At 33.8% G+C, this 72,089-nt stretch overlaps 1 long non-coding RNA gene across 1 annotated transcript; it reads left to right on the top strand.

Moving 5' to 3' along the window:
* The first annotated feature begins 14,233 nt into the window (after positions 1–14,233).
* LOC103103536 (uncharacterized) lies at positions 14,234–55,925 on the top strand. Its single transcript, XR_468866.3, has 4 exons — positions 14,234–14,467; positions 22,287–22,353; positions 54,124–54,274; positions 55,775–55,925. It is a non-coding gene; the product is annotated as an uncharacterized LOC103103536 (long non-coding RNA).
* Positions 55,926–72,089: the final 16,164 nt, after the last annotated feature.

The following is a 72,089-nucleotide window of genomic DNA, read 5'->3' as shown; positions in this document are numbered from 1 at the left end:
TAGAAGAAGGGTCCAGTTGGTCTAGTCATGTGAAGGCAAATCTTTCAAAGACTGAGTGGCCAAACTGCAATCCTCATGTGCAGTGAGCCTCCTGCCCTGCCCCAGACAGGGGAGGGAGGAAGTGCTCCCATTGGGCTGCTGGGCAGAGGAATGGGTCATGTAAGAAATATCCTTAGGCATGCCTGAAAGGGAAAGGAAGAAGCCCCCTCTTGCATGTTTGTCATAGGTTTGTCAACATGGGTCTAAATGTTGAGAGTATAGAAGTATTATTACTATCTTTCCATTAGTTTTTTTTTTGTTTATATTATCATCATGACTGTGATAATTTATCATTTCTACTTACTTTGTTGTTTATTCATATGCTTATCTCCATATTTATTTGAATTTCTTATGTTTATAGGTAATATCATTTCTGTATATCTAAAATTTGAAAAGAAACACCCACCTTCTGAGTTTAATTCCTTAATCTACAGGAACTCATTATCTTAACTAGAGTTCTTATATAAGATGCATATAAATTGAATCAAATTTAGAACCAAATCATTAATACATACACCTCAGTAGTTTTATCATCTTTGTCATTATGTCTTCCTCTAGAGATAAGATATGTTTGTTACATGTTGAAGGGGGGCTTTCCTCACAAAGGCTTCAATCATGCTGAAAGTTGTTTCCAAATTTCCATAAAACAAAGCAGATACCATTTACATGATAGATTGCTAACTGACACAAATCTTAGCTGACTCCCCAGGTGCATGGTTCTGTTATCTCTGATTTGTCCTTCAGTTTTCAGCAGAATGAAAACGAATTACTTAAAACTAATTTAGCCAAGAAAACAAAGCTAATTTACTCCAATTACCAACCAAAAGAATGAAAAGGGGGAAAAATACAGCTTGTTAGCCAATAGATAAAAACGTGAACCATATATAATCATAAATCATTAATGATACAAGAAATTTTGCATTATAATCTTAAATTTGCTTGGGTAATTCATTTAAATAAAATATTTTATTTTATTAAATATTCATTGTATAGAAACTTTCATAATTGGTACTAGATTTGTTGATAAAAGATAAAAATGAAACTACCCTCAAGGAACTTATTTTCCATTGGAGACACTGAATATGTAGATAAGGGTGTTATTGAGTACATATACATACTCTGTATGTGTGCATATGTATATATTATATGATATATATATATATATATATACATTAGGACATATCTATGTATTATCTATCTACAAAACACTGCAAAGAAATTTCAAGTGGAAAGATTATTAATGAGAGAGGAAACAGACCATTATTTAAGCACTTACTGTATTCCAGGCACTTTGCTAAGTGTTTTACAAACATGATCTTATTTGAGAGAAAAGAAGACTGGGAAAAGCCTAGATAAATTATACTTAATTAAGATGAGGACATATATTGTATGTCTTGTATGAAGGATCACTTTTACAAAAGAAGGGAGGAGTCCTAGGGATTCTTAGAAATTCATAATTATTAGCTTCCACTGGTACTGCCTAAATAAAATTATGAGACATCATTCTGTGCACATTTTTTTTTCAGAACAAATAAGTCATTGTAAAAATGTTAAAGTTGGTAAAATCCAGATGCCTTCCATTGAAAAAATATATGTGAATTTTTCTACTGAGAATCTCTGTCAGTTCATAGCAAAGGTTTCTTTATCATCTCTGTTAAGCAAGAAAATGGTGTTTTCCTATCTCAGAAGGATAGTTCAGAGAATCTCCAAAGTGTTATAGATATAGCCTAAGCTACTTGAAATGGGGTGGTTCTTAATTGGCCACCTGGAAGCTCCTCACTCCAGCAGCACACCTGCTCAGAAGTGTGAGTCACACAGAGCACATTAAACCTATGTTTCAAAATCTGCATAGAAAAGGTGATGATTTGCATCTATAAAGCCCTATGTGTCTTTGGTACTGATTGCATCTGAAATAATTTAAAAATCTATGCAAGTTAATGCACTCCCAATTCTCTAAGTGTGAATGGAAATTCTAAAATTTGAACCTCAAATGACCCCAAATAGGACATTCTCAGGGAAGAATGCATGTGAGTACTCAGCTTCATACATTTTCTCCTTCTCTGTCTATATGATGAATCATGTTTCAGAGTTAGAGTTAATAGTTTTTAGGGCTGTCAGTTTTACACAGGTAAACAAAGGAAGGGAGAGTGGAATGGAAAAGAACCATATAATTTTAGAGAATAAGATCTCGTCATTAACTAATTTGACTCATTGCTGATATATCTATAATTTATATTATTGTTGTAATATTTATTTAGAAAGGAAATGGGGGATTGGAAAAATGGGGAATAAATGAGAGGTTTGTATGAGGTATGGAGTTTAAGGGGAGAGAGGGAATATTGCTTGGTGAGGCAAAGGAGGGAGATGCCCCCTGTTGAGAGGAAACAGCAGGGGTCCGATAAGGACTGTTTGTCCTGGAATGACTGAACTGAAATTCAGCTCCCTCTATGTCTAGAAAAGATAGTCCACTTATCTGACTGCAAATTGAAATAATATAAAGTTTAATAACCAGTTGGGATTGGAGTTCTTTCCTCAGCTTCAGAGTTACAGCCAGGCCCCAGAGGCTGGTGGAGGGTTTCTACCAATCCCGTCTACTCTATATCAGTCCTGCTTTGTCTAATTCAGAATCTTAGCAGTAGACAGCAAGCAAACAAGAACAGTTCTGACCTTCAGAAGCCTGTGTCTTTGGGCTGAACCAAGAAGAGCATGTCACTCCAGATGGGGCTGAATAAGCTCCTCTCTCCTCTAACACCAGGAAACAAGTCCAACCCCCAGCAGGAAAGAAGTTCTAGTCACAAAACCCAACTGCCACTCCCAGTTGCCCCTTCCCCCACCAAATATTAGTCTAGTTTCCTTTCCACATTGTATATCTATATATTTATATTATTTATTCTCTCTCTTTATTTCTTTCTTCAAGTGTCATCCATTAAAAAACTTCCTCACTTGTTCATGCTTACAGTTGTGTTAGTTAATATTATAAGTATTTTTCTAGTCCTTTGAAAATCAGAAAAAAGTGTTTATTATCTCTGTTCTAATAAATGCTATTTAGAATTGTTCACAAATACACAACCACCAAAAAACCTCACATATACATGTGTGAATATATACATCTAATTCATATAAATTAAGATGCATTTAAATATATGCAAATAAAATAGTAAATAAAATTATGAACATCATTATCTTGTTATAACAGAGGACTAATTGGACAGCTTCATTCCTGAAATCCCTCATTATTCTAGTTCATTCCTAATACAATTTCCCTCATAATTTTCCTTTAACTGAGATCTAAATATGTGACTCACTTACCCGGTCAACTATAATAGCTTTCTATTATTTGGTACCTCTTATATTAAAAAAAAAATTCATTTTTTTATGTTTTAAAATATTTTACAACCTGACCTTACCATATTTTTATAGCTCATTGGAAATTATTCCCCTTTTCACATGTGATAAAGCCAAAGTGACCTCCTCTTTCTTTCTCACATAAGAGACTATTAAGCGGGGGTCTGCTGTAAGGCCAGCATGCATCATTTGCTTCCTCTGAAGGATATTAGGAAAAAGATGACATTTCTCCAGGTAGACGCTCCCAGGAGGCTGCTCCCTTAACAATTGTCATGATATGTAAGAGAAGTCACTTGAAGAAACTGATTAGAACATGTGTAGACATTCTATAACTTTTTCTGATCAACTCATCACAGGTTGGGAAATAATCTTTGATTATAGAGACATTCAAAAAGGCTCTTCAAATTTTCTTCAATTTGGTCTTGCTTAATCCTCAGAAATTTGAGAAACTAGAAGTCCACTGAATGGAATGATGTGTTGTTTTTTTTTTTAATTTGGAAAATTTTGCTTAATTAATTAATTTAGAACATTTTTCCATGGTTATGACTCATGCTCTTTTCCTCCTCTCCCCTTAGCCCCCCCCATAGCCGACCTGCAATTCCACTAGCTTTTACATGTGTCATTGATCAAGACCTATTTACATATTATTGATATTTGCACTAGGATGATGGTTTAGAGTCTACATTCCTGATCATATCCCCATCAACTCATGTAATCAAGCAATTGTTTTTCTTCTGTGTTTCTACGCCGACAGTTCTTCCTTTGGATGTAGATAGCATCTTTCTCATAAGTCCTTCAGAATTGTCTTGGATCATTGTTTTACTACTAGTAGAGAAGTCCATTACATTTGATTGCACCACAGTATATCAGTCTCTGTATACAATGGTCAGAGATTAATAGTTTAAATGAGCAATTTCATTGGGCATTACATGTGTCCTTGATCAGAACCCATTTCCATGTTGTTTACACTAGGATGTTCATTTAGATCTATATCCCCAACAATATGCTTTCAACCCATGTATCCAAGCAGTAGTTTTTCTTTGGTATTTTTACTCCCACAGTGTTTCCTCTGGATGTGGATAGTGGTTTTTCTCGTAGGTTCCTCCAAGTTGTTCAGGGTCATTGCATTGCCACCAGTGGAAAAGTCCATTACATTCTATTGTACCACAGTGTATCAGTCTCTGTGTACAATGTTCTCCTGGTTCTGCTCCTCTCACTCTGCATTAGTTCCTGGAGGTTGTTCCAGTCTCCACGGAATTCCTCCACTTTATTTCTGTATTCCTTTGAGCATAATAGTATTCCATCACCAACATATACCACAATTTGTTCAGCCATTTCCCAATTGAAGGGCATCCCCTTATTTTCCAATTTTGGGCCATCACAAAGAGCGCAGCTATGAAGATTCTTGTACATGTCTTTTTCCTTATTATCTCTTTGGGGGTACAAACCCAGCAGTGTTATGGCTGGATCAAAGGGCAGACAGTCTTTTATCGCCCTTTGGGCATAGTTCCAAATTTCCATCCAGGATGGTTGGATCAATTCACATGGAGTGATGTTTCTAATAGGAGAATGGATCATAGGAATCCAAACGTCAGGATCCATAAACATTGCAATTTAAAGTCAATGTAATATCCTTGACCTGATAATCAAGGAGCAATTATTTGGAATGTTTGACAATATTGCCAAAAGGAAACTGGAAGCAAAGTAACTTTTAGACTCTCCTCCTTTTCAGACTGGAGTGGCATATGTGTATGTGCAGGGCATATCCTGAGGTATTGGGGGATATCTTTGAAATATATGTCTTTTTATTAAAAATAATTGAATTGGAATTAATTAAATAGAATTAGAATGCCAGTCATGGTGTCTCTAAAGTTGGAGAATCCTAGCTAGTAAAAGCTCAGGTCCATAGCAGCCAAAGAAAATTTTTAAAAAATGTTGCCCCATTACCTCAGAGAAGTCAAGAACTTGTCAGAAGACATATAATAATCTTACCTTTAAGAAAACGTAACTAAAACATAGATCTTATACACTCCATTTCCCATATCAGCGCATTTTCACTGGTCTGTTCTTCACCCATGGAATGAAATTTTTTCTTTACTTCAACACAGAGGCTTTGTCTTCCTTTATACAGCTTAAGCACCATTTTCTGTAGGAAGTAATTTCTGATTTTGGGATTTTATCTTCCTTAAAAACTTTTTATTCAAATCCTTTGCATTTATTCTTATTCATTCACATTTATTTATTCATTAAATATGCATATCTACTCCCACCCTTTAAAATGTAAGCCTCTTACACTTAAGAGATTATGTCATATATTTTACTTGTATTCCTATGGATGAGCAAATAGTAGTCTTAAGTGATGATTGTTGATTACTCTATTAAATTCTTGAATTACCTTTTCAAAAATAAAAACAAAATGTAGATCACTTTATAAAATTTAAATTAGGCTCTTAAATTAAATTTTTGAAAATTCCTATTTTCTCCTTCATTATTTTGTTTTTTCTTAGTTTGATCATAATATTTTTAATGTGCAAGAAAAAAAACAATTATACATATACAGAAACAACCATTTCCATGTAAGCAACATCAGTAACAGCAGAAATCTTGCACTCAATTTTCTGTTTCTAAGAATGGGAATAAAAGGAAATGTTTTAATGCTCCAACCCATCCTTTTCTGTGATTTGGATTTGTTTATGGAACAGCTTGTACAAAAACCATCAGACAATTATTGCAAGGCTGCCTCCAAAAACACTTGATCAGGCTATGATTGATGTCTGCCCAATGAATGACTAGATATACTGGCAGAGTCTGGTAATGTACTTTACTTCCTGTGCCAACAGATTGCTGAATTGGCACTTTTATGTAAACACCAAAGGATAAATAAATGATTTCACTCTGGCTGTTGCACTGAATTGAAAGTGAATGTTAATGGATCTTTTGTAAAGTTGAATTTAATTCCTTTCAATCATTGAAGATTTCTCTGCTCTTGGCAACAGATATATGTATTATCAGTGTATTTTGGGGAGCGTGTAGAGAAGTATGCATGCATGTGCTTGTATATTATGTATATTCTTCTGGTACATGTTCCTCTGGGAGAGGGATAAATAGCTACTAGGAACTCAAATAATTACGATTATTTTAAAATTAAAACGAAAATTATATTCCTAATGTGGGAAACTTCAGAAATCGATCTGGAAATTCCATGTTGTGATCGAAGTCCCATATTTTTGGGTTCTTTTTTTCTTTGAAAAAATATGAGAGATTTATGCATTAGACTTAAAGAAAAACAAATTTAAAAATAGATCTGATTACTTGTACAAAAAATACAGCAGCTTTTTTTTTGTGGGAGCAAAGAACTGGAAATTGAAGGAATGTCCATCATTTTAGGAATGGCTGAGCAAGTTGTGGTATATATTTTAATGGAATACCATTGTTTCATAAGCAATGACAAAATGAGGGGAGTAGAACCAGAAGAATATTTGGACAGTAACAACATTATTATATAATAACCAACTGTGCAGGATTTAACTATTATCAGTAATTTAAGGATTCAGAACTACAAGCGACATGACAAAAAAGTCTATCCATTGCCAAAGAAGGAACTGATGGAGTCTGAATACAGACTGAAGCATAACATTCTTCATTTTATTTTCTCCACGAATTTTTCTCTAGTATAAGTGATATATGTCTTCTTTAACAAAATGACAAATATGGAAATTATATACTGTATGATAACACAGCAACACATCATATTGCCTAACTCCTATGGGAGGGGAAAGAAATAAAAAAAGAAGGGAATATATATGAATTGAAAAATATAAAAAAAAAACAATTACTTTACATTTTATCAATATGTAATTCAGAGAAAATTAAAATAAAAACAAAGAAAAGGTCTAGTTTATATAAATAATAATCTAAATTAATTTGATAAATATATTTTGTATTCATCTAAGTTTATAAGGGGCAATTCATATAATGTATTTGATATAACAACTACTCTGGAAAGTAAGAACTGTTATTATATCAGTTAAATAGATGAAGAAACTAAGGTTGATCCTTGCCTACAGCCCCACAATTATGCTAATCTATTAAGCAGAACTTGAACTCCATTCTCCCTGAAGTCAAACCTGAGCACTTACTCAATGCACAAATTAAAATTTTTCATTCCCTTTAAAAATATATTCAATAGCATTTATTTTATAATAATTATGATTTGAGTGATAATTTTATAAAGAGTGAATGTATAGATTATAATGTTTTCTCTTCTAAATGAGAAGGAAAGAGCTTGAAAAATAATGAACAAAAAGTAGCATATGGAGAAGAGTTCAAACTTGTCCATTGTAAAATTCTTTTCTATGTATCTCATTGGAAAAAACATATAAAAATTACATCTTTTACAACACATCCCAAAAACAAATAAAAGCATTGTTTGTAAATTAACTCTATATATTTCAGGATTCCAATGCATATTTTATTTTCATTTTTGGTGTGTTTTTAAACATATGAATTATACTTTATAAATATGTAATGGGCAAGGCTTATATGTATTTTATTGTTCATCTTAGATGCAGGAAATAAAATTAATAACTTTGAATCTATTGTGTTTAAGTCAATTCAAAGCAAACCATTTTGATTGTATAGAGATAATAAATAAACATTTCTATTGTGTGTATATGTAGATACACACATATATTATGTGTATTTAAGTTTTGAAAATCATTTGATAGATGTTATATCACCTTACTTTCACAATTATTATGGAATTTAAGCGCTATTATCCCCATTTCATAGATGAAGAATCTGAGTCACAGAGAGCTTAAATGATTGGTCTTAATTTCACAACATGTACCTAATAATTATAATACAATAGATTATTATCTACTTTAATTTAGAGAAGCACATTTGAAGATTCATAGAGAAATAATTATGTCACATCCTACTCAAAGACTTTTTTAGGGGAGCTATGAAAATGCTTATAGATCTAGAACCAGAAAAGACCTTAGATATTACCTTATTCAACTTCCTTTTGATATTTTATAGATGAGATAATATTGTAAAGGGAAGTTATGTCTAGAACCAGAAGTTCTCAATTCAAATTTGAACTGAGATCTTCTGCTTCTAGAACTTTTCCCCCCAATAAATCATGAAATCACATACTTTAAAGTCTGTTTATATAAGTTATTCCTCTCACAAACAGGTCAGGAACAGTAGTCAAGAATGTAGTAGAGAATTCCCTTAACAGAGCTATTAATACAGCAGATTCATGCTTTACTGAGGATCGTATTTTCCAATTACAAAATCTTAGACTTGAACAGGACTTCAAAAACAATCTAGGTTTATCTATATAACTCTGAGACTTTGTGTACAATTAAACCATTATGAAAGCTTTAAATACCTGATGGATGCCCTGAAATAGTGACCAATTTTGCCACTAGTTAAGTTCGGTATCTCAGTCTGTATAATTTAAATGCTCCTACCAATCTGGTAATAGTTTCAACAAAAGCTTGGAGGCTGAGACTAATTTGAACCTTCATGATGATCAACTTATTTCAGAAGACTATAAAGCTTTGAGAGACTTTCTTTTAAAAAATGCATTTACTTATTTAAAATATTTTTTGACAGTTACATGCTTCATGATTTTTCCTATCCATCTTTCCTCCCCACTCCTGGAGCTGACAAGCAATTCCATATTATTCATATTTGCAAAAGAATGATTTTGTAATGCCAAACTCCCAATCATATCCCTATCGAATTATGTGATCAAACATATGTTTTCTTCTACATTTCTACTTCCATGGTTCTTTCTCTGGATGTGGATAGCATTCTCTCTCATAAATTCCTGTGGATTGTCCTGGATTATTGCATTGCAGCTGTTAGAAAAGTCAATTACATACTATTGTGCCACAATGTATTAGTCTCTCTGTACAATGTTCTGGTTCTGCGCCTTTCTCTCTGTATCAATTCTTGATCTTTTGTTCTTCCAGATAAACTTTTTTGTAATTTTTTTCTAATTCTATAAAATTTTTTTGGTAGTTTGATAAGTATAGCACTGAATAAGTAAATTAATTTTGATAGGATTGCCATTTTATTGTATTAGCTCATCCTACCTATGAGCAATTAATGTGTTTTTTTTTTCAATTATTTTGATGTGGAAGACTTTCTTGATCTGGTTCTATAAGAAGAAAAGATACTTTGGAATAAAGCAAAAGTATTACTAATCCTTTGGTGGCAATTTTTTTTTGGCTTTTTAGTGTAGATAGTATGACATAAAGTGGAATGAAGATATGAATACTTTGGTTTTGTTGCCAGTATTAAATAAATAGAATTGAAAAGAGATTTTGCCTTTTACATAAAAATCCCTCATTCTGTGTTTTGCTCATTATAGCCTCAGCTCCAGAAATTCAAGAAGTTATTCCTAAAAATGAAAGAGATAGCAAATATAATGCCAATTTTGCAAAGGAGTTTGAAGAGATAGTCAAAAATAAAAAGGAATTTTGAAAGGCCTTATTTGACCTGTATGTCATGATTTCAGTCATCAGAGGTGGCAAAAATCCCAGCATAGTTTAAAAAAATCTCATCAATTATTATCTGCTACTGCCATTGTGAAAAAGTGTATTGTCCTGCAGTATGTATAGGAGATAAATATCAACAAATATAACAACAGTCAAATGTAAAGAACAACAACAAAAATGAAACCATGTCTGGAAAACAATATATTTTGTTGCCAAAATCAAGGTAAGGACCATAGGAGGAAATAGATAACTTTGTAGAAAATAATCATAGAAAATATATGCAGAAATGGCTTTTGAAAAGATATATACAAAGACTGATAGATTATATCAATATCAATTTGGTATGTGCAGTAAAAAACTCAAATATATCTTTGAAATAATATCTTTGAAAAAATGAATATGGAGAATGGAACAAAAATCTTATAGAAATGCTTGATAGTAAGTAAAAAATTGAACACAAAACTAAAAATTATAGGAAAAAGAAAATCAAAGCATTTATGGAATAAAATAGAAATTAACACAATAAAAATAATAAAGAAATAAAAGAAATGAAAATGGAAAATGAGGTAATTAAAAGAACAATATATATAGCATCATTAAAAAATCATGTAATGAGGATAAAAAACTGAAGATGGAAGTTATTGGTAGAGATAAGTTCAATGCAATGTTAATTCAAGTTAGATCACATATGAAATAGAAAATTTCATTGTTGATATAATGAAGAAAAGAATAATTATATGAAGAAAAATGACAACATCTCTAGCTTATGTGCAAAACAAGAAATTATCAAGTTTGAATTAGATTCATAATTACTGGCTCTATTATTTCACAGTGGCACATGATTGTTTATCAATTCACTTTTTAAGTATGCTCTGTCATGCAAAACCAATGTCATTATTTTAAACAAAAAGCATTACCTAATCAAATATCAAAAGATAACAACAGTGACTCCTCAAAAATGGATTAATTATACATTTATATATTTGTACAAAACATTGACAACTTTCAACATTCAAAAAGCTGTAAATATTTATGTGATTACAAAGTAATTTACGAGGAGCATAAATAATTTGACAAAGTTCCTAAGCTATAGAGAATTATTATCGATTTGATGTTTTTTGAAAGCTCTTGATTTAGTTCCATTCATAGAAGTTATGTCCTGAATATATATATATATATATATATATTATATATAATCCAAGTGTTTTGAGAACACTGCAGTATTTTTTGGCCAGATGGAAAGTTACATTTTATTAAAAACACAAAACTTTCAAAATAATGTCAAGAACAATTGGTATAAAACATGATATCTATCTTCCAAGGAGATATTTTAGACCTGCTATGGTCCTGCCTAATCTTAAAATGAATGTTATAATTCATGTGTAGAACTAAGTATTCATTTCACATTTAAAAACAACATCAACAAAGCCATCATTTCACTTGATAGGCATGGATGACAACATGTTATGTTTCTAATGAAAATCACATTAATCAGTAATTCAACATATGGAAGATTTCTCCAATTATATAAAAATGTTATTTGCAAAAGTTTCACTGTGCAATAAAGACTAGCAATAGAGACTAGAGGTTTTGAAATTAATTTCAGAGTTCAAAATTAAACTAATGGATGGAGAAGATGATTAAAAATAATTTATTCTTCTCCAGACAAGTTACATAGAGAATATTTCTATTAAGGTTTAATGGGAATAATTCACACTTACATAATAACAATCTTAATGTATATATTTGAAATAATAAAATAATTATGAGCTGCCTTTTTCCATTAGTATTTCTTAGCCAAAATTATGTGAGTTTTTAAAACATCCTAATTCTGGCTTTTGACATTTTTTTTATTTCTGACAGAATGGGTAACACATCAAAGCCAATGGGATTATTCCATATAGAAGAATAAGCTTTAAAATCTCCTTGTTAGACTTCCCCATAGCTATATAAACCCCAAAATGTGGGTATGCATTTTTCATTATTTCTGTGTAGGAAATGGAATCTCCAATCTGGATGACATCATGAGTCACAAATATGTACAAGGCTAGGATTCTAGGTCAACGTTGCAGGCAGAGTAGAACTGACTTATACAAGAGAATGAAATAATGAACTGGCATTACTTTCTGAATTTCAGCAAAACAAAATCCAACAGTTATGTCTGCTTTGGACTTGAGTTTGGTTTGACTAACACTACATAGAAATTGATCCAAGGTGTGAAATTATTTTCACACCCAGAAACTTTGGTAGTGTAGGGGTATTCATGCTTTTTAGCTATTGGCTATTTTTTTTATTGCTCCAACTTTAAACTAATGAAAGATGATAATTATAAATAACTTTGCCTTCCCCAGACAAGGTATATGATTTTATCCATTTGCAAAAGCAAATTTGAGTTAAATAAAACTGTGGTGCTAATCAATATACCTCTAAAATGAATGAAACACAAACAATAAGTACTTGAACTGATGTCAGAGAAGAGAGAATCCTTAATTTCTTTACAGTATATTAGAATCTTGACGGTGGCAAAATGAAACAGTCATCCTTAGGAGAATGTGGTCAGAGTCATCCAGTTCACATGTGAAGTCTCTTCTTGAATAAAATCAAGTCTTTCACAAATTTGAAGACCTCTGAAAACATTTTAAAACCCAAACTATGTTTTTGGATACCATTGCTTGTATTTTAGAGTAAATGGCAAAAAACAAAACAAAATTATAATTGTTCAGTCAATTTTTCCAAGTATGTATTCCTGCAAAAGTTGGTTTCATTATGTAAATTTGCAAACCACATCTGCTGATTGCTTCAGTATTTAGATACTGGTATTTATTTATCTTTGCTGAATCCTAAGTATTAATATTGAGTCTAATTTGAGAAATATAGCACTAATGTTATTTGAATGATGCTGCCAAATTCAGCTTAGTTCTTCGTTTTCTCTTATATTTAAACATATTGAGACTATTTCTTTATTATGGGAGCAATATGCCCTGAAACTTCATAGTGAAAAGATTTGTCTGTATTTCTGGAAATGTTAAGTATTTTATTTTTCTTGATAGTTTTCTATATGAACCTTTTCTATTGGGTGAATTTGCAATGTAATTTGGATTACAAGGATCTAATGGGTAAAATTGTTCCTGTCCTTTGGTACTCTAAAGTGCCTTTGGAATAGGAATCTATAGAGCTATTTATGAAATAGGGATTCCTAGAGAAATGTTAATGTGTCCTGGTAAAAAGGGAATTTTAGGGGGCATCAAAATATCTCAGGGTTTGAGACAGTCCTAGAGATGGAAGGTTCTGGGTTCAAATTTGACCTCAGACACTTCTTACCTGTGTGACATTAGGTAAGTCACTTAACCCCCATTGCCTAGCCCTTTCTGCTCTTCTGCTTTAGGACCAAAACAGAGTATAGATTCTAAGATGGAAGATGACAGGAGTTTTTAAAAAGGGGAAAACATAAAAAAACCTTTGTCTATTCCAGATGGATTGCCTTATTTACTGAAGGAATCATAGAAGATTTTTCACCCAGAAATTTTTTTTTTTATCTAAGGATGAGGATGGGGGGAGGTGATACCTATTCAATTATAGGTACTAAACCCCTTTGTGGAGACATCTATGTCATCTAAATGATACGGATCCTGGATCTGTATGTGTTAGGATGCATAGACAACAACAGTTTATTAAAATGATATCTTTTGTATGAAACACACTAGGGAGCTAACCAAGGGATTAGTATGTGAGGACTTCCTGAATTCATATTCCACATAGTTGGGAGCAATCTTTTTTACATTGGCTATTTAGTTTAAGTCAATGAAACATTTCTGTCTTGCTCCATTTGCAGCAGGAAAGATTAACAGAAGATGGACTTCAATAATATCATGTCAAAAGGAGGTAGAGCCTAAGAGTCTCCTTCCACACCTAATGTGTGAAGTAAATTTTCTAGAGACCTATCCCTCTAAGGCAGCAATGGCGAACCTATGGCACATGTGCTAAAGATGGCACACAGAAAACTGTCTGTGGGCACATGCATTGCCGTTTCCTCTACCCCTCAACCCAAAATTTGTTACTAGAAAGGCAGAGAGACTCAGATGGAGCTGTTCCCTTCCCCTAATCCATCTACTGTGCCTGATGACATTTATTCACATTACCCACCCTTTTGCTCAGCAGCCTAATAGGAATAATTTCTCCCTCTAATGTGTGGAATAAGTCAAGGGGAACACACCCAGAATTCAGTGGTAGGTATTGCATGCAGTCTCTATGAGGACACAGCACATGGTCAATAAAAGGTTCACCATCACTTCTCTAAGAAGTATCCCAGGGTGGGACATAGGTGTCACAGAGTGATATGTCATATGCTGGAATCCCCTAGGAGCCCATGACACAAGTATGAGCATCAATGTGCAGTGTCACCATGGAGGGAGGAGCTAGTGGAATTTAAAAGGCTAGTGCAGGATGGAAAGTGGGCTCTTTGCTTCTACTCTTGAATGGATTAACTCCCTGGGATGGTGCTTAGAGATTGGCAGCAGGCATGGATGGGACCTTGCTGGGCTGAAATCTGGGATCTGATCTAACTTAACTGAGTAAGGTTGAAGTCTCTCTCTCTCTCTCTCTCTCTCTCTCTCTCTCTCTCTCTCTCTCTCTCTCTCTCTCTCTCTCTCTCTCTCTCTCTCTCCCTCCCTCCCTCCCTCCCTCCCTCTCTTTCCCTCTCTCTCCCTCACCTTCTCTCTCTCTCTCTCTGTCTCTCTCTCTCTCTCTGTCTCTCTCTCTTTCTCTCTCTCTCTCTCTCCCTCCCTCCCTCTCCCCCCCTCTCTCTCTTTATCTATCTCTCTCTTTCTCTTTCTCTCCCTCTTTAATAAATACGTGTACTTCCTATTTAGCAAATTTAATACTTATTTAATAAATACTTATAAATCTGGTGATGAGCCTCCAGATCAATTTTATTTGTAACACTAGGCTATGTGACCTTGAATAAGTGTGTCTGAATCCTTGGACTTTCTCCTTTCCCTTCTTATATAGAGGAAGTAAAATTTCTGATCTATCCAGGGAGTGCAAGCTGGGGGATCTGGGAGAACAGAGATTCAGGATAGGTAGTCAACCGGCCTAACATTAAGAAACTGAAGAAGAAGGATCTTAGGACAATAGCCCCATAAAAGCCAGCAGTCATATCCATTGTATACATGAGTTTGGTCGGACCAGTTGCCATTCAGGAATTGACTTAAATTATGATCCTAATCTATCTTCCTCACCCATATGAAGAAAATAGAAAATTATGTCACCAAGGTGATATTCAGAATATATCTACTGTATTTGCACTATGCAATATTCCGTTGTATAAGCTATTTGATGTTAAATAGTTATATGGAATTATGATTTCAGTAATGAGTCATTAATAGTGGACAGCCATTGAGGGCTCAGGCTTGTGACAAAGGAAAATGATCCAACTATAAACCTTTCAATGACTGTGAAACTCCAGTTGGGGAAAAGGGAATAGGCTGAAGGCATCTAATGCTGGGGGGAGATTATACCATGTTGTAAACTACCAGATGACATATTACTGCAGTAGAAATAAAACCATCAAAATATAGAGGTAAATATTAAAGAAACAAATAATATTGGAAAGAACACTATTACAGAAATACTTGTTATCCATAAATTCTACACGTAGTATTATTGGATAAATCTTTAAGAGAAACATTTTTATATGTGTCACCATAATAATACTACAGACAAAAAAATTTTTCCAAATCTGAAAATCTGTCAGAAGAAAATAAAAGCATCAATGTAGGTAGCTGAATCAGTGAACAGAGAGCCAGGCCTAGAGGTGGGAGGTCCTGGTTTCAACTCTGGTCTCAAATATTCCTAGCTATGTAAACCTAGGCCAGTCCCTTAACCCTCATTCATTAGCCCTTACTGCTTTTCTGCCTTAGAATAATGTGTATCAGTGCTAAGATAGCAGGTAAAGGTTAAAAAAAAAAAGTAAAATCATATAGGAATCAGATAGGATGCTAATTTTGCTTGAACTGAGTTCTATTGATAAGGCTTTCTTAGAGTTCACAAAAGACCTTATATCCAAAAGTGTTATTCAATTTCAAAAACAAGTCATTTTATCCTTTGGCTTCAAATGTCCAGAAAATATTAAACATAAAAGAATAATAGCAGGAAACCATAGACTGTTTTCATGTGAACTGCATTAAAATGAGAATGAGAAAGTATGAATAATTATAATAACATTATGCCACAAGGTCAGTATCCTATGTAAATGAACAGATGACAATTCCAAGGAGTCAAAATATGGAACCCAAATTATCCTTAAGTATTCTCAATAAACTTCAGTAGAATCAGGATATTATCATGGATTAAACTGTTATCTATAATCACATGGACAAAATCATAATTCAGGACTTCTATATCTGACAATCAATATGGTAGAGTAGGGAATGCTCTGAGCTTGTCCAAATTCATCTCCAAATAACAACAATAACACAACAACAAAAATGCCTCAAAACAAATTTTGAAATGGTCCAACTAATGAAAGAGTGAAGTCGGGTTTTAGCTTATGAAAATGTGGAGGGACACTAGGATGGATCTCTCTTACTAAGGCAAAAGGGAAGAATAATGGAACCAGCAAAGTGAGGAACATGTGTAGGACATGGTGAGGTCTTTTCTATACAAGCACACTCATGGAAACCCTCAGCAAAAGAAGAAATCTGGCAATCTTGGCACTTGGGGAATCTGGCAGTGCCTGGGATGCCCAGGGTAACTGAGAGCTAGTACTCCCTCTGTTTCAGGCATGGAGCTAAGTTTCAACACATACACTCATTCATAAAATGTCAATCCATACAAATTTAAGGAAAACATTCTTAATAGAGATAGCTATACCCCAAATCTCCCCACAATACACTCACCACCACCACCACCACTACCACTACCACTACTACTATCACCATCACCACCAATGACAAAAGTATCATCTTACTGTTTATGAAGAAATTACCATTATTATAGCTCTTTGATTGTTTAAAGACAACTGTCATTTCCTTACCCCTAACCATTCATTTATCCACATAAAATATCTCTAATTCCTTTAAGTCAAGTGTAAACCTTAAAATTTCTTAGACTTATGAATGTTGGAAATTTCCCCATTGGGAAATTTCATACTGGAAAAAATGTCCTACTGATAGTAAGAACCCCCTTGGCATGGGAGGATCCTTCTCCTCCCTACTTGGGACTGCTTTAGGACAGAAACCTTTTGCTAAACAATGGAAAGGGCTTTGACCTATGCTTAAGCATAGAACAGGAAGTTCTTTGAGTCATGATTGATTTTAGAGTTGATACAATAGAGATACTTGGAATGACAGAACCAGGTCTTGGAAAATACAATTTCCACCCTACTTAGAGTAACAGGATTTAGGAAGGGCTGCAGCATAGATCAAGATTTAATTATTTGACAATATGACCTTCAACAGACATGTGCAAAGCCACAGACCTCTGGGCAGTCCTGGGTTAAACTAGAACCACCATTGGCACAGGGGAGACATCGACAGTGATTGGTAGATGTGAGAACTGAGGGGAGGGAACTTAGATGGTTTCCTTAAAGAGAGAGGGGTCTGAGGAGAGAGGAGGAGGTCTTGCTCTGAGCGAGGTGGCTCTGAAGGTGGTTGGAGAGGTTTTGTTCTGAGAGGTTGTGCTCTGAGAAGCTTGCTCTGAAGGAAGCTGGAGGTGGAGGCCCCTGAGACTGTTTCTCCCTTTTGGTCACGTGAGTGATAGGGACTGATCTCTTTTCTTTGCCTCAGCTATCTAAGGGCTTGGGCCTTTTGGCCCAGCCTAAACAGAGGTGGTATTTAAGCCCTATTCCTTCTCTCTCTCTCTCTCTCTCTCTCTCTCTCTCTCTCTCTCTCTCTCTCTCTCTCTCTCTCTCTCTCTCTCTCTCTCTCTCTCTCTTTCTCTCTCTCTCTCTTTCTCTCTCTCTTTCTCTCTCTCTCTCTCTCTTTCCTCCTTTCTTCAATTTATTTCTAGTGAAACTTCCAACAGAAGAAGAGATTTTAAAAGTCAATGGCCTCTAATACCTTCCTCCTCCTGTTTGTAATTAAAAACTCCATAAAAGGTTGACTGCTGACTTAAGTTTTCATTTAGGAATTACATAGCTGAATTCCTTGGAGACCTTAAATTAATATATATCAGTCTTTTAAAGTGATATCCTTGTCACACAAGTCAAAAACATTATGTCCAAGGTACTGGCTCTAGCAAACATCAGACACTAATAGTATGTATGAATAATTGGAAGTGGTTCAATCTGACATAGCACTGTTAGACTGAACTTCTCTAGGCAACCAGATTTTGCCACGACCTTCCATAAACACTCAAGACTGATAAGATGAAAGACCTCTATAGGATTGATGAATTTTTTTTAATACATTACTGTTTTTCTCGTGGTATTTCTCCTTGAATTATTAGGAAGCAAACACTATGTTAGCCATTCCTCTACCATTTTTTTAAGTCACAATGGCAATCATGTAGATAACTAAAAATTAAAATTAATATACAATAATATCAAATGTATATTTTATAAGATTTATTAATAATCATTAGAAGTAACAAAATAAAGTCATGTGTCCATGGCTAATTTACCTGCTCAAACAGCTCACTCCACCAATGTCCTGACCCAGGAAGCAAAGAGGGCTAGCAATGGAAGACCATACTATTTATCCCCTGTCTATGTCATCATGTGACAAAAGGAAGCCAGAGGGCTCCTGGGAAATGTAGTTAAAAGGCACAAGATTTCCAGTTAAACATGATCATCTTCCCAGAGAAGGATTATCTAATTATGGAGGACTTTGGCAATAATTTTGCCAGCTATGACACAGATAGAGCCCCCCTATGCTTGTTACAGGACAACCTGTTTCTTTTTCCTTTATAGAAGTGAACAGTGTAGGAATCCTTGATTGCTTGGGAAATAACCTCTTCTTGCCATATAAACTGGAAGATTTCAGTCTCATTTTTGAATGAACAATGGAATCACTGACTTGTAAATCTCTGCCTATGGTGTTTCTCAACTACTCATCATCAGTGGAGCCACCCTGAGCAGTGATGAGAATGCAATTCTGAAGAGATTAGCTGAATGCTTCCATAATATTCTCAACAGAAATTCATGGACCAATGCTTAAGCATTGATGATATATCACAGGTTGAAGTCAATTTATTTCTAGTGAAACTTCCAACAGAAGAAGAGATTTTAAAAGTCAATGGCCTCTAATGAAGCAAAGCAACTACTACAAATACAAGCAGAAAAATTAAAAATACTATACTTTACCCTCAAAGAGTTTATATCTGATAGCACATAAAAGGGAAACTGAAAAGGGGACCGAGAAGGTATCTGGGCAGAGTTTGCTTAGAAAAGGAAGGAGAATGGGAAGTGGAGTCTGGAAAAGGATGAAGTCATGCCTGGCCTGGGCATTTTCCTTAAAATGGAGGTTCTGTAAGGAAGCAATCAATCAGAGAAAGGGTCTGCAGGGAAAGAGTATATTTGTAAATGTGAAAAATCAAGGGTGGGATTGAAATCCCGGGGGGGGGGGGTTAAACTTGTGTGGAATTATGGAATGGAATGACAGAGAAATTATGGAGGACCCAAAGAGAAGAAAAACTTTTTCTCCTTAAATAGGCTAAAAAAATTGAAGTTCCTTTACTATAGGACTTATTTTTCATTTTGTCATTTTTGTCATTGTATCCAAAGCAACTTGCTCAGTGCCTTCCACAGAGTAGGCATTTAATAAAAAAACAGATTGATTGATTTGGCTAGGATTATTTGATTCCCTTTGGTGTAGATTTAACAATTTCAGGATATTTCACAGATATAATTGTCTTTTTTCAAAGCATCATTTAATTCCATTACCTAGGAAGGGCCAAGGAATGAATTCTACAGAAAGATATATGCCAAAAAAAAGAAAATAGAAGAAGTTGTAGTCAAAAAGTGATTATTGAAAATTGTACCAACATGTAAACTGGGGGGGAAAAAAAGAAAGGTATATGTCACAACTAAAGCACCTTAGATAATATGCAGTTAATGCCTTTCTTCTGGAAAATTAAAACATTAGAATTGAAGGTAGACAGTGTTCAAAGAGGCTGAATAAATACCTAGACATTCCAAAAATTTGGTAAATAAACATGAGGGTAAATCTAGGCCTCTTCTTTGTGAAATTAATTCATTTACTTTGATAATCAGATTGTAGTTTTAATAATTTATGACAATCCTTGATTGCACACTAGGAAACGCACTGTGATACATGTTTCAAAAATGAAAAAAATGCTTTAAAAATTGAAACATAATTTTAGCTCTTAAATTTTGGCTGAGATGTGAAGCTATAATAGCCAGACATTTGTCTGAATTAAAGGGGTTACAAATGGCACAAGTGAGAACGTTTTTGATGAAAATCAATCGACTCCAAGAAGATATTAGATGGAATTGAGATAAAAATAAAGAAAATTACTCAAAGTTTAATTTTGGCATTTATAACCTAGTACCTAAATAAAATGCAAAAATAATCTAGAGTTTTCCAAATATCTAAACATTTATATTATATAAATAAAACACCAAGAGACTTGCATTTTAAACTTTTTCATGGTTAATTTATTATTAGACAAACACAGCCATCTACATCAAAATATATCAAATATATACTTATTGGTGTAGTTGGGAAAAAAAAAACAACAAAGCAAAACATTGGTTCTGATCAGAAAATTTTGGTACTAATCTCTAACCTAATTTTCCCAGTCTTGTGAACTAAAAGCAAATCATTCCTCACTGGGTAGTGTCAGTTTCTTCATAAAACAGGAAGATTGGCTCTAGTTTCAGGTTTCTTTACCTCAAACATTTTAAGGCTTTATTATATTTATGATTATTAAGTTACAAACACTTTTCTCTCACCTTTTGTTGTGCAGAAAATCTATTCTCTGCTAGGTGTTTCTTTTTCTTCTTTCTGGTGCAGAAAAGAATTCTCCCTTTCGATTTTATACTATTCTCTAGCAACAATGTAGAACAGTCTGCTAAGCCTTTTTACATGCATTGATTGCTAACTGCTTCTATTTATCTTTCATCAAACCTCACATGTCCCAGATATCTGGGACTTCTATAAGGATTATACTCTAAATTTGTAGACATTTTTCAAATGAGGCTGTGTTAATTAATAAGCTAGAAATGTTTTTAATAATGCATATGCTTTAAAATTCCTAAATATCTGTCTTCTAAGCAACAAAGATATATTCAACACAGTGAAGCAGAATCATTATAATGTCATTTTTAATATAAGGAGTCCTTATAGAAAGAAATCCCAGAAGAAATCCAGGGCAATGAGGACTGAAAGTAGCAAGCTGTTCTTATTCATAGGAAAACATTTATCCCTCTAACTTGTGTATCCCTATTTCTCTTATATTAAACATGGCATTGTAAAGTCTCTGTTTTGCTACACTGGCTGTGATTTTGTTGCTAAGAAGACAGATATTTAAGAATTTTAAAGTGTGTGGTCATATCTATCTCTATCTTCAGATATACTTTTATATATGTATGTATACCTGTACAGCTATACACATGTAGTTTTATGATGATATATACATATGATGATTGATAACTATTTCAACATATTTGGTTTCCTCTGTAATCTTTTATATTTTATTTATTTAACATTATTTAATATACTATTATATGTAATATAATAATAATAAATATTTTAAATATATACATATAAATAAATATAAAAATAATTAATAAACACTATTTAAGAAGGAAATCTTACACTTTACCAGACTGGTAAAAGTGTCTATGCCTATGACATACACAAGAAAAATTTAAGAACCCCTTCCCTAGACACTTTTAGAACAGAAAAAAAAAATCCAGCTTATGAGCTACAGAAATCAAAGTTTCAATTCTAATATCCTTAGAGAATGATATCTCTATTGCATCTACTAGTTAAGTGTAATGGTGGAGTAGGACAGAACTATGGAGGTTTAAAAATTAGATACTTGCCAAAATTATTATTTTATTGTCTAATCTCTCTAGCAATTTGTCTGCATACTTCAAAGAAAACAGAAACATTACCTTTACTTTCAAATTTGTGGGACTGCACTCTCATACAAAATGCCTAAATATACCAAGAATATGCAATAAACACTGAATTTATGGCATAGTACTGACAGTAAATGGCCAGAAATGAAGGAAAATTGTCAAGATGATCTAATTTGTCGTAATGATTTGAAAATATGCCATAGGCCAATTACTGTACCCACTCACTCCTCCCATGGCACTACCAGAAGCTATGATAAAAGTAGGTAATGTCATTACTTTCCTGTAAATGAAGTCTTAACAAATTCTCGTAACATGCAATTTTTCATTATCTCTTGTTTTTACAGGCCTATAGTAGGAAGAACTGGCAGTAAATTTGTTTTGCAGTTTGTTTTTATTTACCCTTGATGGAAGGTAATGTAAATATAGTACTTGGAGTTTTCAAATAATTTTTAAATAGGTATTTAGGGTATGATAACATTGTGATTTTTGTTAAGCTCTGTAAGGTTAAATACTGTCACAGAAATACCTTTTTTCTTCAACTAACTATGGTTTTATATTCTTTTTATGCCAATTAGGTAATCTGAAACATGATTACTCTCAGCGTGGTAATTGTCTATCAGAATACTCAAACTCATAAATGACTGCAGTTTAGCTCAACTTTATTCAAGAAGTATGCATTAAGGTGCTACTCTTGAAATGCCATGAGCAAAGGAGGATGGAGAAAAAATTGGAAAATCAAGTCAGATCATTTGTTTGAGTCAAATAAAACAAATATATGTTTTATATGAAGGTTTTATACATTTATCCATTTGGATAATTAGTGAATTTGGAGAAACTAGTGATTTTACCATGTCTCTCCCCTTCTGAACTTATTTTTGTTATAAATATTGAATCTGAAGTACCAGGGAGGCCAGGTCAGAGGTAAAACTCCTCCCTAAGCTGAATGACAAAATTCCCTCCCCAAAGATACTTAAAGTACTATGTTTCTTTCCCTTAACCCAGATGACTGAGGAGTAATAAGATATTATTGTAGCATAGTAGTAATAATAAGACATATTCTGAGGCTTGGAGGGAACTTCATGAACTGAAGAATTCGGGAGCTCCTATTTCCAGGTGCCAGTTGTATAACTGAATGTCATCTCAAAAGCAACCTTTCAGAGAAACTAGATGCTGCCAAGAAGATGAGATTAGGCATCATTTGGACAGTACTGAACCAGAGAAAGGTGAAGTGCTTGGTGAACAGTTCCACAAAATATTTCTTGCCTTAATCTTTTGAAGAAAAGTTACCTTCCTAGAACAATATAATACGAGATCTGCTTTAAAATTTTTAAATTAATTTTTAAGTGAATTTGTCTTCAATTTTAAAAATATTTCTTTTAGAATGAAGGAAATAAATGATTGTCCTTTAAATGATCCACACCATATATTGAGTATCTTTTGGGAAGCTACCCTGTTATTCCATTTGGGGAGAGTTTTAAATGTGACCTGGCCTGTCTGGTACCTCAGATTCAATTTAACAATAAAGTGAAGCAATTACAGCAGAGATGACCTTCTGAAGGAGTTTTAGGGACATTCAGAGCAAGGGTGCCATGTTCATCTAGGATATAGCTTTCATTTAGTGGTGTATAGTTTTTTTTTTCTGTACTGGTATACTTATTCTGCTAGTTTGTAATTGGAAACTTTATGAAGGAGGTCAACCCCCCACCCCAATTTAAATTATATTTAATTCAAGTAACCAAGAGGCCACATCAGCAGTCCAAACTTTAGTTCCCTAAATAAGTTCACCTTCGAGGACAATTTGAATGTCTTTTAATTAAAAAAAAAAAACAAAACTAGATGGAGTGAGGTTTTAGGATGTTGATTTTGCCACAGGGATGCTCTAGATATGAGTAAAATATAAGCTTTATTTTAGAGATTTTTCTCAGGATTCTATACCAGTGTCCAGGGTTATAATTAGACAGGAAAATTTGAGAAATGCCTTTTAGAATCTGGACCTTTCTGTGTTGAATCAGCACTTCTTAGTGAGAAAGAATGTCGCTGCCAAAGTGTCAAATAATATATATCTTAATTATTTATTTGAATCTTGTTCTGCAGACTAGACCCTAAATTCCTTAAAGGGCAGTGGGAGTGTGTAAGGGTAATATGCACTAGGTAAACTTGACAATGTATCTGTATGTAGCAAAATGTTCTGTACCAAGAAACCTGCTTAATAGCTACTGTAATGGTTAGAATGGGTGTTGCCAAAAATTATAATTAACCCTTAAGTTACAAGACTATAAATAGCTAGATTTATTAATAATAAAGAGAAAATAAGAGGGAAATGTAGAAAGATGAAGAATTTCCTAGCTTAATAATCCAGAGCCTAGCAACTCAGTTTCTGTTCCTAATCTCAGCCTCAGAAAATAACCTCCCTAACCCAGTGTAATAGTCCATTGACTATGGGAGGAGGGGGTTGGGAGCAAAGGGAAAGAACATGAATCTTGTAACCATAGAAAAAATCTTTTAAATTAATTAACTAAATAAAATTTGAAAAAAAAAATTATTTGTCACTAAGTTAAAAAAATAATACTCCCCCCCCAGTTTTCAGCTGGGTCTCATCTTATAAATCTTTACTACACCCACTAGTTCTCTTATATCAATCCCCAAGAACCAATCACAATTCCTCAATTAGCTTGGCACCACCCAGGGGGGCCAGTGGGATAAATTCTCTGGTTACTGGTTGACCCAAATTCAAAACAAATGGAAGGGAAGTCTAACACCTGACTGATCAAATAAAAATACAAATTCCCTTATCATACTACCCATATCTCCTCACCTATCTTCTGTCTCTGACCCAGCATCACAGCCTGCCCTGTAGTCATGGACTCCTGATTAATGAGAAATTTCTATATAGACCAAAATCATATCGACAATGTTGTTCTGCTGCCATGTTCTTTCTATGAGGCCAAATGTGTACTCCTCCTCCTTCTTTATCTATATCTATCCACATCTAGCTTTGGGAACAATAAATAAAATGATGTTACTATTATTTGAGAGAATGTCAATGATTTTGCTATTGTACAACTGAGCATCATTATGACTTCTCAGATCTCCATGATTCTTCCATGGTCATGTCCCTATTTGGATTTTCTTCTCCCATTTGAATATCAGATCTTTAATGCAGGACTGTCTTCCTTTTTGCATTTATATCTTTAGTATTCATCATAGTATCTGGCCCCTAATCAGCATTTAATAAATATCTTTTAATTCATGCATAATAGATATTTGATATTTTAGTATTGCTGCAAATATTAGTATCATACTCAATCTAGGCTAAAGAATTTTATTTCATTCCATTAAAATTCTCTCTTGGTCATTTTAATGATGTGTGGAGAGTGAGCTCCAAAAATGTACCATTTTAAATACAATCTCACAAACTTGCACAGTTTCTACTGAAGCAGAAAAACTTTGCTTGGGGTCTGATGTATGCTTGCTATTCAAAGGCCAGCCTGGCAAAGTACAGAGGGGCTCATTACCATTTTGACCTCAAGGTAATTAGTTTTTCCAATATGTGAATTATGAAAAAATTATCATAGGACAATTGAGATATATCACTGAGGATGGGAGACAAATCATTTAACCAATGATTTAAAATATCCTCAAACTATAAAAATGGAGTAAAAGTGATTAAGTGACTCAATTTAATATCAGAAGGGATCATAAATCTCAGAAAATAAATTTTCTTCTCCAAATCTCCCATTTTAAAAATTAGGAAACTGAGGCTGAGGGAGGCTATTACTTGACAAAATTCATTCATGTAGTGTCAAGTGTAAGATTTAAACCAAAGTCTTTTGATTCCAAATTCAAACTTCTTTCTGTAGTATCACGTTGTCTTGTATCAATATGAGGCTATAATAGGTATTATTAATTAGAAGCAATAGAGTACTTTAACTTTGAGTGAAGCAGGTATATTGGACCATGTAGAGGAGGAAGGAATAGAAATGCAAATCATTTCCAGAGAAAAACACTACCCAGATTCATAAAAATTGTTGATACTCTTCCTATATAAACATTTTTTACTCCATTTTTTTAAGATGTGAAAACAAGACCTCAAAGACTCAATCGCTGGTTAAATGTCACTTTGGTGGTAACAAATGATAAAATTGGATTAAAGAACTTCAACTGGACCTGGTCAAGTAGTACAATTTTTTTCTTTCTTTTTTTTTAAACATTATTTTATTTGGTCATTTTCATACATTGTTCATTGGAAACAGATCATTTTCTTTTCTTCCTCCCCACCCCCTTCCATCCCTTCCCTAGCAGAGGCGAGATTCGTCTGGGTATCACATATGTCCTTGCTCTGAACCCATTTCCTTGTTGTTGGTATTTGCATTAGGGTGCTCATTTAGCTTCTCTCCTTGATCGATCATGTCCCTTTCAACCTCTGTAGTCAGAAAGTTACTTTTCCTGGGTGTTTTTACTCCCTCAGTTTGTCCTCTGCTTGAGGATAGTTTTTTTTTTTTTCCTCGTAGATCACTACAGGTTGTTCAGGGACATTGTAAAGCCATTATTGGAGAAGTCCATTACGTTCTCTTGTACCACAATGTGTCAGTCTCTGTGTACAATATTCTCCTGGTTCTGCTCCTCTCACTCTGCATCAGTTCCTGGAGGTTGTTCCAGTCTCCATGGAATTCCTCCACTTTATTATTCCTTTGAGCACAATAGTATTCCATCACCAACATATACCACAATTTGTTCAGCCATTCTCCAACTGAAGGTCATCTTCTCATTTTCCAATTTTTGGCCACCACAAAGAGCACAGCTACAAGATTTTTTCCTTATTATCTCTTTTGGGTACAAAACCAGCAGTGCTATGGCTGGATCAAAGGGCAGACAGTCTTTTATCGCCCTTTGGGCATAGTTCCAAATTTCCCTCCAGAATGGTTGGATCAATTCACAACTCCACTAGCAATGAATTAATGTCCCTACTTTGCCACACCCCCTCCAGCATTCATTACTTTCCTTTGCTGTTATGTTAAACAATCTGCTAGGTGTGAGGTGATACCTCAGAGTTGTTTTGATTTGCATCTCTCTGATTGTAAGAAATCTAGAACACTTTTTCATGTGCTTATTAATAGACTTGATTTCATTAACTGAAAATTGCCTATTCATGTTCCTTGCCCATTTTTCAATTGGAGAATGGCTTGATTTTTTTGTACAACTGGTTTAGCTCTTTATAGATTTGAGTAATTAGACCTTTGACAGAGGTTTTTGTTATGAAGATCATTTCCCAATTTGTTGTTTTCCTTCTAATTTTAGTTACATTGGTTTTGTTTCTACAAAAACTTTTTAATTTGATGTAGTCAAAATTATTTATTTTGCATGTTGTGACTCTTTCTAAGTCTTGCTTGGTTTTTAAATCTTTCCCTTCCCAAAGGTCTGACATGTATACTATTCTGTGTTCACCTAATTTTCTTATAGTTTCCTTCTTTATATTCAAGTCATTCACCCATTCTGAGTTTATCTTGGTGTAGGGTGTGAGGTGTTGATCTATTCCTAATCTCTCCCACATTGTCTTCCAATTTTCCCAGCAGTTTTTATGAAATAGTGGATTTTTGTCCCAAAAGCTGGGGTCTTTGGGTTTGTCAAAGACTGTCTTGCTGAGATCATTTACCCGAAGTCTATTCCACTGATCCTCCTTTCTGTCTCTTAGCCAGTACCAAATTGTTTTGATGACCGCTGCTTTATAATATAGTTTGAGATTTGGGACTGCAAAGCCACCTTCCTTTGTATTTTTTTTTTCATTATTTTCCTGGATATCCTTGATCCTTTGTTCTTCCAAATGAATTTTGTTATCATTTTCTCTAATTCAGTAATATAGTTTTTTTGGTAGTTCAATGGGTATGGCACTAAATATATATATAAGTTTGGGTAGGATGGTCATTTTTATTGTGTTAGCTTGTCCCACCCATGAGCAATCAATGTTTTTCCAATTGTTTAGATCTAGTTTTAATTGTGTGGAGAGTGTTTTGTAGTTGTGTTCATAAAGTTCCTGTGTTTTTCTTGACAGATATATTCCTAAGTATTTGATATTGTCTCGGGTGACTTTAAATGGAATTTCTCTTTCTAATTCTTGCTGCTGAACTGGGTTGGAGATATATAGAAATGCTGATGACTTATGTGGGTTTATTTTGTATCCTGCAACTTTGCTAAAGTTGTTGATTATTTCAACTAGCTTTTTGGTTGATTCTCTAGGATTCATTAAGTAAATCATCATATCGTCCTCAAAGAGTGACAGCTTGGTCTCCTCATTGCCAATTTTAATACCTTCAATTTCTTTTTCTTCTCTAAGTGCTACTGCTAGTGTTTCTAGTACAATATTAAATAATAAAGGTAATAATGGGAATCCTTGTTTTACTCCTGATCTTATTGGGAAGGTTTTGAGGTTTTCCCCATTGCAGATGATGTTTGCTGATGGTTTTAGATATATACTGTTTATTATTTTTAGGAAAGGCCCTTCTATTCCTATACTTTCTAGTGTTTTCACTAGGAATGGGTGTTTTATTTTGTCAAAGGCATTTTTCTGCATCTATTGAGATAATCATGTAATTTTTGTTGGTTTGCTTGTTTATATGTCAATTATGTGGATGGTTTTCCTAATATTGAACCATCCTTGCATTCCTGGTATGAATCCTACCTGATCGTACTGGATAACCCTTGTGATGACTTGCTGGAGTCTTTTTGCTAGTATCCTACTTAAGATTTTTACATCTATATTCATTAGGGGAATTGGCATATAGTTTTCTTTCTCTGTTTTTAACCTGCCTGGCTTTAGGATCAGTACCATGTTTGTGTCGTAAAAAGAATTTGGTAGAACCCCTCCTTGGCTTATTCTGTCAAATAGTTTGTATAGTATTGGGGTTAACTGTTCTTTGAATGTTTGATAGAATTCATTTGTCAATCTGTCTGGACCTGGGGATTTTTTCTTAGGGAGTTCTTTGATGACTTGTTCAATTTCTTTTTCCGATATGGGGTTGTTTAGGTAATTTATTTCTTCTTCTTTTAGCCTAGGAAATTTATATTTTTTTAAGTATTCATCCATATCACTTAGATTGCCATATTTTTGGCCATATAATTGGGCATAGTAGTTTTTAATGATTGCCTTGATTTCCTCTTCCTTAGAGGTGAGGTCTCCCTTTTCATCTTGGATACTGTCAATTTGGTTTTTTTCTTTCCTTTTTTTAATTAGACTGACTAGTATTTTGTCAATTTCATTTGTTTTTTCAAAGTACCAGCTTCTAGTCTTATTTATTAAATCAATAGTTCTTTGACTTTCAATTTTATTAATTTCTCCTTTGATTTTTAGGATCTCTAATTTAGTCTTCATCTGAGGGTTTTTAATTTGTTCACTTTCTAGCTTTTTAATTTGCATGGCCAATTCATTGACCTCTGCCCTTCTTAATTTGTTTATATATGAACTCAAGGATATAAATTTCCCCCTGAGTACTGCTTTGGCTGCATCCCACAGATTTTGAAAGGATGTCTCACCATTGTCATTTTCTTCAATGAAGTTATTAATTGTTTCTACAATTTGTTCTTTAACTAGCTTGTTTTGGAGAATCATATTGTTTAATTTCCTATTAATTTTTGATTTATCCATCCATGTACCCTTACTAATTATTATTTTTATTGCATTGTGATCTGAGAAGGTTGCATTTATTATTTCTGCCCTTTTGCACTTGTTTGCAATGATTTTGTGCCCTAGTACATGGTCAATTTTTGTGAATGTACAATGTACTGCTGAATATAAGGTGTATTCATTTTGCCCCTATTTATTTTTCTCCATATGTCTACTAACTCTAGTTTTTCTAAGATTTCATTTGCTTCTCTCACCTCTTTCTTATTTATTTTTTGATTTGATTTATCTAGTTCAGATAGGGGAAGGTTCAGATCTCCCACTAGTATAGTTTTTCTATCTATTTCATCCTTGAGCTCCTCTAGTTTCTCCTTTAAAAATTTAGATGCTATGCTATTTGGTGCATACATATTGAGTACAGATATTTCCTCATTGTCTATTGTGAGATTTAAAATGATTGAGGTCTTAAACTATAGTGAGTTAAAATGGTGGAAGACATAAATTGTGATAGATATAAGAGAGGGTGAGTAAATTTGACAGCAGAAAATATGTTTCACTACAGTGTCTTGGTTTTTAAATCAAATATAAGGTGGTCACCAGGGAAATATTCCGAATTATTCAAATACCCAAGTCAACTGGGTTTTGTAGAGATTTTTAATTAATACTATAATGAGGAATTAGAGAAAGAGAGAAAGAGTAGGAAAGGAATAATTATGAAGGGCCTCAAGCCAATATGGCCTGGACCTGAGTCTTAACTGAGAGAATCAGTCAGTCAGTCTTTTAACACTCACCACAAGGTCTGCCTAAACAAGGATTCTAGTGACACCAGGCTAGCTCCATCTCAGCTGACTTCACCAGAGAGCCTTCCAGCCAGAGACTGTTCCAAAAGGCCTCTCTCCAGAGCCTCCAGAGGGACAGAGTCCCCTTAGAAGAGCTCCAGCGAGACCTCCTTAGAGATTGTCCTCCAAGAGCTTCCCTTCTCCAGAGCCTCTCTCAAGAGATTCTTCCCAAGCAATCCTCATCAGAGCTCATCCAAAAGGAATTCCTCCAAAAGGATATCTCCTCAAGAGATTCTGCTTTTTCTTATATAGGGGTTTTTCTCCCATGTCACCTCCCCTAAGTCCCTACATCTACCAATCACTGTAGATGCTTTCCAAAGGACTGCCCATCTAAATTCCTACTAAGTCGACCAAACTCCTCAGTAAGTCTGAATCAGAAAAAATGCTGCTGTGTGCAATCTCGTCAGTAACTCTGAACAAGAGAAAACACAGCTGAGTCAGCTAATCTCATCAAGAGAAAACTTGCCCGACCCTTTTAGGTACCTAGAATCCCACTGTATCTATTCTAAAAACAGGCCTGGCTCAAAGAACTCCTTGCCCCACCATAAGTATGGATCCAAGTACTTTCTTTGTTTAGCAATGAGTTTTCTCCCCTAAAGCATTCTTAAGTACAAGTGGAATAGAGGTCCTCCCATAGCAAGGAGTTTTCTCCCCTAAAGCAGTCCCAAGTAGGGATGGGGTAGAGATCCTCCCATAGCAAGGTGTTTTCACATTCAAGTAGAGTTTTCACTATCTGGTAGGGAATTATTTCAAGTAGGGAATTGGAGGATTCCTCAATGTGGAGTAAAAATTTTTAACATTCATAAGTCTGTGAAATTTTAAGGTTTACACTATACTGCCTTTTATCAGGATGTAATTACCTTCCCTATCTCTTTTAACTAGATTTATTTTTACTTTGGCTTTGTCTGATATCAAGATTGCTACTTCTGCCTTCTTTTTATCATTTGATGCCCAATAGATTTGGCTCCATCCTCTTACTTTCACCCTATGCGTATCTACCTTCCTCATCTGTGTTTCTTGTAGACAGCATATGGTAAGGTTTGGGATTCTAATCCACTCTGCTATTCGCTTGCCTTTTATGGGTGAGTTCATTCCATTCACATTCAGAGTTATGATTACTAGCTGTGTATTTCCCAGCATTTTGATTTCTACTCCTGGTCCTACCTTTTCTTCTTTCACTATTTCCTTCTATACCAATGCTTGTTTATAGTCAGTCCCCCCCCCATTTACCCCATTATTTTACTTCCCTTTCTACCCCCCTCCCTTCTTATTCCTCCCTTATTTTCCCCTCTAGTCTTTTTAAAATTCCCCCCCCACCTTCTCCCTCTCTTGTACTGCTTCCCTCCCCACCAGTCTGTTTTTTACCCTTCTACTCCCCTATAGGGCTCAAACCTATTTTCTTCCCCAATGGATTTGATTGTTCTTCCCTCTTTGTGTCAGTTTCAAAGTACTTAAGAGTTGAGTATTTCCTATCACCAACCTCTTTATCCTTCTAGTGTATTGATGTTCTCCCCCCTTCCTCCATGAGCTTCTTTGTGACATATACATTTACCCCCATTTGCTTCTTTTCCCATTTCTTTTAGTCATAACCTCTTTTCTTTTTTAGCTTTAGTCATGTATATATATATATATATACATACACATATGTATGTATTTATGCATGCATATATCTATATACCTATTTATGTCTTGTCCTTTCATCCTATACAGTTTGTCACTGTTCCCTCTGAGTGTAATTCTTCTAGCTGCTCAGGTGATAGCAACAGTTTTTAAGAGTTGCCAATGACCTCTTTTCTTATAGGGATACATATCATTTTAACTTATTGAGTCTCTTAAAATTTTGTTGTTGTTGTTGTTGTTGTTTTCCCCTCTTTTTTAATTACCTTTTGATGATTCTCTTGAGTTCTGTGGTTGGACTTCAGATTTTCTATTCAGGTCTGGTCTTTTATTTATGAATGCTTGGAACTCTTCTGTTGTGTTAAATGACCATTCTTTCCCCTGTAAGAATATAGTCAGTTTTGATGGGTATTTTATTCTTGGTTGTAGACCTAGTTCACTTGCTTTCCAGAATATCGTATTCCATGCCTTTTGGTCCTTCAGTGTGGATGCAGACAGATCCTGTGTTATCCTCACTGTGTTTCTATGGTATATGAATGGCTTCTTCTTGGCAGCTTGCAATATCTGTTTTTTCATCTAATTGTTTTTGAATTTGGCTATAACATTTCTTGGTGTTGTCAGTTGGGGATTAAATACAGGGGGTGATCTGTGGATTCTTTCAGTCTCCACTTTCCCCTCTTGTTCTAGGATTTCGAGACAGTTTTCCTGGATAATTTCCTCTAGTATTATGTCCAGGCTTTTTCTTTTGTCGTGGTCTTCTGGTAGTCCAATTATTCTTAAATTGTCTTTTCTTGAATTATTTTCTAAATCTTCTGTTTTGTGAATGAGATGCTTCACATTTTCCTCAATTTTTTCATTCTTTTTGTTTTGTTTTATAGTGTCCTGCTGCCTTTTGAAGTCACTTGATTCTAGTTGTTTTATTCTGGTTCTTAAAGATTGGATTTCATCTCTGGCTTTTTGGTCATCTTTTTCCTTCTGGTCGGATTTTCTTTGAAGATCGTCTTTCATCCTCTTTACCTCGTCTTTCATCTCCTTTGCCTCATTTTCCAGCTGAATGATTTTGGCTTTCAGGACACTATTTTCTTGTTTTAGTTCAATTGCCTCTGTTTCCAGATGAATTATCTTAATTTTTAAGTTCTCTTCCCAATTATCTTCAGCCTCTCTTAGTTGTGTTTTGAGTTCTTCCACAGTCTGTATCCAATTCGCTGGGATTTCTGGTTTATCGTTGGCTGATCTCTCCCCCTCTGTTCCATTTGCTGAGTAGTAGCTGTCTATTGTAGTTTCTTTCTTCTTTTTCTGTTGTTTGCTCAAATTCACCCCTTCCTTACTCCCCGTATTTGTCTGTGCTCTTGTTCCTCTCTTTTTTTTGTTTTTTGGGGACTTCTATCAGTCTCCCCTCTTGGAGCATTAACAGAAGATCTCTTGGTGTAATCTCTTGGGGAGGTTGTTGGGGATTTGAGCTTTCCTGTCCTCTGGAGGCTTTTGATTGGCTTAAAGTCCAGCAGTCAGTGAGGATGGGTGGGGAGCCTGGGCTTCCCTGCATTCTGGAGACTTTTGATGGGATTGAGTTCAGCTTAGTTGGGCTGGGTTTACTCTGACTTTGAAACTTCCTGGACGGCTGGAGCAAATATGGAGGATCTCCAAAGCTCTGGCCAGGCTGCCAGGTCTATGATCCTTCTAGGCTGCCATCTTGACTCCTCCTCTAGGTTTCTGTTTTTTCAGAAGGCCCTACTCTCTAAGGGGGGAGGTGTGTGGCCTCCCTGGGCTCTGAGGGCTCCTGATGGAATTAGGTTCACCTGGTTTGGGCCAAATTATCTCTGAAGCAAAAAAACCTCCTCCTCCACAATCTGTGTTGAATGCCTGGAGACTGGCCCAGGTTGTTTTCAAGGTAAGCCCTTCACTGGCCCTGAGTTTTCTGTCCTTTCATTAGCTTTGAGGGCTCCTGATGGGATTGGGTTCAGCTGATGCCCTAAAGCTGGGACCTCCCTTGAGACTCAGATGGAAGGACCCAGACAGAAGGCTACAGGCTTCCCCCTTCTCTATATATTTCCCTGCTGTCTGTGCTGGGCACCCCGGAGACTGGCTCAGGTTGCTTTCAAGGTGAGTCCTCAGAGCCCTGAGGTTCCTTCTGCTGCCGTGGGCTCAGCACTTTGGGTTGGGGGGGGGTGGGTCCTGGTACCTTCCTTTTGCCTACTCCTTAGATCCGAGTGATCTAGGGTTCTGGCTTTTGGGGTGCAGTACCTTTTGATCCAGGTCCAGGAGGAGGGTTTCCCAAGTCTATCCTGTTGTTCAACTTGAATTTCAGTGTCCTAGGAGCACTCCATTTGTGATTGATAAGGAAGGGTTTCCGAGGTCTGAATTTTCGCTGCTTCTACACAGCCATCTTGACTGGAAGTCCCAAGTAGTACAATTTGAATCACAAACTTTAGCCTTTTTATCCATTGATGGAGAGAATTTATACTTGTTTCTTCATATGGAAACATCTTATATCTAAATCCTTTCACTTTTCAAACTATTTTTATTGCATTCATTTTGTCTTATGAACACAATGATAATTTCGCCTACTATATTTTTTTCTAGGATTTTCTTCTCCATTTGCAATGCATACTTGCTTCCCTTTGCTTCATTATCAAACCAGACATGTGCCTCCTCCTGCAGATATCTATCCAAATACCCCCCCAAATTCTGATAAATTATACTACTGGTATTTCACTGAATGCCTACTTTTCATTGTTGAATTGAAAAATTTCAAGACTTAATCACACATAATATTTCATGAATGCATATCTGCATTATCTTCCCTTGAGGACAACATTCCTTAAGTGGAATAAGGAACCATGTCTTAAATGACTTATGTATTTAACTTCAACTAAATGCAGTTACACTAAGCATAGGAAATGATCAATGAAAAAATGATTTGTCATCAAAATATTCAAAAGACCCTATGCATATACTAGACAAATAGACACAAACAAAAACTTGTGCTCCAAAACTAATTTCAAATGATAGCACTTTTTGAATATTCTTTTTCTTCTTCATTCTTCCTTTCCCTTCCTTCCTTTATTTTTCATTTTCCATTTCCTTATTTTCTTTCTCTCTTCCCTCTCTCCCTCCCTTCCTTTGTTCCTCCCTCCTTCCCTTCCTTTCTCCTTCTTTCCTTCCTTTTTTCCTTTGTTCCTTCCTTCCCTCCCTTCTTTCTTTCACTCTTTATTCTCTCCATCCTTTCATTTTACTATGGAAGTACATTTACAAGATACTTTATAGACAAAAGATTGGTAATATAATAATTATTATTATCTCTCTTATTTTTATTTTGAATTATAGAATGATGATAGCATATATCCATGGTAATATAACACTTCACGTTTACCATATAGCTTTCTTCATAATAACTCTGTAAGATTTCTGCTACAAATTGTAATATTTCCACTTCCATATGAGATAACTGAGGATCAATTTAATGCTACTGATAACAATACTACTAGAATTGCCACTAAACAAGCAGCTACTATTCACAATTAATTAGAACACTAAAGTTACAGCCATTTCCTCATCCATGGGAACCAGGGAGTGTAGGCATTATTTTATACAAATGGGGAAATGGAATGTCTGGTTCATTAACATTCATTTATCTATCACAGAGCTTGAGCTTATCAGGTTATCAAGTTAGAAAACCCATTTTTAGCAAAAAAAAATCATTTGAATTCATTCTGCATAAATGTGTCCCTATATACTTTTATTGCAAATTGAAAATAATAAATGATGGAAAGTGTTTTGTGATCATATAAAATGAGCAAATAATGTTATTTTATACCTATTCTTTTAATGGCATAGACAAGAGCATTGACGTATATTTTTCCCAAAGGCATATACGACATGCATACATTTTATCTTACTGTAACTTTCCTTCCCTCCTCCTCACCACATTGGGTTACCATAGCATCCCTAGGGAAGCCTTCAAATATCTTACCTGGAAAATATTTTCCTCTTACTCCAAACTTATCTCTATATGCACAGCTTCATACATTTATCTCCCTTACTTTCTATTTGTCCTTTTTTTTTCACTGATGCTGAAATGTAAGCACATAAACCCCCACCTCCAAATGAAGGGAAAAAAATCAATAAATGATCAAGCACTAACTGTCACCGTATGGTTTCTGCAGCTTTGGTGGCAGGGACATGATTTGGCAGCTTGCTAGCCTAGTTTTCAAGTTGCTCTTCAAAGTGATGCAAATTTGTAGACAACTGGGAGTTCTGTCTTGGAATCTTGGTGACATGTATTCACCAGAGATCTTATATTTGGCAAACTATGCCATCTCAGTGAGTGGTCCATTACCTTTCTTTCCTAGATTAGATAGAAATAAATATATCTACTGATTTCTATAATCACATCATAAGATAACACTTATATTTTAATTTGCTAATCATAAATGCATGGGGAAATATCAATTTTATTTATTAATGCATATCTATGTGAAATATTATAATATTAACATAAATATTACTGCTACTATTATTTCTACTTCTGCTACTAGTAAATGCAGATATTCCAAGATCAGATGATAAATAATTTTAAAATTTAAGGAAAACATTTGGATCAAGCATCTCAATTCACAAAGCAATAATTAAGATTTACGAAATGTCTATGTCACTGTATTCATCAAAAGTAACCATAAGTGATCTAACCTGCAATGAACTTTTGAAATAGCAAAGATACAAGAATGAAATAGAAAGAATGTCTTTGAATAACATCCATGTGAACTTAAATGGCATCTTGGCAAAGTAACACTCGACATTTAGCTGGTTGTGGTCATTTGTTTAGAAAAACAAGGGGATTTTGTTAAAGTGATATGAAATCAAGTACATTTTCACAAGGAAATAGAGAATGGTAATTCTTAAGGAGGCTCTATCAATTGGTGCATATCATGCAATACAATCATAGAAATTGCTTTATATCTCTGCAAGTTCCAAGAAATTTGTTTACTGCATGAAAAAAAAAATTGGTGACCAGAAACTCATTATCCATTAAAAAAAAGAGATGACAGTTGTTCATAATACAAACACAAATGGTAAATATACTTGAAAAGTGAGCAAATGAATGTTATTAGAGCCTGAACACTATGCTAACTGAGGTTGGTCTTCTTGACATAACATTATCCAGTAAAAGTTCAAGAGTGTTATGTTGAATAGAATTCTCCAGGCTCAATACATGTTTTACAGATCATCTGAAATGAAAAAGAAAAATCAAGATATAAAGACATAATGGGGAAAAAGAAACTAATTTGGAACAGGAAATTACATAGCATGCCTGTTGATCAGAGTTGTAACAATGATGATTTCAATGAGCATATAGAAAATAAGTTTGCCATCTAATACAATTATCCACTCACATTAAAAAATGTAGTCATATCTCCTTGCACAAGTCAAAAGAACATGAGATTTAAAAGATTAATAGCAGCAAAATATCATTGCAAGCTGTCCAAAGCCAATTTATATCTGAATATCATATAAATAAGAAGATATATATCATCGCCATTATCATCATCAGCACTACCACTATTATATCAATCACTGTAATCCAATTCTATTATTCAAATTCAAAATGTCATTTTATCCATCTGTGCAGTAAGTCATAGATATAATAATAATAATAATGATAAGATGGAGAAGAAGAAGAAGAAGAGAAGGAAGGAAGGAAGGAAGGAAGGAAGGAAGGAAGGAAGGAAGGAAGGAAGGAAGGAAGGAAGGAAGGAAGGAAGGAAGGAAGGAAGGAAGGAAGGAAGGAAGGAAGGAAAGAAGGAAGGAAGGAAGGAAGGAAGGAAGGAAGGAAGGAAGGAAGGAAAGAAGGAAGGAAGGAAGGAAGAAGAACAAGAACAACAAGAAGAAGAAATTGACATGTAGGTGGTGCAATGTATAGAGTACCAGACTTGAAATCAAATACCAAAGTTCAAATCCAACTTCAGACACTAGCTCATTGATCCTAAGTAAGTCAAGCTCTCCCAGCTTCAGTTTCCTCATCTGTAAAATGGAGATGATAAAAGAATCACTTTTCAGGGTTATTGTGAGTCTCAAATTATATAATATTTGTAATAGTCTTTGCAAAGCTTAAAATATGCTATATGCAAATTACTTAATAATGAAATTATTATAAAGATAGTAATGATGATGACATTGATGATGATGATCAGAAGTCTTAATTGGATGGCTGTGGATCATATTGTTGACAACAGTGAAACATAAGATTCAACACATGCATGCCTTTGGCTCAGTTTTGGTTCATTTACCTCATCTTTCCTGACACAGATTTCATTACATGTAAAATGAGGTTGCTGATGTAGACAGCTTCTTTGGATTACTTTAAATTCTCTGATCATCCATTAAAATGTAAATATATTATATTGCCATGCTTAAATAGACATAATACTCGTGCATACAATTATGATTTCTTCACTTATAATGAAATCATTTATATCCTTTTGACTGGTTGTATAAGACAGAATAATTGTAAAACCTTCAGGTATTCAGAATAATTATACTTAAGAGAAGATAAACAACTTTTCTATAACATCTTTTTATGGGAACAAATCTATTTCTTTAAATCTATTTCTAACTCTGTTTTTCCTTCTTTTGGGAAATGTAAATTGCTAAACGTGATGTAATGCAATAATTTACTATGTGAAAATTTTTCTACGTATTATTAATTCTATCAATTTCAATCTTGTCCAATTCTTCATGACTCCATTTGGAACTTTTATTTTCATTTTTTATTGTCATGAAAAACACAATTCCATATGGGACATTGTTATAAAAGCAAACTCTTATATAAGAAAATCTTCAAAATAAAACCATAAATGCACTGTTATTAAATATGATTCCAACAGTTCTTTCTCTAGAGGTGAATAGCATTATCCCAGATCAGTGCATTGGTAATTTTATTACCATGGCACTGAATAAGTAAATTAATTTAGTAGAATTATTTTTATAATATTTACTTGACCTGCTTATGAGTAATTAATATTTTCCAACTATTTAGATTTGTTATTATTTGTGTGAAGAGTGTTTTGTAATTGTTTTCATATAGTCTCTGGATTTGTCTTAGCAGGTAGACTCTTAATTAATTTAAATTGTCCATAATTTTTATTTTAATTTATCTATTAATCTCTTTTCTTCTAATCCTTATTGGTTATACATAGAAATGCAGATGTTAATGTGAGTTTATGAAACTTGGCTCACATTGTTAATTGTTTCAAGTTTTTACATGATTCCTTAGAGTTCTTTTAGCATGCCATCATATCATCTGCAAAGAATAATAGTATTTTTTCCTATTGCCTTCATTATTGACTATTTGTATTCTTTCAATTTCTTTTTTTTTCTTATTGCTATAGCTAGAATTTCTAACAATGTTACATAATAATTACAGAGTGAGACTATAACTATTTTTGTATAAGTCTTTTTCCTTATTATTTCTTTGGGGTACAAACCCAGCAGTGGTTTGGCTGGGTCAAAGGGTAGGCATTCATTTAAAGCCCTTTGAGCATTTCTATTAGATGAGATAATTTTCTTTCTTCTTCTTCTCCTCCCCCCCCTTTCTTAGGATATTCCTTTTTTTTTTTTACCAGTATCCTAACAAAATTGATTTACTTTCTTGCTCTTTTTTGTGTGGAATCATTTTAACTCCCCTAATAATGTTAAAGTTCTTTGTCTTCCCATATGGGAATATTTATTATGAATTCTCTTTTGTGTTTATCTTCCTATTCAGCTATTGTCATTTCATCAGGAATGCTAAAATTTTTCTTTCTTTCTATTTCTTTATTCTTTCCTCCACCCCCCCCCATCCCCATGAATGATTATACACATTTTTGGTTAAAACCTATTCTTACCTTCTAGAATATAATATACTAAGATCTCTACTCCTTTAACATAGTTCCTATTAAATCTTGTGTAATCTGTAAAATGGTGTCACAATATTGGATCATTTCCTTCCGTTTGCTTGAATTATTCTCTCTTTGACCTGGAGCTCAGGAATTTAGGTATGTGGAAAAGAGAGAAGTTATAAGAGAATTTTATTTTTAAGACAAAAAAAAGGGAGGGATGTGGAGGAGCAAATTTCCAATGCATTCCTTGCAAATTCTCTTATAACTTCTCTCTTTTCCACAGGTATAATATTTTAGAAATTTTCTTTTGGGGATGACTTTCAGATGGTGATAAGTGGATTCTTTCAATGTCTATTTACCTTTGGTTTCTAGGATTTTGGTGGTGTGGGATTATACTTTTTGATTTTTTAATTGTAGTGTCTATGGTATTTCTTTGATCATGGCTTTTGGATAGTTAAACAATTTTTAAATTATCTCTGTTCAAGCTATTTTTTATTTAAGTTATTTTTATTGATTACATTTCACATTGGCCTTTATTTTTCATTTTTTTTCTATATTTCATTGTTTCCTCATGTTTCATGCAGTCATTAGCTCCCACTTAACCAATTCTTGTTTTTAATGAATTATCTTATTCAATGAGATTTTATACTTTTCTTTGCATTTGGCCAATTCCATTTTTTAAAGAGACATTTTAATCAATAAAGGTTTAATCCCATTTCCCATTTGGCCACTTATTTTTATATTTCTTAGTTTATTTAGTAATTTTTGTGCCTCTTTTGCCAAGTTATTCTTTTATCATATTTTTTCTTTTGCTTTTATTTCTCTACCCATTTTTCCTGCCATTTTAGTTTGTTTTTTAAAATAATTTTATCTCCTGGGAATTCTTGTTGGACCTCAGCCCTATTCACCCTTTTCTCTGAAGCTTACCTTATGAATGTTTTGACATCATTGTTTTCTTTTGTTGTGTCTTGATCTTCCTTGTCACCAGAGTAGATTTTTATGGTCAGATTCTTTTTTTTTTAATTTTTGCTATTTTTTTTTCCATTTAATGTCTTGAATTTGAAATTCATGTTAAAGTTGGGCTTCATTCCCAGAGTAGGGAGTGGAGGGATCTGTCCAGGGTTCTGTTTTTTTGCACTACTGTTTTCATAGCTAATTCTGAGGGTTTGGAAATCATTGGTCTCAAAATTGATGAGATTTGAGTAGATGTAATCATTGCTCTCCTGGGCTATGTTCTGGTTCTTATCCAGAAAGATTTCTTTTCCTTTGGGATTTCAACTGCGACTTCCTATCTCTTCCCCTACTACCTTAGTATCACAAATTATACTTCTCAAATCTTCTTCTCCCTTTTGGTAAAATTGTGGTCCTCTCTACTCTTAAATTGTGACCCCAAAGTGGATGTAGTCAATGAAGTTGCTAAAGAGTCTAGTCCTGTAGAGAGTACTATCACAGAGGTCCACTGTGTTTTCTTTCTGGCCATTTTCCAGGTACCTTTACCATTTCTGATGTAAGAATTCCTAAATCTGATACTGCCTTTGTTGCTACTACGTGGTCACACTACTGATGATGGATATTCAAAGTTGTTTTGGATTTGAAAAATGCCTCATCTGAACTTCTGTTGACTATTCAAGTCCTATCCATTGATTTCTTTGAGCATTCAATAAATTAGAAGTTTAACTGATTTAGATGATTCATGGCCAAAAGGTTATCTAATAGACTAACAGGATATTCAAAACAAGTCAGTAAATTCATAGGGCCATAAATCTAGAGCTATAAGCAACCTCAGGGACAAACTTATCCATTATTTTCATTGTACATATCAGTAAACTGAGGCCTAGGGAAGATAAATGACTTTTTCAGGATTACATAGTTTGTTATACAGACAACATATGAAACCAGGTTATTTGGCTTCAATGCCAAAGCTTTTTCAGGCACTGTAAAATTGTTACCAAATTGCAATTGATACCATTGTCCACTCTTGGATTCCTTCTATAGGCATTTGCATCATTCTAGTGCTTAAAGATTTGCTTCAAGTTCTTTTATTTAAATTAAACATGACAATTTCATTTTAATTATGATGTCTCAAGTACATGCAATTTTTAGTGGCTTTTTACTCATGCTACTTCTTTTTATAGAAATATATTATTCTTTGTATCATCTATTTCTCATTTTATTATTTTAGACTTTAATTTGAGTGGAGGAGATACTTACTCTACAAAAATGTAATCCATTTATGAAGAGAGAACACTTTACTTTTTTAAATTTTTTTTACATTATTTTATTTGGTCATTTCCAAACATTATTCATTGGAGACAGAGATTATTTTCTTTTCCTCCCCCACCCCCCACCACCTCTCCCATAGCTGACATGCGATTCTGCTGGGTATCACATGTGTTCTTGATTCGAACCCATTTCCATGTTGTTGGTATTTGCATTAGAGTGTTCATTTAGAGTCTCTCCTCAGTCATATCCCCTCATCACCTGTAGTCAAGCAGTTGCTTTTCCTCAGTGTTTCTACTCTCACAGTTTGTCCTCTGCTTATGGATAGTGGTTTTTCTCCTGGATCCCTGCAGATTGTTCAGGGACATTACACCGCCACTAATGGAGAAGTCCATTACATTCAATTGTACCAGTGTATAAGTCACTGCTCCTGGTTCTGCTCCTTTTGCTCTGCATCACTTCCTGGAGGTTGTTCCAGTCCCCATGGAATTCCTCCACTTTGTTATTCCTTTTAGCACAATAATATTCCATCACCAACATATACCACAATTTGTTCAGCCATTCCCCAATCTATGGACACCCCCTCATTTTCCAGTTTTTGGCCACCACAAAGAGTGCAGCTATGAATATTCTTGTACAAGTCTTTTTCCTTATTAAAGCACTTTACTTTTAACATCTGCAAATATGATTATGATTACATTTTCACTTCCATCTTGATTTCTCACTTTATTTTCAGGACTGATTCAAAATCCCTCATACTGAAGATAATATGGAAATCCATTGCACTGTATATTTGTTTATTTGTGATTGCAGTAGTAAGAACAGACTGATTATGAGGACATTGTATTTAATGACAACCTTTTTAAGGCAATATTTCAATGCCCACTTAGTTCTTGCCAAGGAATATAGCTTTCTACCTACAGCTGTGTGACCTCAAGTTTCTTCTTACTACATGAAGAGAGAGTGACCTGGGCAGTGAAGCTAAGTAGTTTACCTCATACACTATGGTAAGGCAGTTATGGCAGCATGCATTCACAGCAGTCAATTTGTGGAGTCAGAGATAGGAATATTCCCTTCAAGGTTAACTTTAGGAAAGTGATAGAAAAAAAAAGGGGTGGAGAAGACCTGTTTCCTCATTCTATTCTTATCTTTAGAAACAGAATGAATAAATTAGGACAAGACTCTTCAAGTCAATAATAATGTAAAGGAATAAATTAACTTTTAAAATTTGAACAAGCTTTAAATTTACTTGCTATTACAGTAGATTCTCAAGTTCTCCTATTTTTAAAAAGTTAGCTATTTATAAAATTTCTTTGAATGTTACTCTTTCCTCACTGTTCTCTACATTTGTTACTTTTGACATTTACTAATTCATGCAACATATCTATAAAGCAACATTTTGTCCCTTTATGTTGATGGCTTTGATTTATTAAAAACTTTAAAAAAGAAAACCTCTAAGTGATGTAAGGTACAGAGATACAGAACATTTTAAAAGGCATATCAGTGATCAGAAAAATGTATACATCTAAGTGCTGCTGAATTTAGAGTCTGGAAGAATTGAATTTAAATCCTGCCTCAGACAATTACTGGCTATTTGACTCTTGGCATATCCTAAGATCTGTCTTCCTCATCTACACAACTAGGAGTATAATAGCACACCTATTTGAGAGAACAAATGAAATAATATTTTAATGGATCTAGAACAATACCAGATCTATCATACTACCTAAATATATATATATTTTTAATTGAAGGCTTTAAAAGCTAGTATCCTTCTTATTAGAGTACAAATGTGCTTGAATATTATACATCTTGGGAAAGCAAAAAATGCATCCAGTCAGCTGAATGATTCCTAACTCAGATGTTTGGCATTTTTAACAAAATATTTTATTTTTATCAAGATATTCAAATGTTTATAGTTTGTAACTTAGGTGGAATATGGAAAAGACAAACATTTCCAAACTCCATGCAATTATTTACTGTAAAATTTAACACTTATTCCTCTATATCTGGACTTAGATCAGACATTATTAGACCATTTACAAATTATAGGCATACATAATCTCTTAAGGCACTAAAAACTTAACCTGGTGTTCAGGATCTTCAATCACATGGCCCTGAATCACACTTCTTGTCTTCTCATAGCAGACTTCATAAGCTCTGCCTTCCAGAAAGACTGGATTATGTACTATCCCCTTTTATTAGCTTGACTTCATCAACTTCCTTGGCTTTTAAAAATCCTATAAAATCACTGATTAGTGATGCTTATTAGTGCAGTGTATCTAGAATAGAATTGCTTTAAAAAGAACCCCCTGAGGAGATTAATGGTATGTTCATGTAATGTTTATCTCATTTGTTTATAACATAATATATAATAATTAATCTCATTTTATTTATCATAAATAAATAAAGGCAATAGAAACAAAACAAAGTAAAAGAAGTACATCTTCTCATTATTTTACTTTGTCACACCCACTCTTTCACACACAATCTATTTAAAGCTATTTTAAAGTAGAAAAAGCCCTAAATTTAATTATTTCAATGGATTTGTGAAGCCCCAGTGAGAATCTTCTCTATTAATGAACTTAATAGTTTATATCATTTAATGTAGTATTTTCTGTGTAGAGACTACCATTGTGGCCAATTAGAAAGAATTCAAGCTCTACAAAAGGAGAAACTGGCTTCAAATTCTACCTCTGAACTGTAATACCTATATGACTCTAATACCGTGTGTGTGTGTGTGTGTGTGTGTGTGTGTGTGTGTGTGTGTCACATTTTTCTCTCCAAAATGAGAGTCCAACTAGATTGCTTTTGAGAACTCTTCCAAGTCTGAATCTATGATCCTGGATTCTGATTCTAAACTATTTAATATGTCACCTTTTGGAAGGTAGAATGCTTCTTAATCTTGGCAGCATTTGAATTGTCATCCTAAATAAACTTTGTTATACAACTAACCAAAGCAGACAGAAGAGTTCATATAAATTTGCTTATTTCCTGTGCTCCCCCTAGAAAGTCTCTTCATACAAGAAATGTGGGTACTACTCAGTAAACAAGCCTCCTGCATAATTTGTTTGTGCTGAAATGTCAAGTCAGCTGACTACAAAGCAGCGGGAAGTCATTATTTGTGTAAGGGCTAGATGAGCCTGGCACCATGCAAACACTTCCTGATGTATCAACAAACCGTATGGCTTTTCCCTGCAATCAAGTTGACAAATGCTGGCAGTCGGACTCCGCATGAGTACAAACTGTTTGTAAATGCCTGTTTGTTTGGTATAGTAGGTTTCTGATATTTCACAAGTAATTCTGGGAGACATCCTGACTCAGTGTGATTTGGGAGTGGGAGATCAGGAAAAGTTGTGCTAAGAGTGAAATTAAATTGGTCTTTGGTTATCAGTTTATTTTGTTTATTTTGTTTATACCCCTGGAATTTTCATTCTTATAGGAGAGTAGTCACATTTATTATTTTGAAGTTTAACCCTATCTTTTGATACTTACATCTCTGAATCTGTCAACATTTTAGAATAAGGACTCCTGGGAGGACAGCATGACATAATCTGTAATGGTTCTCAGACATTTCTGGGGAAAAGAAGACAGACAGGTGAAGATGAAGGAAGAAGGGAAATGGTTCAATGTGTGGACTTCTCTTCTCTTGAGACCATTTGGGGTAACAAACCCACCCACATATATATGTATGTATCTGTGTATATGTATGAATGAATATTTTGTTGTAGAGTGGGTTTCTAAAATAAATGCATTCTTCATTATCTGCTCTCTCATCATTAATAAATTGGTCTATTTCCTCAATTCTTGAGAGGAATGAAAGAATCATTTTAGGGAAAGAATTTGGCTTTGAGAATGGGATCCTCGGGGGAGATTGGAAATATAATTTTTTTCTAGTATTTTAAGGACTATCAGTAAGAAAAAAAATATTTAGATTTGTTTTATGTAGATATCAAGGACATAATCAGAACCAGTGTCTGGAAGCTGGAAAGGATGAAATTACAGCTCTAGTGAAGAATAATTTAATAATACAAGCTTTCCCAAAGTAGATTGAGATCTCTAAAGAGCTAATATTTCCAGTGACTGAAGAGCTTGAAATAAAGACTGGATGATCAATCAAAGGGATTTAAGAAAAAAGAATTCCTACATCATGTCTAGTGTGTATACCTTGCAAGATGAAGATTCTTTGATCTCAAAAGAAATAAGTGACTTGAGTAAGAAGATCTAAACACTAAATAGTGGAACCTTCATTCCTTTCATAACACTATGCAAATAAAATCAGAATTCTGACTATATAAATTACCCTAAGTAACCCAAATAAATGTTTGGTAAGTCAGGTCTTCCTGTGACAAAACTTGAATAAGATGTTTTAAATGTTATGAGGTAGTTAAAAATGAGGAAGAAGGAGACTTTTTTTAATCAATTTCAAGTCCTTTCTGTAGTGACAAAACTCTCTCATTGGTTATATAAAAAAATTAAGCATTGACATTAGAAAAGGGAAAAGGAAATTCAGTGATAAGATTTACTTTAAAAAAAAGTTTTATTGCAGGATATTTTTAGGACCAGACAATTGGTGGTACAGTGGTTAGAGCACTGAACTTGCAATTGATCAATCAATAAACATGTATTAAGTGCCTATCTATTAAACTATCATTAGACATTTACTAGCATGATAGTGATGAGAAAGTCATTTAAACTACTTCAGTCTCAATTTCTTCAACTGTAAAATGAGTATAATAATAATAATACTTAAATTGCAGGATTATTGTCAGGATCAAATGAGCTAAACTTTGTAAACACTTTTAGCATGATTTAGGTCCATAGTAGTTATTATTTAAATGTCTGTGCCTAGAGAATGGAAGATCTGAGTTGAAATCTTGCTTCAGACACTGAGCAATTACTTGACCTGTCTGCTTCAGTTTCTTCAACTCTTAAATAAGGATAACAACATCTACCTCATATGGTTGCTATGAAGATAAAATGAAATAATATTTATAAAGTGCTTAACACAGTGACTGACACAAGGTACATATTTAATAAATGTGCTTCCCACGCCACCGTGTCCCTAATGAGGCAATGATGTGGCAACTATTAAGACTGTAGTGGTATTGCAGGTCTAAAGATGAAATACTTTTTAGCTTGCTCATTTTTATTATTTAAAAAATTCAATCTCTAATGAGGTCTAGAAATGCTTCCTTTATATGCAAACATTTTTTCTATGATGATCTAAATGTATTTAATGTCCTTCATATCTCTTTTAATCATTTCTTATTTTCCCTTTTGTTCCGTCTGATATTTTAATTGCCACATTTGATTAGTATGATTTTCCTGATAATAAATTCTGCCCAAATTTCCCATTAAAACCTCTGTCAAACTTTCTTTCACATGTACTTTTCATAAAAATTAAAAGTATGTAAACATATGTACACATTTATGTGTATCTGTATATATGTATTTATTCATAGATGCATGTAGTTGTATTATATACTTTCTATTGAGTTTTGATATGTCCTCTGTTTTATGTGAGATGTAATAGCATTAACATTCATGATAATGATTACTAATTGTGTTTTTCACTCCTCTGATCCTCTTATGCTTTTCTCCTCCTTTATTCTACCTGCACATTTATAGTAATAATAATAATGGTAAACAAGATGAATATGCTTGGCACTATTAAAATATAATTGAAGGTTTATAGCCTACTGCTTTCTCCCTGGGATGGTGAAGTGATAGAGTGGGGTAGATTTCTGGCTCCAGAGTCAGAATTCATCCTCTTTATAAGTTCAAATATGGCTTCACTTTTTAGCTATGTGACCCAGTACAAGTCACTTAACTATATCTGTCTCAGTGTCTTGGTCTGTAAAAAGAACTGGAGAAAGAAATGGCAAGCCACTCCTGTATCTCTGGCAAGAAAATCCTGTTGACCCTTAAAAACCAAAGAGGACAGTTATTCCATACCCTGAAAACCAAAAGAGCCACTATACTCAGCCAAATTGTTTATTTCTTTTAAAAGAGAGATATCATAAACATATGAGGCATGAAGGTCTGGATAGACCCAAGCACCAGAAGAAGGAAAAGGCTACAGCCTTTATAGTGTTTTAAAGAAAAGAGAAGGTCTTTTGGGACTGAGCAACAAGGGAGAAATTCTGCCCAGCAATAATAAATGTTTATCAACTACTTGGAAAGTAAACCAGGATGTGATTCCAATAAGATAGAAGGGAACAACCTTGCTATTGTTATATACAAAAGTTTTGAGACTGTTCAGGGCAGTCAGAACCTTTCTAGTGTAAAAACATTGCAAAGTTATTTTCAGGCCATATGTTATTATTTTTAGCAGATTAATCCCCATATTCCAGGGTCATTATAAATATCACAAAGCTATTAGAAACTTGTCGTGCCCTCCTAGGGCAGCTCTCCAGCCTCTGACCCTCACCTGACACCCAGCTCTCACTTGTGGCTCCCAGTAGCTGCTAGCATGCGGCAGCGGCCACACCCCGGGCAATGGCTTTGACAGGCCGGCTAAACCTTGTGAGGGTGGCCATCAGGTCGTCGTCAACCCCTGGTGAACCAGGGCTTTGCTCACCCAGCATGGGAAGACTGCTTAGGCTGAACAGACAGAAGAAACCAATAAGAAGGTTCAACGGCTGAGAGGGCGACACAGCAAGGCTCTGTGGAGTGCTTAGGGCATGTTGGAGCACAGAAGACAACACGGCCATCCAGTGCAGCTGAGGAAGTCTCCAGACGTAACAATTTTTTTCGTGCCACTGGACCCAGGCTTCCAACGCCGAGAGAGTGGGACTATCTCTGTGCATTGACTTTTCCATTTGAATCTCCTTCACACACAAGTGTCTTTGTGCACACTCATCTATCATAGACAAAAACGCACAAAGACAAACATCATCCTCGGTTTACCAAGAGACTACTATTAATCCTTGATAACCTCAAATGTAGTCATGAAGAGCTGGAAATGTCTAAAAACTCAAAACAGCAACAACCTATCTTCTCATCTCTTCAATTTTTGATGAAATTTCAAATTATTTTTCTTTCTCAAGTCAATTTCTTGGTCACTTGTTCAAGACAGAACCTTCTACTATATTTGATTATTTTTTTCAATCTCCATAACTGTGAAAGAGGAAGTTGCCTTTTTTTTTAAAGTGTAATTTGTGGTGGGAGCAGCTGTGTAGTATAGTACATAAATTACCAAAGCTGGAATTTAGAGGACCTGGGTTCAAATCTAGTCTAAGACACTTCTTAACTGTGCTCCTAGGCAAATCACTTATCCCTTATTTAGTTCTTACCTCTTCTGCCTTAGTATCAGTTATAAGACAGAAGGTAAGGGTTTAAAAAAAAAGTTGTAATTGGGAATTTATACTACCTTCAAATTGCATTATGGTTCTAATAGATCTGAACATTTTTCTTCTATGACTTATTAAAATTTGAAATCTATTTTTTTGTTTGATAGTGGATCTCAGAAAGTCTGATGATTTAAAAAATATCTTTATTGGACCTATTTTCCAGATTGTTTATATTTGTTATCAACTTTGCATTTTCTTCTTTATTTTTTTTTCTTTATTCTAATTGATCATGTGGTATCTATGGTTTACTATATAGGTAGTGATGGACAATAACACATTTGAGAACATATGTTTATTTCTAAGACTGTAATAGAATGATGGAAGTATATTACAAGTCATATTTCCTCCCCAAAAGGAAAAAGGCAGAGGATGAGCAGAGATGTATAGAATATTTGATATGAGCCAATTTATCTATTTGAGACAATTTTTAGAGACATCACAAATGGTTATAAAAAGTAATAGTTCTCCCAAGATTTCTGAACTGAAATATCAATACCTCTAGTAGGATACAATCATATTTTAATGCTACTAGACAATGCAAATAAGTGGTAATAACATTTAGTGTATTTGAACTTGACCAGATACTCAGATACTTTCATCATAAATACCTAATAGCTAATCTTAAAAGCACCTGAGATTTTAGTGAACTGAAAAGTCAATATTTTAGCAATATTATGGCAGCTCAGAACAGTAACATAATCTTTGAATTCATTAAGGGACTCAAAGGAATAAGAAATAAAGATATGGTTATACAGGTGAACTCTTAGTGGGGTTACATATAAATTAATGTAAATCCTCAATACTATATTTTGGGGAAGGATATTGATAAGCTATAGCATATTTGGAGAAAGTAGACAATAATAAAGGATTGTTAAACCAAGCCACATTAGAATGGTTTGAGGAAACTGGGATGATGAAATTGGATAGTAGACTTCTAGAGGTCTAAAATAGTTGAGCTTTCACATTGAATTACTTAGCATTATGTTGCTTAGACACAAAGGACAGAAACAAATTATGGATTATTTCAGATTTTTCTGTGATGTAAATGAAAACTTCTTTTTTTGTTTGTTTAGTCTCTTTTATAAACTTTTTAAAAATTACATGTAGAAACAATGTTTTGAAAAGTGTTATCTGACATTTTGTAATTTAAATTCTTCTCCTTCGCCCATCCTCTTCTCTTCTTGGAGGTAATAAATAGTCTGATTTACATAAGACCAGTACTTTCATGCAATACATATTTCTATAGCCTTCAGCCTGTGAAGGAAGGCATAGATCATACAGATTAGTCAATATGACAGCAAAGGAAAAAAATACATGTGTAGGGGATGTGGCAAAATTGGAACACTATTATATAGCTGGTAGAGTTGTGAATAGATCCAACCATTCTGGAAGGAAATTTGGAATTATGCCCCCAAAGCCTTAAAGGAATACATACCATTTGATTCAGCAATACTGCTACTAGGTTTTTACCCCAAAAAGATAGTAATGAAAATTGTTTGTACAAAAATATTCATAGTTGCACACTTTGTGGTGATAAAAAATTGGAAAATGAGGGCATGTCACTGGATTGGGGAATGGCTAAACAAATTGTAGTATATGATGGTGATGGAATACTATTGTGCTATAAGGAATGATAAACTGCTTGATTTCCATATGAACTGAAAAGGCCTCCATGAACTGATACAGAGTGAAATGATCAGAACCAGGAGAACATTGTACAGAAAACTGAAACACTGTGGGACAATCATATATAATCAACTTTGCTACTGATAACAATACAATGTTCCAATACAATCCTGATGGACTTATGAGAAGGAATACTATCCACATCAAGAGAAAGAACTGTGAGAATAGAAACACAGAAAGAAAACATTTGATTTTTCACTTGTTTATATTGGGTATTGGATGTGAGTCGGTAGAGCAAAATACCAATTTAACATCTCTTTCCAAACAAGCGATCTTATAAACATAAGTTTAAAAAATAGCACAGAGAAAGCTTTGCTCTTTACCTTACTGAGTATCAACAAGAATTCAAATCTAAAAGAGGGAAACACTAGCTTACCTAATACACTAACAAATTCCATGGTTTCTGTTTTACTGAATATAAATAAAATTACTCCTTTGATATGATGAATTTCACCAACTGATCCTATTTGGTGATATCACTTCATTTGAAATGTTTTAAAATATGAATTAATGAAATCCATACACATTGAAGTATGATGAATTTTTTGAAAAAAGATAAACATTCAACAGTGATTACCTTATGACATTTAAATATATTGGCATCACATTGAATTACTTTATTAACCAAAATATCATAGTTTAATGGATCTATAATTTCATCTAGGTAGAACTCCCTATACTGGTAAAGAGCAAAGCCATTTAATGACTGCTTTTGTTATCCACTTTTCTCCATGGTCTTCTACAAATCTTATCTACAGTATTTAACTAATAATTTTGAGACCTTTCTTTGGGGATGTCAATAGTTCATGGATTATTCCACAACATTATTTGAGATACATCTTGTGCTCTTATGACTTTACTGAGGAATCTCTTTTTCTGATTATACATCAGTGTTGTATTTTATAAAAGTCTGCACACAAAATATAATTTTACATGCATGCTTATCTCCATTGTCTTTTTCATCACCAGGATAGCGTATGCTTCTCAAACTAGAGTTTGCCATAATTCAAAGCTATTTAGCATCAACAATAAAATGTTAAAGTTTTATATATGCATTTATATGTTTATGTGGTGTGAAGACTCTTATAGTCTTTGGAAGCACTGAACAATTTCCTTTGGAAGATGAGCCAGTTTCAAAGGGGATAGTTAATGTTGACAATAATGAAGTCCTCCAGACACCCCTGTTTGGGGAATGATAATGTACACATTACACTAAGCTCCAGGATACTATATAAGATCTCCTCAATGATACCATTAATATCAGTGGCCAGTCAAAAGTAATTGGTTTAATGATCTCTATGGTAATAAATGAGTGGATTACAAATACATACTGCCCAGATTTATGATATCCAATTGGGTGAACAAATGGATTTGTCCCAAAGTATAAATACCTGGGGCAAGAACTGCCAATCATCAATGACCTTAACCAGGAAATGAAAAAGATGTTCTCTGGGCTGATCCTAAGTAAAACCATTCCTTTGATTGCTAGATTCAATAGTAGAACAAAATAATACACTTAGAGGTTAATACTTAACAAAAGATTTTCTTATCCATAATGTAAGAAAAATATTCAAAGAATAGGCATTAAAGGACACTTATGGCTTATTCAGATGAGTGATAGTTAATGCCTAAGTTACTTATCCAAGTCAGTCAACCAGGTGTCCAAAAGCCCCTGGAATACCATATGTACTTTGTACTTTGTACTCAAGGAGTGATGAAATTATGTCAACAACCTAAGCCATTAGTTCCTGGATACAACCGAGGATGGTTCAAAAAGCTTTTAAGAGAAATGAACCTAACTTTCAGGGGTTAGGGGTTAAGATATTGTTCCTACCGCAGAGGTGGAGCCACATAACTGCATTTGGGAAATGTCACAGCACTTTGATTACTAATCTTTTCCTTGCCAGCTAAATCTATCTACTTGTATTATTATTTTCCCACTGATACTCTGTGTCTAAACATTATACTGAAATCACAGAAGAATAAAAATGTCATACATCTTAAAGAGAAACAGAAAAATGCATAAGCTGTGATACAAAATCAGCAATGATGTACACAAAAATAGTTTAAGATATATCATCAAAAAAGTATATGTGCCAGGAAAAAGCAGAGAAACTATGCAGAGGAAATTTGGGATAACAGAAAATCAGTACAGATGTTTCATTGATGTCCCTGGAATGTAAAAAGGACCCCAGTGTATTAAATGGATAATGCATGAAGAATTTGTGGAGGGATATAGATAGAATTTTAAAGGATGAGAAGTATTGGATAGATTAAAAACTGGATTGGTAGAATGAGCAACTCACACTGAATATATCATCAATTATGTATATAGGAATATATCTTGAACATAGGCTACATATCATCAGAGATAGGGCACTGGTAGGTTGATTGTGGTTCTTCATACTAGAAGAGAACCAAAATGACATCATTATGTAAGAGATCAATGTACAATATTGGTTGATTGATAAGACCAGTATAAGCTCAGAATGCTCTATTGCAAGCTGGACACAAGCCCATATATATTTGAAAAGGAGATATCTCTGATTTTATATATCACAAGTTTCTTTTGAGCTACCACAATTAAACTCATGGAGTATGATGCCTTCTTTGATATGGGTATGCCATGCAGTAATGTCCTGTGTAAGTGTGTCTCATGGCTCATAATTAGATCAAACTTTTTTTCAGAGAAACCTTAAGGGTGTCCTTGTATCCATTCTTCTGACTTCCATTTTTGTACTTACCATGTGTAAATTCTCCATAAAATATATATTAGGCAAAGTGTTTTTGGCATTTGAGCAATGTGGCCAGCAGCCCATCAGAATTACTGTCCCTGAAGTAGAATTTGAATGCTTGGCAATTTAACTCAAGAGAGGATCTGAATGTCCAGTAACTTATATTGCCAGGTGATCTTCAATTGCCTTAAGACAATTCAAATAATGTGATTCAGTTTCCTGCCATACCTGCTTTCACAGGTAGATGCATATCAGCTCTACAGATCCTTCAGTTTGGAAAGAAACCCAATATCTCTTCTCTTCTTTGGAGTCTCCAAAACACTGACCTAGCTCTGGCAATGCATGTGTCAACCTCATCTCTGTGTATAATCCTGAACAGTATATGACCAAGGTAAGTGAGCTTATCTGTAGCATTCAAAATTTCTCCATTTCCTAAAGTTGATGTCTCCACGTATGGGTGATGTGATGCTAGCTGGTGCAAAACCTCTGTTTTCTTGGTATGAATTATGAGACCCAAATTAGCACAAGCAGCAAAAGTAAATTGATCCCTACTCTTGTATCTCAGTCCCAAAGGTTAGATTGAGTGCACAGCCATCTGTGAATAAGAAGTCATGCACCAACTCTCCTTCCATTTTAGTCTTGGCTTGTAGCCTTTTTTTTTTTGTAAAGAATTTACTTTCAGTGAGTTAGTTGATGCTGATGATGTTTTTGTCTTCATCAAAGACATATGACAGCATTACTGAAAGCATTATGCCAAAAAAATTAGGAGCAAGCACACAACCCTGCTTCATTCTGTTGGTGACTGGGAAAGCATGTGAGCATCATCTGTTATCTATAACCCATGCAAGCAAGCTGTGATGGGGCTGAGAGATGGACCTCACAATGATTAGGAAGATGATCTTAGTCTTGGTCACCTAAGGTGCTATGACCTTTAGCTTTGCACCACTACAAATATCATGTGTATGAAAAAAATATATTCCCCAAGAGATAATAATGTTTGGATAAGAATCATGCAATACCAGATCATAAGAATGCAATTTCTAACATTACACAAATCAATGAAAAGATTTATGGTCAATACATATTAATTGTAATATGATACCAAAGATAAACTTTTTAGTATTAGAAATATAAAGTTGTTATATATGTAACTGATAAAGAAGGTAAATTTGTCATGTATTCAGAATAAAGGATGGTTCAGGTGCAGTTTGAGTGCTGCCCCCATGACTGAAATACTAAAGTCACTGGTGGAAGATGTCAGTGTTTTTCATATAATCTGGGGACTGAGAGGCCTGAATGATTTATAAAAAGACATGGACAAGAATCTTTTGGAATATTAAGGGTCCTTATTCCTTCAGACTGCACCAGTGGAGACAGTAACATTAATGAGGACCTTATGTTCCTCTCTAAAGTTCGAATGATAAACCATATATTTTAATATGACTGTCTTCTCCTTTTTGTTTTTAGGAGACAGTCTACCTAATCAGAAAAAGCAGAGAATATTTGAATTTATTCACTCTGTCCAGAGAATAAAAGATCCTTAAAAGCAGGATCTACTTCACTTTTGGTTTACAGCTCTAGTATTTTACATAGTACTTGGGGGTATAGTAGGCATTTAATACCTACTTGTTTATTAATTAACTAGTAATCTTTCTCCCCCCCCCTACTATGAGGAGAATAGGGAATTTTTTCCACTATTCTCATATTAGTTTGAACAAATATGAAGATTGCCCAGTACCTACTTGGCAGGCATACTTAAGCCATGTGAGATTAACCTCACAACAGGTGAGAAGGTAGTTACAGCAATACAAAAAATTAGATTTGTGGCCCATAAGATACACAAACATATTTTTTTTTGGCATGCAGCAACCCTCTTCTATCTCTGTTTCAGGTGAATCCCTCTTTAAACAATGATTGTCAGAGATCTCCCCAGCACAGGGGTGTTCATTGCCACAGAATCCACAGCTTGAAAGATACATGAGTATCTTGAAAAGACAAGATATGATATGCCCCTTAAAATAATAAAAACATATTGGGAAATAGCTAAAGTCTGCAATATGATTATAATGGAATACTATTATGCCATAAGAAATGACAATCACAAAAAAAAAAAAAAACCTGGAAATACTTACATGAACTGATGTAAAGTGAAGTGAGCAGAACCAGGAGAACATTGTTCACAGTGATAACAATGTCTTATGATTAACTGAGAATGATAACTATATCAACAAGGCAAGGATCCAATACAACTACAAGGGACAAAAAAGCATATCCATCACCATAGGAGGAACAGATGGAGTATGAATGGAGACTGAAACATCTCATTCTTCACCTTATTTCTACCATGAATTTTTCTTTAGTGTAAGCAATATATATCTTCAAAACATGACAACCATGGAAATATGTATTATTTATATATGGTATATATTCATATGTTTTTATGTATATAACTTATACCATAATATAAACATTACTCACCTTCTTGATGAGGGGAAAAGTGGGAGAGAGTGAGAAGAGAGAGAGAGAGAGAGAGAGAGAGAGAGACAGAGAGAGACAGAGAGAGAGAGAGAGAGACAGCAAGTGAACCTGGTTTGAAAATGTCAGAAAATCAATATTAAAAAGTGAATTGACATGTAATCCAGAAAAATAAAAACAAAAAGTTGATAAAAAAATAATAAAACATAAATGTGCCTCCCCAGATGAAGGTTAACAAGATTATAAGGTCATATTTACTTCTACTTGGAGATATGTCAAAACAACTGTCAGACAAAAGTTATTAAGGTAGAGTTAAGCACAAGTTAAAAACAAACAAAAAGTTGATGTTTCAAAGTCTCTAACACATGGAAATACACAGATGTGTTGTCATGCCTGAAAACGCTTCTGCTAACACAGCTGTCACAGGTCCATCCAAATGAAACCTGAAAGATCAATTCATTTAACATTTTTACTAGTGGATAAGAAAAAAACTAACAAATATATTAACAATAACAACATCCAGAATTTCTGAAAGAAACTATGCCAGGCGAGTTTTTTTATTATGTGATAAGATATTTGTAAGAATGTTACCAAAATCTTTTTAAAGGTGTTGAAAAAAATATTCACAAATAATCTCATGTAAAAGTCTCTACACAATAATGACTTGTACAAAAGAAAATATTATGAAAGGAAAAGTTGAGAGGATGTTAATATAATTTGCAAAAGGGATATATTTATACTACTAAAAAACTGATCATCCTTCTGAACCATCTAAAGCAGGTAAATAAAATGTATCATTGTCAAATAATTTATCTTGATTATTCAAATTCTATATATTCAAATGGATCTGTGATTCCATTTCTAAGAGAACAAATTGCAGCACATTTACTTGATATGAGCATTGTTCATATTCTTCAGAAACATACATAAAGGTTATGCCCAATAAACTGGGTGAAAGGGTTTTGTCAAATTGTAGTAATATTATGACAATACACTGTATTTTAAAGCATTTTCTAGGGAACTCCAAGTCATCATCCATACAACTGTTAAAATAATTCTTCTAATGCACGCAGGGCATCTGATCTCACTGTTCTTCATTCAATAAAACTTCAGCAGCTCTCTATTACCTCAGGAATTGAATATGAATTTCTCTCTATCCCCTGAAATCTTTCATGATCTGTTCCCAACTTGCCTTTGTAACGTTATTATGTATCATTTCACTTCCTATACTCTATAGTTCCACCTACTATTTCTCTTTTTTAGCCCTGGCTATTCCCCATATTTGGAATGGACTGCCTCTGCATCACTGCCTCATTATCTTTATTTTCATTCAAGATTCAATTCATAAAAAACCTACAAGAAGTCCTTATTGATTTTTCACAGATGCTGCTCTCTACCAAATTACCACTTGTTTTGTATATAAATATACATATTTATATAGCTAAATTTCTCTTTATATAAATATATATGTGTGCTTATGCACATATCCATGTGCATGACATATATGTGTTTATTTTGTGTATGCATATATATTTAGTCACTTAGTTAATAAACAGTTTTTGAGTGTCTACTATTTGTCAATAACTACACTAAGCTCTGAAGATACAAATAAAGGTTAAAAAATAATATGAAACCTCAAGAGGCTCACAATCGAATCAGAGATGATAATACATAAAAAGAAGCTAAAGAAAAGGAAGTACCTTTCTTGCACATCAGTACATCTAATGACATTGGTACATTTATCTATCACTACATCTATTTTTCTAATATATCTTTATTATGTAACAGTCTATTTTACTGTATTATTGAAATAATGTAAGCTCTTTGAGGACATGGACTACTTAATTTTGTCCTTATCTGCTTAGTGCCAAGTGCAGTGCCTGACATAGTACATACATAATAAATGCTTGCAGATTGATTTTTGACTAAAACTGTGTCTTTATCTTTTGTCATAATACCTCTAATGTGAGAGGGCAAAATATTGTTTGTTTGGTTTTTTTTTTTTGGGGGGGGAGAAATGACAAATGCAACCACTAAATGGTTATTTAGGAAGACTGCATCTTGAAATACTTTGTGCCTTTGTTCATTCTAAGTGACTTTTGTTTTATAGGGATCTTGTAAAAGGAAATGTAAGGTGATATTTATTATCTTTCTATTTTCTTTGTTTTCATCCCTGATCTATCATTAACAAAGAGAATTACTAAAGAAGTAATTCCTTCCAACCATCCATAGAATTATTCTACTTGTTCCCTCGGTATACTGAGAAGAGGTGGCTTCCCCAGAGTTACACAGCCTATAGTCAGAATCAGGATTTGACCATAATCCTTCACAGCATTTATCTCCCTGGGAGTATAATCATTCTTCAAAATACTGTAAATGGAATTAGAGTCATTCAATGATAAGACAAGTGATCATGGCATAAGTCTGCTTTATTCTGAGATTGCTCCTATTACTTCTACAAATTGGAGAAGATAAAAACATAAGACCAGAACAATTCTCAATCCAAGAAATGTTATTGGACAATTAACAAGAGGTAAAAACACTCTATTTTTGACATATTTAACATTTATACTGTTGCTGCTATTGTCAATATTTATATTAATAAATATAATCTCTCATCCAAATGACAACCCTTCAAACATTTGAATAATGCTATCATATTCATGCTCTATTTTCTTAAAAGGAAAAAAATTCCAAATTTCTTAAAATCTTTCTCATAAAAGGTGATATATTGTCTAGAATATTTTTCAATATATTTCAAAAATGCTTCCCCAGAAATTATAACATCTAAGATGAGTCATATTCTTCCAAAGTTTTCCTTCTAAAAAACTGAATAGAATTAGTTTTGCAACAACTGCTTGGATATTCGGAGTGTACCCATTATTATCAAAACTGTTAGAAGGTATTTTTGTTCCCAGGGAAAGGCTGAATTTTTTTTGGTGGTTTTTGTTTTAAACAATTGTCCCTTATGTATTATTGTCAACTGGAGGTTTGTTCATCATTGTAATTCATGTGACTTGACATCACAAAATAATCCTATACAAGGTGAGAGAGGAAATTTCTGGTATGTAAATTTGTAAAAGATAATTCTTATACATTTCATGGATCATGTCTATAGGTCATTCTCTTTCCAGAAAGGAAAGGATAAAGATAGCACAGAAACAAAAGCAAAAGAGTTGCAGTGATCTGTGAGTAACCATATAGATGGGATCACTGATTCATGGAGCTTTGTGGATAATATTAAAAGCTTCTTTTTGTTCTCCTATTGTGTTATATATGTAAGAGTGACATGATCTACATTGGGAAAATGTCATCAATATCATCTCTCTGGTCATGATGCATCTCTTTTATATATCTATAATAATATTTTTATCCTGTAGATTGTATTCTTCATCCTCTATGTCTTTTAGGTCTATTTTGCTTGAACAAGGGATGTTTCCAATTGCTAAATTCCAGCCATGAGTTTTATCCTACTAATACTTTATATATAATATATAGAAAATTACTCTTTTGTTAAATTTGGATTTCTAGTTATATATTATTCACATTGTTCATTTTGATCTGTATACATCTAAGTTCACAAGTAAAAAGATTTCCAACCCCCTGTCATTTCTACCTGAAAAATAACATTCCAGGGAATGAAAAAAATGTTTGTTTTTTGATTTTGTTTTATCACATTTAAGGTCCTGCCTATGAGTCAAGATGTAATCCCTCAGCTCAACTTTAGATTGTTGAGTGCCTTATAATAATGCAAAAATAAATACCCTCAAGGTAAAATACACCATATATTTTTGAAAGATATCTCTCTTGTGAGGCATGTGACCAGAAGAAAATGCAAAAACTGGGAATGAATGTTTTCAATCTACAAAAAAAAAAATATTTTGACATATTTTGACAATTCATACTTGTGAAGTTGAGCTTGTCATTTTCTAAGATGCAAGGACTTTGTACTATATATTTCATTCCAACATCCTTTGGTCACAGCTCAAGAGATCTAGGTTACTCCACAGGAGATCAACTCCCATCTGTATGCAGTGAACAAATAGTCTGTGCATCTTTTTCATTATCTTTGCTAAGAAATTTGGCTCTTAAAAAATAACACTGAATAGAGTAATGGCTTGAGATTCCCATCAGTAAATTGATCTTTGCTGTATTTTAAAATGACAAAACATTGTTTTCTTAATATGTGCATAATTAGTATGTGCCTACTTTAGATGAGGACTTCTCTTCCACAAAGCTCTATCTCTGAACTGTGTCTGACATATGACTGAAAAATGGCCCAATGAGTCACAGTATCTAAAGTTTGCCTTGTCTTTCTAGGAAAGAACTAGATGGTTTCAATCTTAACTCACAAATTCTAGTTCCCACTGAAGTGACAAAATCAAAACAATTCTTTACTCAAGTCTGAAACAACCAACAAAAACAGTCAATCCTATTTAATTGTTTTTTTATTGTTTCTTTCACTCATGTTTCCACATATATAACCTAATTGGCTCTTGGCTTTTACTGATTGTTATGAAGTCCACAAACATAATTTCTCATTCTTGACAGCTTTTTTATTTTTAATTTTCCTTTGCTGGAGTTTCTTTTTAAACTTTAACATTCAAAGATGGATGTGATAAAATCAGATCCTTCCAACATTCCTGCTACTTTTGAAGCCAATGTTGTAAACACAAATGTGTATGCACAACATTTAGTATAAACACTGGATAAATTTGCACTGGGGCATAGAGGATTCCCTTGAATAAGGAGATAACAATATAGTACTTAAGGTTTACAAATGATCTTGTAATATTATGTCATTTTATCCTTACAATAATCCTGGTAGATAAGGGCATTTACATTGTCATATAAAGAAAGAAGGGTGAAGTAATTTGCCTAAGGTAACATGATTAAGAAGTGAATGAAGTTAAATTTGCTCCAGGTTCCTCCTGATTCCACATCTTATACTTTAGGTAATATGCTAAGAAGATCTATGCTAAACTTCTGCCTAGAAATGATACTGCTTTTGAGATGTAGGATAGCAACAACATGTTGAAATTGCAACCAAAGAAAATCCAAGATGGTAGCAAAAATTATAAGTAAAGTTTCTACAGTATGTTTTAGAAGAAATCCTTTATTTATAAGTGTGTGCATGTGTATGTGAATTTAATGTGAAACTTATGTTGTTTACGCTTCCTTTTCCACTAGAGATACTAGTTAGCTAATTTTTACAACTCTAGAGCTGTCATCTTTATGGGAATGTAAATTAACTGGACTAAAATTTTCAAATAGGAAAAAAAATACCATGGGATGAAAAGATGCTTCTGTACTACAAGAGAAAATTCAATTTGGGATTTTCCAGAATCAATTACTTTGATTATATTGAAATTTAGATCAGAGAAAAAATTATAGTCTAGACAAATATGACTTAAAATTAATCCAAAAAATCCATTCAATATGTAGGATCAGCCAAGCAACTGTTCCATTTTTTGTCACAATGAACTTTGGAAAATAATTCTGAAAAATCAAAGGAGAAATTATTAAAACTGAAAGAAAACCATTGAATTTGATATATGGCAAACAGCTGTTTTTATGAGGAAAAAAACAATAAAATAGATAAACCATTGGTTAATTAGGAAAAAAGAAGAAAATTTTATTACCACCATCAAAAATGAAAAGAGTGAATTCACAATGAGTGGAGAGGACATTAAAAAATATATATTAGGTTGTATTCTGCCCAATTATATGCCAATAAGTCTGACAATCTAAATGAAATAGATGAATATCTAAAATAATATAAATTGCTTAGATTTATAGAACATGAATGTGAATACTTAAGCAACCCCATCTCTCAGAAAAATAAATTTAACAATAAATCAATTCCCTAAGAGAAAATATACAGGACATGATAGATTCACAAGTAAATTTAAAGAACAATTAATTCCAATACTATTTAAACTGATTGGAAAAAAATATCTGAAGAAGAAATTCTACCAAATTCTTTTTATCACACAAATCTGGTGTTGATACTTCAACAATGAACAAAAACAAAGAAAGAAAATTATAGACTTAATATTAATGCAAAAATCTTAAACAAAATACTAGCAAGGAGATTACAACTCCATATTCCAAGGATAATATACTATGATGAGGTGGGTTTTATACTTAGAATAAAGGAATAGTTGGATATTAGTAAAAGTATTATCATAATTTACTATATAAATAACAAAACCAACAGAAATCATACTATTATCTCAATACATGCAGAAAAAGGGTTTGAAAAAATACAACACACTTATTATAAACTAGAAGCCTTACCAATAATACCAGGAGTAAAGCAAGGGCTTTTATTTTCACTACTACTATTCAATATTGTACTAGAAATGATAGTTATAGAAATAAGAGAAGAAATTGAAGGAATTTCAATACATAATAAGGAAATAAAGCTATTACTGTTTAGAGATGACATGATGGTACTCTGAGAAAATTTTAGAGAATAAAAAAAAACAATCAAATCAATTAAGAACTTGAGCAAATTTGCAAAATATAAAATAAACCCACATAAATTTTCAGCATTTACTTATACAACCTGTAATATCCAAAAGCAAGAGATAGAAAGACAACTTCCATTTAAAATAACTGTAGATGATATAAAATATCTGGGAGTCTAACTGCTGAGATAAACCTGGGAAATATATGAGCACAATTACAAAATGCTTTTTACACAAATAAAAGCAGATCTAAACAAGTGGAAAAATATTAATTGTCCATGAGTAGGTCAAGTCTATATTTTAAGAATGGCAATTCTATATAATTAAAGAAATTTTTCAGTGTTATAACAATCAAACTATATTTTTATAGGAATAGAAAAAAATAACAAAATCAGACTACAAGAACAAAAGGCCAAAAATATAAAGGGAAATGTGGAAAAAAATAATAGCAAGGAAGGCGACTTAGCTATACTTCTTCTCAAAATGTTTTTTAAAGCACCATCAATTAAAACAGTCTGATATTCACTAAGAAATGAGTGGATGACAGCTCCAGAGGCCATGCTCCCCCCTGGACAACTCTAGGCAAATTGGAAGACTGCAATTGGTTCCTGTAAAGTGGGGAAGGGACAGGAAGTGATGTGGAAAAAAGGACTATATAAAAAGTCCTGACCTTCCTGTCCAAGGGATTTCTCCTTAAGGCTTCTCCTTTGGAGTTCTTCTTTGGAGGACAGCTCCTGGAGGCTTTTGGACTTTGACTTCAACTTGAAGCTTTGGGCCTTTTCAACTGGAGTTTTCAGCTTCAGGACTTTGACTTTTGGCTTTAGAGATTCTTGGAGTCAGGGACTTTCTTGTTGGGTTCACTGTTGCCTCAGAGAGCTTAGCTCATGAGGGTTTTTCTGCATTGGGACCATGCCTGGATCCTGCCTGGCTTGCTGGTGAGTGTCTAGGATTCCCCAGTGGAAATTGGAAATCTGTCAGGGAACAAGCAAGCTTCATTTCACAGGATCAGCATTTAGGGTAGGCTAGGCTGGCTCATTATCTCTTTTCCTTCCATATTTCCCTCTTTTTACTAATTTTCCAATTAAACAAATTGTTAAAACCTGCTAATAGTTTTCCTGACTTAAGGGATAATAATCAGGGTGACCACTTTTTATAACTCTCTTATTTAGTCAAAATCCCAATTGAACCACATCCCAAAGTTTGTTCTGATGCAGTGTAGGTGTCTTTATAGTACTTTCTCCAAACAGTTCATTTTCTTGATTCAAGGAGTTAGCAAGTTTCTTTTCCTGAAATTTTTCTCAAAAAATTTTAAGCTTTGGATTTCAGGAAAATTATACATCTCTTTGACTCAGGCCTTATTTATTAAATATATAGAGAACTATATAGTCAAAATTTAGTCAAATTTGTAAGACTGAAAAATATTTCTAAAATGACAAATGGTCAAAGGATATGAACAGGCAATTCTCAAATGAAGAAATTAAAGCAACCTTTAGTCATATGAAAAATACCCCAAATCATCATTAATTAGAGAAATACTAATTAAAACAACTCTGAGGTACAATCTTATACCTATCAGACTGGCTAATATGACAAAAAAAAGAAAATGATAAATATTGGAAGGGAGATGGAAAAATTGGGACATCAAAATACTGCTGGTTGAATTATGAATTCGTCTAACCATTCTAGAGAGTAATTTGGAACCATTCCCACAAGGCTATTGTACTGCTTTGCTTTGACCTGGTTATACCACTACTAGGTTTATATCCCAGAGAGATCAAAGATAGAGGGAAAGGGTCCTACCTACATAAAAGTATCCATAGCATCTCTTTTTGTGCTGACAACGAACTTAAGGGATGTTCATAAATTGGGAAGTGGCTGAAACAGTTATGGTAAATAATTTTAATGGAATAATGCTGTGCCTTAAAAAGTGAACAGGACAATCATAAAAAAATTATATGAAGTGACTCAGTGAAGTGAGCAGAAACAAGGGAGCATTATATTCAGTAATGTATAAGCAAAGTGAGCTAAGTTATTCAATTTTGCTTCTCTATGCTTCCTGTTTGTTTGTTGTTTGTTTTTTTTTTTAATTTCTGGGAGGAATTGAGTATAATTATAAGAAATTTGTAACTCCTCAAATTTAGAGCAATAGGTTGTCTTTTGCTTTTCAATTTTGTATACCACCCATTTTCCATTAACAACATCTATTCAAGATAGATGATTGAGTACATTAGCTCTATAAGGCTGTCAATTTTGCATGTCATGGTTTGGGTAATCAGGAATCTTCATTTGTCCTTCCGCCTATTTCCACCTGCTGAGATAATCATACCAAATTCTTTTGATTAATTATTGATCTCACAAAGGAGGCTTACAGGGTTCCAATGCTCAATTCAATCATCATACAATCCACTAAGTATCTTATTATCTATTAGAAATCTCTTACAGGTAGGGCTGTGAACTAGTTATCGTCTATGACAGTGAAGATTATTAAAGAGTAAACTTTTAAACAACATCTTACCTTGTATGACTTTGAATAATAGAATATTAATATTACTGTGTCTAAAGAATTGAAAATTATTATCTCACAGAAAAGTGAATAGTTGCATAGTGAGTTTTAATAGCTTACAGCATATTTAAAACAAAGAGTCATATAGGATATCTGGAGCTAGAGATACTACATGATGTGTGAGCAAAAATGAAGATATTATGTTCATATAATGAATGTGAGAATTATTAATAACATCATGAGTGTTCCATTGGTGATCTAATGGTATCAGGAATAAGTAAGGGGGCCATAGAGCATTTTGGACTGATATAACATAATGCATCGTTATTTTGCTATCTTAAAAAAATCACATCAGATGGTCAGCTATAATCTGGACCAGATCTACATTGGTGGTGCAAAATTACAAAGAACTGAAATCTTTGGGATGCATATTGATTTAGAAAGCCACCAATCAACAATTTAAAGGGTTTGTTGTGCTTTATTTTTTTAAGCATTCCCCAATTACATGTTAATCTGATTATGGCCACTTTGGGAGTTTAGGGGGTGTCTTATGGACTGTAGGATCTGAGCTTAAAACATCTGGTCAACATCACTGGAGAATTCTGAGTATGTACTTTTCACTTGTTTTATAATTTTGAAAGTGTAAAAATTGAATCTGGTTTTCAAAAAAAATCATTAACATGAAGTCTTATTGTTTTAGCTGCATTATTTCAAGAGATGTCCTTTGTACTATCTCAAATAATCAGTACTGTCCCATTTTCTAATATAAGAATGCTATTAAAAAATCCATGGGGAGATATTATATGCCTATAATCACTGTAACAGAGCTTTTAGTCATCAACATTAAGTGCCTTTTATAGTTCTTTATAAAGCTGCTTTTGGTTTCTGGCATGTTTTCAGTTTTTAATTTCCCTTTTGATAATTTAATTATTTTCACAGTCACAGATCTGACACTGTTCTGGGTCTTCTAGGAGGTATATATATTTAAGGTTATGATTCAGTATTTTCAAGTCTTCATCAACAAAAGAAATATTGTTTGAAAGTTTCTTCCCTTCATACTTGGGAAAAATATCTTTCTAATTTTTGTAATTTATGTGAAATCTGGTAATGCCTTTGTTATATGTATTATGTGTACTAGAAATTTTGGAAAATAGTATTTAAACTTTTAGTAAATATGGAACTTTTAGTTGAAATATCAAGAAATTTTTAGGCAAATCCAACAAATGCATCAAGAGCTCTTCCTATGATACATTGTCATTCTTTAAAAAAATGTTTTTCAAACAATGGAAATCAGTCTTCTCTATGTCTATTCTCTGATCCCTCCAACTGAGAAAGAGAAACTCTAATACAAACACATATAGTCAGGCAAAACAAATTCCCTTATCCACTGTGTTTGGATAAATCTGTTAGATGTACTTTAGGACCCGATGTCAAAAGATTCAACGTTTTGGTAACAAACCATCCTAAAATTCTACAATAAAAACTGTGGCAATTGACTATCCTCCTATTTTTTAGGAATCATCCTCCTGCCATCATCAACTTTCAAGTCTTCTTCAATTATGAACTATGTAAGGCATTGTGACAAAATAAAAGCAAACAGAAATATTGTCTAACCTCAATATGTCATCAATAAGTGGAAGAAAATGGGACAATTTTGTGTAGACTAAGAGAAGAAATTGAAAATAAGTTTGTATGGTATTTCTATTTATTGCCTGCCATAAAAAAGGACATGAGGTCCTTGAAGTCAGGGTCTGTTATGCATTGGAGAAGTTTCTCTTTGCCTTGGTATTCCTCCAGTACAACTAACCCCAACCCTGTTCTTTGTACAAAGCACACTTCTTAATGAATGCTTTAATTTAAATATTTTGAAAGAAGACTGACAATCACAAGATACCTATCTTTATCAATTGATTTTATGCAACATTTAATATGATAGTCTGTACCTAGTTTGTTTTCTTGGAGTCTATCTTGTTGCTTAGTTTAGGTGAAAAATAGTTTCTTGCCAAACACTTGTTGGGTTGAAGAGAATTAACTTTCTACTAAGATATCATTTGAGTCCTGGGGAACTTTCTTTAGAGTTAAATTTCTTGTTAGGTGCCTGTTTTCATGACATAGTACTCTTAAAAATATATCCTTACCTTCTGTTGTAGAATGATGCTATCAGTTTCAAGGAAGAAGAATGGTAATGGCTATACCTTTGAGGTTAAATGATTTGATCAAGCTCACATAGCTAGAAAGTGTCTGAGACCAGATTTGAACTCTGGACCTCCTATCTCTGACCCTAGTACCCTTAAATTCTATTTTATAATGTTGAAGAAGATCACAAAATCTGTTGACTATTTTATTTTTCTCATTACTTCCCTTATATTATTTCTTTTGGGGAGTAGTTCAATAACCAATAAAGACAAATAATAATAATGATGATGATATATTAAGATAAACCATATAGAATAAATGTGAAAATTGACAAACTTTAAAAATATTTTAAAACATGTACTAGCCACATATAATACTGCCTGAAAGTTCATTTGAATTTTATCTTCTCCCAATATACCTATTATACAGTTTTTCTCACTCACAGGTGATTTTAGGGATTGCTGAGACACACACATAAGCCTGGGAGTTTGAAGGCAAACATACTCTGAAGGTAAAGATTTTCTGTCTTCAGGAAGGAAAACTACTTCATCACAAAACTTTTTTTTAGATTTGTGATCTCTTTGGTGTGGGTAGTCCTTCCACAGGATCAGATGACATATCAATTAATATTATTATTACCAATAATTTTATTCACATGATTTCTCATAATATCCCTATATCATCTCTTGACAATATGTAACAGGTAGCTAGATGACATGATAGCTATAATATTGGATTTAGAATCAACAGTATGTGAGGATAAATACTGATGTAGATGCTTGCGAGTCATGTGGTCCTGTGCACATTACTTAATCTCTGTCGGTTTTTTCATTTATAAAATGTGGATAACAATGACACCTACTTTATAGAGTATTATGAGGATCAAATGAGATTATATCTTTTAATCTATATGTCAATGACATATTAAAGTTTTAAAAGTAATATATAAATGTGTGCTATAAAATAAAGATGCATAATAAAATATTTTCTGATATGAATATAAAATAAATTTTATTTATATTTATTAGATATGAGTAAGAATCAAGCTGTCCTTAAATTATCCCTTAATCTCAATCCATGTTTAACCCAATCCACTTTTTTGATCTTATGTTTTATTGACAATATCTTTTATATCTTTTCTTGAATATATAACCTCTTCAGTAGTATCATACAGTCTACTTATAGCCACATGTATTTTTCCACTTCATTCTTTTTGGAAATCATGGAGTTGCATGACTCATATCTGTATTACATCAGTATGACAGCATTAGTTTAGAAAATTTGTCTTTTGGGGCTGCTAGGTAGAAAAGTAAACAGAGTTTCTGTCCTTGAGTTGAGAGGTTTTGAGTTCAAATCAAGTCTCTGACATTTAATAGCTGTGTGACCATGGCAATGTCACTTAACTTCAATTGCCTAGCCCTCCATGTTCTTAGAATTGATATTAGGAGAGAAGCGAAGAATTAAAAAAAGAAAACTGGGCTTTTGTGTCAGGGCAGAGCTGATGAGTATTGAAAGGGGCTATGCAAAAAAAAAAACAATCAGGTTAGCAAATCACACAGGAAAAACCTAGTGGACAAAGAATGCCAATTATTTTAAGGGGGGAAATCTTTTATGGAGCTAGAGCACTTAGCTAAATTTAATACACTTAAAATTAATAAAGATAAATGTAAAATATATTTAGGTTAGGGGAAAATGCATCTTAAAATGGAAAATATAACCAGACAATATTTTTAGTTGCTATTTTTCTTTGGTTTGGTTTGGTTTGGTTTTTTCCTGAATAATATGTGGCAGTTTAGTGACTACTTGAATCTACAGTGTGATAGGACAACCACGAAGGTTGATGTAATCTGCACTGAGAATGAGGCTGCAATGAGGAAAAACATTGAGAAGATCTTTACTCAAGAACATCCAAACAACATTTATTAAGTGCTTGTGACATGTCAGCTATTCTCCTATGTTCTGGGGCTATAATGACAAAAGGAGACAGTTCTAGTCCATAAGAAGATTACATTTTGTTTAGAACAAGTAAGCAAATTAATCAATATAAAATATAGTTATGTGGTCTGTGTGTATGTGTATTTGTGTGTGTGTTATCTAGCTAGCATATAGGTATAATTGGGTTGCAATTATATAATTAGATATCTGATCTGAGATTGGACTCATCTTATCTCCAAAGGAGACTATAATTTCAGCATTAGGAGAAAAATGCCAGACCTGTCATAACCCTAGCAAGAAAGAGTCAACAAGAATCCTGATCCTCCATACCTGGGAGATTTCTCTTTCACTCTTATCTCCAAGAATGATATAAAGCTGGAATTAAAACTATTTAATACATAGACCAAACAATGCCCAAGGAGATAGTCATTAATAATGACAGAACCCCAAGGAAATCCTCCCTTGAGCTTTTGGTGCTGATATGCAAGCAGAGCCCCTAATCCCAACCCCTACTTGGATACACAAAACTTCAGAAATTTATAAGAGCTTTTTAATCTCTTCTCTTACTTAGTCATTATACCTGCTTGTTCTTTCCTGTTCAGGAGTCCCTCACCCCCTTTCCCTGCTCTAACAGCCTATTCATGAGATGATCAAGAGCTCATCCCCTTCCTGTGCATGGTTTTAACCTTTTAAAGACCCTGACGATAGCACCTAGAGCATAGTTTCTCTTGCTGAGAGGGACCTAAGTCCTCATGCATGCACAATTTTCTCTCTCAATAAATCTCTCTGATTTTAAGACAAATTTGTCTCCACAATTATTTTCCAATTTACACATCACAAGGCTGTCCCTCAGGAAAAACCTATTATGCTTGGCCAGAAATGGAGTAGTAATAAGTAATTTCAAGGAGATGAGCACACAGGACCATCAGGAAAAGGCTCGTACCACAGACACCATACTTAAATTGAACCTTGAAGGAAACTAGATATTTTTTGCATAGAGGTAATGAGAGAGTCCATATAAGGTCATAAGGAGGAGCCTATGCAACTTCCTAGTGAAGAGAAATAGACTTATCCAAGGTGATGGAGACAGCAGCAACAGCAAGTAAGAAACAATTGGAGCCTTCCAGCCATCCTCCAAATGACCACAGAGGAAGAAAAACACATCAAAATTAATACTTGAGCAGCAGAATCAACAGAAGAAGAGGAGAAGCTATGCTCTGGCCCATGACAACATCAAGTAACAACAAGGAGGCCTCATCTCACAGGGTTATGAGTAGAGAGCTTTGAACAAACCTTAGCAGAACTCAGATGCAGTAAATGGACAATAGCTGCCTATGTCCAGTCTCAGCAGGCTTTTAGAGCAGGAATTTAGAATGAGCAGCAGTGGGAGAAAAGTGTTCCTACATAATCCAGGCAGAACAGAGGCCAGGCATGACCCATAACAGGCATCTGTGAGAGGCACTCAGTCCAGCATGGTCAAGTCTTGGAGGGATTGGACAGAACCCAACTACAACAGCTCAACTAAACAGTGACATTTCCACAAAATAAGTCAACTATGACATGTATGCAGAGGACTCAGTATAAGAGATGGACACAGCTTAGTTGGCCTCAGGCACAGTACAAGTCTGTGACAACACTACTTCCATCCAGGAATAGAGTTGCAATTCAGCTATAGACAAAATCAAAAGGGAAAAATAGCCCCCAAATGAGCAAAAGACAGAGAAGAAGTCTTATGCAAGGAAAATATTTCAACAAGAGATATGATCAAAATATAAACACATAAACGGATAGGAATAAAAAATGAAAATGTGACACCTTAATGGAAAATGGGAAAGAACATCAAGCCCAAAGTGAACCCTCAGGAGAGTTACAAAAAAAGAGAAAAACAATGAGAAGAAAAATAAATATGATATTTATATATCATATATAATAATAATATAATAAATTAAAATGATAGAAAAAATAAATAGCTTAAAACAAAAACTTAACTTAGGAAAGAGTAGCCTAAAAAGAAAATACAGTATCACAAACAAGAATGGAACTCACTACAAAAGGAAGTACAAAGCCTCAAAGAAGAAAATGTCTTCCTTAAAGTTAGAATTGGACAAATGGGAGGTAATGACCTCATAAAACAGAAGGAAATAGACTTTTATCTGAAAAATAGCAAATTGGTTATAGTAGATGAAATATGGGATACATTTAGGAAATAACTTGCATAGACCCTAGAAGGTTATTTCAGAACAGCGCTGTGAAATCCTTTGCATGTCAAAGAAGTTCCAATTTTTTCCATTAAAGGCAAGTGATACTTAGAGCATTTTGAGCAGAGGAATTACATGGTTGGAATTGTACTTAAGGAATATTTCATTGGCAGTTATGTTAAGGATAATGAGGTGGGAAGACATTTCAAGGAAGAAGGCTAATGAGGTTATAGAAAAAATCCAAGTAAAATGTGATGATGGATTTATCTAGGGTAGTGACCACATAAGGGAAAAGAAGGGAAAAGAAGTCACAGCTATATAAGATTATCAGATTTTTATTTTTTGAGAATCTAAAAATCTATATTGCAAGTTAAGTTTGTCACTTCTAAACTCACTCCCTGGAAGTAAAGAAATGGCCTCCCCTGAGTTTCTAGCAGAAGGGAATCTGGATTGCTATAGAGGGAAGATCTAATAAGGTCAAAAGAA

This window comes from Monodelphis domestica, chromosome 6 (genome assembly GCF_027887165.1).
Source record: "Monodelphis domestica isolate mMonDom1 chromosome 6, mMonDom1.pri, whole genome shotgun sequence".
Taxonomy (NCBI): domain Eukaryota; kingdom Metazoa; phylum Chordata; class Mammalia; order Didelphimorphia; family Didelphidae; genus Monodelphis; species Monodelphis domestica.
Note: the sequence above shows the minus strand (reverse complement) of the source record. Positions and strands in the feature narration are given on the sequence as shown.